Raw genomic sequence first — 70,981 nt, forward strand, 5'->3', positions numbered from 1 at the left:
TCTTCCTGCCCCCCTCCCTTTGACCAAGGCATTTTTATACTGACTTTAACACACGGCTCAGATGAGTAAATTTAGAGTCAGACTGTTTCCAAATGTGTAACTGGTACTTTGACTACTCTCACTGTTGCCTCATTTGTGCTCATGTTTCCACCAAAACCTCAAGAGCAATATGATTTTACTGTGTATAGCAACAACACAATTGTGTTTTATTTTGCAGGGTGCCTCTGCACAAACAAGGAAAGAGTTGTGAAATTTAAGTTTTGTCTTTGGGGTCTACAGACAGTCACTTTGTGGTATTTTAGATGTTCATCTCCTGTAATTACTTTTTGAAAGCGTCCATAATTTCCTAGGGGTCAACCCTGTATTCGTTTGGAAGTTCACAGGAAGTGTGGTACAATGGAGGACAAAATGGCCAGAGGCGTTGTCCACCAGAACACAGAAACACACACACACGCACACACACTCACACACACACACACACACACACACACACACACACACACACACGCACACAGAGGGAGTAGAGGAAGTTGTGAGGTGGTGTTAAAGGACATGACCAGACTTTTAAAAAGGTGGCGACTGTGCTGTTTCACTGTGGACCTGAAGGGGAAATGAAATGCAAACAAGTTACACTTTGCTGACCAGTCGCCTCCATGTGAGTGCCGCCCACAGAGACGGAGTGTCTGCATGTTTTTTTTTTTAAAGAGCCTATTTAAGAGACTATGCAGCATCTGAAACATGATGGGAATGTGTGTGTGAGAGTAAGAGAGAGAGAGAGAGAGATGAATGTAGACACATACCATCTGCAGTTCGATACCAGCTCAGTGGGCCCATAGATTTTTAGGTCTAATGAGATAATGACCCTGAGGCCAATGGCCACATACTGTACAACAATCAATTTCAGTGGCCTGTTGTGCTTTCATTGCACCCATTTCTTTACAGATTCAGTTATTTTTCATGAGTTTAATCTGCTGTACTCGTTTGGTGGGAAAATGTGGATTATGCAGAAGCAGGATAGCATCTCTAACCCTCCCTGTTTTATTCTTTCTCTCCATCCACTGCCCAAAGACGTGATTAGTATGTTATGACTGAAATCTCTGCTATTTAAAGGGCCCGCAGTAAAAGTCAGAGTCCCCATTTTAAGTCCTCAGTGTGACAGTTAGGTCCAAGTTGATAATAAATAGCTAAATAGTCTTGTCATTTGCCTTGGACATAAATAAAGCCTGTCAAAAAGGTTTGCTTTCTGCCTCACGGCAGGACGTTTATCTCTTCATGGAAACAAAAATGGATGTTTTACTCCTGTAGTGTTGTCGTCTTATCATCTGTAGACGCTGCAGAAAGAAACTGAACTGTATGGCCAGGGTGGAGGGTTAACTATCCTCGGGAATGTCAATCTGTCCTTGCATCTTGTGATTCTGTGCATCTCAGCAGGAGGACAACCCCTGCATGCTTGAGAGTTGAACCTGTAAATCAGCAGGAGTGCCCATGTGTGGCATTATCCAGGCTCTGTTCTGCACCGTGTAGTGTGCTGTTGGGTACAAAGGGCCACTGTGTTTTTAGTAATGGGGCATACACAGACCTCAGATTCCAGGGGACAGCTGCCAAACACCACACACCACACACACACACACACACACACACACACACACACATAATTAAGGCATGCACAAAGTTAACACACTTGCAGAGATCAGTTTTTACCTATCCATAGAGTCCTGCAATGAATGCTGAAAGCTTAAATTCCTCTAGGCCATCAAAACTGCACATTATTAAAGAGACATTAGAAAAACACTTCATGAATTCAGGGGTGGAATGGAAGTAAGTACATATTACTTTTAAGTAATGTACTAAAGTACAATTTTGAGGTACTTTACTGGACTATTTCCATTTTTTGCTTCTTTATACTTCTACTTTACTACTTGTCAGAGAGAAATATTGTACTTTGTCTCATTTTCCCAATAATTTGTACCAAATTACATACTTCTTTTCCGTTGTGGAAATAAACTAAGCGAGATCTACTTTTACTACTACTTTTACTACTACTTTATCTATTCTACTTAAATACAATTTTGAGATACCACTACCTTTATTTAACAGTTAGTTACTTTTCAGATTAAGATTTACATGCACAAAACATAGTAATGTAATATCTAATAGATATTCCTATGCATCATTTGGCATATTGAGTAGGCAACTTTTACTTTTGATACTTGAAGTAGCTGTACTTTTACTTAAGTCAGATTTTGAATGCAGTAGCTAATTTTACTTCGAATGGAGTATTTTTTGAGTGTGGTATTCCAATTTTGACTTGGGTTACTTAAATGATCTGAAAAGCCTACTTCTTCCACCATTGAGTGACTTAATCAGAGAAACAAAAATAGCGCAAGCACCAGTGAAGGAGTTCTGGTGCCAGAAAACAAGGCATATATCTGAAATCGTCTATCCTATACTTTTTAACTGCTCCTTGGTAGGCTAATGGTAAAGCATTGTAGCCTTCCTTCTCCCCCTCCCGTGTGGTTTTACGCTTTTGATCCCAGAGGGACCTCGCGTTTTACATTCCTGGCATTCCGACTTCAGTCCCTCCTCGGTTACTTATTATCGCCGCCTGCTCTCTCCACAATCATTTCACAGCAAGAGAGGACCGCGGCAGCCCGTCTGGGGGGAGGACGATGAGACACGTTTGACTCGAAAAGAAACAAAACTCATGGAAATAGTGGAATTACTCTAAATTTGACGACGAGATCGAGAACAAGGTTTCGTTACGATGAGAGCCTGAGCTGGTAAGAAGAAAAAAAGAGCACAAAAATAAAGAAAGACTTTTAACTTCTGGTTCAAAGTGTTGGTAGTGTCGTGTGTTATGAGGAAGTTAAACGCTTGTTTCTTTTTACAGAGTTTTAATTAACTCTGGGTTTTTAAAATAACTGTGCTATAAGACCGAAGATTAAGTTATTTTACAATGCGGGTTTGTGCGCTTTTGCTCCCCCGTGAGATTGGAATTTTTGGCGCATGCTTTTTTTTCTGCTTGCTGTGGAAAATGTCTCCACATCTCTGTGTTGTCGCTGTTGCAAAAGTAGACTCAAGGCTTCACTATTTTCATACAGTAGCCCACTCGAACTGAAATAGTGATCAGAGAGGTTAATAGAATTTTAAAGTAAATGTGTTGACATTAAAGTCAGTGTTGGCCTACATGCTTTAAACACAGCCTTTCTTCTGCATGTGACTTTATTGATAGTATGGTAATGTGGTTAACTATCAATTGTCTCCTGTTATACCTGTTAAATCCTGCCACCTCAGGCTGATTGTACTTTATTCTCTCATTCTGCTCTGTTCACAGCTGATTTATTTAAATATTTTCAAAGAAAGAAACAGCTCAACTTTAGAGAAGATAACAACGTGCACAAAGTGTTATGTCGTCCACCGAAGAGTCGTCTGGCACGGTCTTGCACCGGCTCATCCAGGAGCAGCTCCGCTACGGAAACCCTACTGACACCCGCACCTTATTAGCCATCCAGCAGCAGGCCCTGCGCGGAGGCAGTGGAAGCAACAGTGGACCCAGCAGTGGAGGCGACATGGGCAGGAGCCCACGATCCTCTTTGGAGAGTCTTACCCAGGAGGACCCTACTTTTCCTCAGCTCTCTACGAGGCAGGAGCCTCAAGGCCAGGAGCACCAGGGGGACTACCACCACTCAGAAAGTGGCTACCAGCTCTACCAGCTGCACGGAGAGGAGCTACCAACTTACGAGCAGGCCAAGGTGCACTCACAGTATCTGGCCTCTCACTGGGCCCCTACAGGCCCCATCAGGCAGCTTCATGAGGGGACGCTTCTGCATGAGGGGGCCTTCCATGAAGAGGCAGATCTGATGGAGCTGAAGTGCAGCCACGTGCGGTCACTGAGCGAGCATTGTATGCAGATATCTCTGGAGAGGAATGATGCAGCTGCTAAAGCAGAGGCCATCAAGAGTACGTCTCACAGCTACCCTGAGCTTCCTTACTACACACCGCAAATCCTCCAGAGCACGGGACGGAGCCTGGACAAGCGGAGCCCACCTCCAGAGTACTCAGCCCCCATCCAGGGCCAAGGATTTATCCCTCATCAGGTCCAGGAGTCGATGCAGGCACAGCAGCACAGGTACAATGAGAGCTTCGGAGGACTTGATTGTGTGTGATTGTGCATGCATGTTTTTTTTGTTTTTTTTTTACTTAACATTACATCATATTTTATAGTGTAGTTTTTGAACCAGAGCCAGCCTTGTAATCATCTTCCAGGACTCGTCATTGTGTTTCACATACGTAAACACATTCTTATCAACGTGAGTCACACTATAACTGCGAATTGATTCACAGTTCTGTCTGTTGAAATGCTTAGAGAAAAACAAGTCCAGCCCTGTAAAGGTTTGCATAATAACTGGCATACTGGAACTGGAACACATGCTTGTGTTGCCTTGGATGCTTTTACAAAAGTATGCTTCTCATATAGGCCTTTTCATTTTTTACAGCCAATGGAGTCAGCTTGTTTGCTGCTTGCTGATAGATGGGAATAGAGTGATATTTCAGATGCCTTGCTCAGAAATGAAGTTCTCACAGCTTCAGCTCTAGCTGGCTGCCCACACAAACATTTTGATTCAGCTGAAGCAGCCTCACATTCAGATACATAGAAAGAGTTAGTTTTTACTCAACAATGTCTCTCTCATAGGTATGTCCAGTCTGGTCAGCCTGCTGAAGTCCCCTGCTACAGCACAATCAATAGCCTGCCACCTGCTGGCTTGGAGGAGCCCAACCAGGTGGAGCTGCTGCTGATGGAGAATGAGAGGCTGAGGCAAGAGCTGGAAGCACACAGGGAGAAGACTGGTCGTATTCAGAAGGTAAGAGAAGGAAATCTGTGTGAGAAAATAGTATTTTTAGGCAGCTGACATCTCTCACAGGTCTTGTAGAGGGGAGGAGGAAACTCGAGAGAGACTGGCAGATTTTGTATGTCAAGACTGAATTTTCTGAAAATCAAATAACATAAAGGGCAGTTGTTAAATCAAGGATCAAATGTCACTGAGGGCAAAAAGTGAATTCAAAGGGAAAGCCAGACGGCATCCTCCCTCTCAGCCACCTGTCTATGAAACACAACCCGAGTCAACAGTTGTCTCCTCAACATGCAACTGCAGGCACACTCCCTCATCTGGACTGGACAGATGAGATCAGCAGCTGCTACCTGCCATACCACAGAGGCACAAACAGAGGTCACAACCTGCTATTGTGTTTACACACTCCTTTCATTGTGGAGCTGACCTGGTGGAGGCCAGAGAGTGTGTGTGTGTGCTTTTAGTTCCACAGAGGCCATAGATTTTCAGCGTAATCTGGGGCTTGTTAGACAGCAGTCGATGCGGTTGTGACCCACGTGCACAGCTGATGGGGGTGGATGGGGGTCCGTGGCAGGTGGTGGGCTGCTGTGTAAAAAGTGAAAAGTCGTGTTTATTTTCTTTATCACTTTTCCCACCTTCACTCTTTTAACCCCAATTTATTTTCCTGCCCTTTTTTTTATTGCTCCTAAACAGGCACCTAAAAATAAGATATTGCATGACCATCGCAAAAACAGCTTTAGAGAGATTTGACACCTCGGCCAGTCTTTGTAAAATCCCCTCTGCTCTCTGCTGGAATTATGTCACATGGCCCTTGCCTTGTCTCAGCCTTAAAGAATGATAATTGCCGGGATTGGAAAGTTTTTTCCGTCAGGCCACAGCCCTGAGTAAACATGCCTGTGTGACTGCTATAATGGTGGGTTTCTCTTTGCCGTTTCCACAACCCAGGCACAGGCATGCACACCTTCCCACCGCTGGCAGACTTCCCAGACCTCTGTTTGTGTGTGTGTGTGTTTGTGTGCATGTTAACTTGTGCTTTGCGGTGTGTTTTGCGTAAATGCGTGCTCTTGTGCTCTCACACACCTGGAACAAGAGCTATCAGCCCTCAGGAATGTAGATATAAATCAGTCTCACAGGGAGCGGTACAGGCTTGAATTCCTTCACACACACACACACACACACACTGAGTGTACTGTATACACACATTCACATATGTACCCCTAGGTACAGTATATTGTATGTGTATGTACTGTAACAACATGAATCCACTTTCCAGCTCCTCCATGGCATGTAAAGTAGGTTAACCAAAATGTTCTGTGCTCCTTTGTCCTCCCCTCCAATCCTCCCCCATCTCCTCTTCTTTTTCTTCCCTTTTCAGTTGGAGCAGGAGATCCACCGTATTTCGGAGGCCTATGAGACACTGATGCATGGCAGCAGTAAGAGGGAAAACCTGGAGCAGACACTAAGGAGGAGGCTGGTGGCAGAGATTAGGAGGCTGCAGGATTTCAACAGAGACCTTAGAGGTATGGACGACTGCCACAAGACACATAGTACCACGTCAAAGTGTACTACCATAATGTCAGATCCAGAATTTACACAGTTCATAATGTGGTCTAATTTTAAAATGTTGCTGCCTTACAGAAAACTTGGAAAATGCCAGAACGCATGTTGCAAAAGAAGTAAAAGCAGCCGACCATAACCAGCACATCATGGCCAAGCTCCTTGAACAAAGTAAGTTGACTAGACTCCTCTCCCCGGCTCTCTGTTACATCCTCCTTTTTAATCAACATGCTTGATTGGGTTGGATTGTAGCATAGCATGGGGCCCTTTTTGTATCCTGCACGCAGGAATGTTCACTTGCATAACTTCAGCTTATTTGGTAAGAAGGCTTAATTATAGGCAATTCAATCCACACACCTCCTTAGCAAAAGGGAAACAAATGAAGCTCTAAATCACAGAGTGGATGTGGGAGAAGAAGTGGAAGTGGTAGAGAATGAGGTCCCCCCACCTGTTGTTAGTGTGATTTATGTTGTCTGTTTAAGGAACTGGACTCAAGCAGAGTGGTGGTGTTTGTATGGCCTTGATGAAGAATGCTCTGTGCTATGTGGGTCAAAGGGATAGGGCGGCCTTCTCCCCCTTCCTCCTCCTTCCTCCTCTCAGCATTCCAGGAGTGCTCCACTAAATGAAGAACACTGTCCACCATGTAGCAACGCTGGTACTTATTACTGGGGTTGGACTGTGGAGGGAGAAATTGGGGATTGATGCTCGTGTGTTCTTTCATGAACCTCAGGCAGATTTGTAATGATTTCATATTTCATTTCAGGGGTGTGTGTGTGTGTGTGTGTGTGTGTGTGTGTGTGTGTGTGTGTGTGTGTTTTAAGAATACGTTGATGTTCATCAAACATGTGATTAACCTGTCCACACTTTTTACTTTTCCTTTGCTTCAGATGAGGAGCAGAACTTTGAGCGGGAGCGCGTGGAGCGGGAGCTGCAACGATTGCGATCCACGGCCGAGGAGCAGAGCGGCAGGGCGAAGCGGCTCGAGGAGGCCCTAGAGGCAGCCCGCGGACGAGGACGCCAGCTGGAGGAGGAGTTGAGAAGGAAGAGGGCTTACGTGGAAAAGGTGGAGAGGCTTCAGAGCGCTCTGGCTCAGCTGCAGTCCACCTGTGAGAAGAGGGAGAGTCTGGAGATGAAGCTGAGGACTCGACTAGAGCAGGAGCTGAGGAGCCTGAGGGCGCAACAGGTCAATATCCTGTCCGAGGAAAACTATCAAAAAACCTCATTTATGAAAGTTCTGTATTTCTTACCATTTTTTACTCTCTCTCTCCACCTCAGAGGCAGTCCCAGCCGCCAGGAGTGACCATGAGCTCGCTCCAAGAGCGCCTGCGGGAGCGCGAGGAGCGAATCCTGGCCCTTGAGGCCGACACGGTTCGCTGGGAGCAGAAGTACCTGGAAGAGAGCACCATGAGGCAGTTTGCAATGGAGGTGGCTGCCACTGCCGCTGCCCAGAGGTAAAGATTGCTGGAGCTTGACGTTTGCTTGATATCCGCTGGGACGTCCTAACACACATTTTCTCCGCTCATTTGAATTTGAGTTCCGAACAATGTCCTTCCCTTTGCAGAGACACCACCATCATTAACCACTCGCCCTGCCACTCCTCTAACAACAGCTTCAACGAGGACCTGCCAGTTGCCGACTACAGGAATCAAGAGATGGAAAACAGGTTCATACCTATAATTTAACTTTTTTTTTTCAAAGAATTGCCTTTACAAATCAGATTGTTGTTGTTTTGTTTGTCTGTAGCTTATCCACCTTCTGATGTGTTTTTTGCGGTTTCGGTTTTGTACCAGGATCCGTGCTCTGTACGCTCAGATCTTGGAAAAAGATGCTGTGATCAAGATCCTCAACCAGCGGCTGCACCAGGACCAAGGGCGTAAGGACGAGCAAAGTCCCCGTACAAACCTCCTGAATACAGCGGCGGCAACTCTCCAGCCTGCCTCCTCCACTCCTTCCATCAGCACCACCAAGAGCACCACAAACAGTAGAGGTGAGGAGCATAATGTTGCCTTTTTCAATAATTAATTTTAGTGGCGCTCCAGTTAAGCAGCCTATTGTACTTCTTATGTTACATGCTCAAACTGTATATTCTGTTCAGACACAGTCTGATCTTGTAAAAGCGGCTAAAAAGTTTGCAAAGCACAAGATGTTTATTGCAGTAGATGAGAGTAGGAAGCACTGCTGACATATCCTGACATTTTTTTGTGATGTTATCTTTTAGGTACGAGCCTTTCAGATGATCAGACTCCGCCAAACTGTCAGTTCTCTGAACCTGGAACGCTAGAACGGCAGGGGGAGGGAACCAAAGCCAAAGAGGCTGCCAGCACGACTAAGCTCAACAGTGGTGAGTGATTGATCAAAAATGCACCAGTGCGTTTGTTTACAAGGGCTGATAATCCAATAATGGTCTCTCATTTATCATTCAAGTATAAAACTTGAATGATAAATGATTTGCACACATGCGGAGACACAGCATGGAAAAAACAACACACACACCACATATGTGCTGTGTACGTGAAAGGAGTTTTTTGGACGTCAACTTTATGCATGTTCACATTGATTAACTATGCTGCCTCTTAGCCAGCCAATCAGATACCATCTGTCCAGGTCATGGTTCATATTCTGGGCCTAATGGAATGTGCATGGTTGGGAAATAATGTGGATCTGTTGACTGAGCACATTTACCAGAGTGGTCTGTTTGACTGTGGAAAATCTAACCTTTTTAGTCATTGATAGTTGAGCTCAGTCTGGGACATTTTCCCACTGTTTTTTGCCTTAAGGCATTTATACAACTATTCATTCTCTCTTGTCCCCCCCCCCCCCGACAAGGCAAAGAAGTTGCTATTAAACCCCTTCAGAGGCCTGGATGAGCTGGAGTCAGAGGCAGTGGAAATCTTCATTTAAAGAACTGAGAGGTAGATTTTGAATGAGGAAAAATGTCTATTCTGGGAATCTGTGAAGAGTGCAAGTCTTTGAATAGAGAATGGATTAAATATTGGATGCAAGAATGTCGAGGAAAGACGCCAACGCACGAAACAAAGAGGAAAAAAGGACTGTTTTCAACATTTTAGAGACAGAGCTGTGCTCCGACTCACTCATTCTCACTGAGCTGGACAGCTGCAGGCAGTCTGCCCAGCTGGGGGAGAGATAAATTTTCCAAGGTACTTGGACAGTATTGTGGATTGTAATAGGGTAACATGTTGTCAGAGTGTATGCCAAAATATTTATATAAATATATATATATATTGCTGCTTTTCCCCCTTTATTACCCCCTTTATCTTTTGTCCAAATCCAGTGAATTGAGAAGCTACATATTTATCTTATCTGGTTTCCACATTCCCCAAATATTAATTTAAGCCTCATGCTCTTCTAGATAAATATTCAATAAAAGGTTATCTATATGACCCGCAGTCCCCTCCTCTCTCCCCCCAAAAATGTGCTGTCAATCTGAGTAACTTCATTCCTGTCACATGGCTCTTATCTGTTTGGAAGACTTCCCCTTTGATCAATAATTTAAGCTTACAACACAAGAAACACTGCTGATATAAATGCCCTTGCTGTCCACGTTTCTCAAGGCTGAGTAGCTGGTTCTGCAGAAGCTTAGAGGGGTGTGAACAGTGGGATGCATGACATGTAAAAGATAATATATTGTTTTTACGCCAAACTGACAAAAACCTGGCGTTGTTTGTAATTTTGGGAGGGTGTTGCATCGAGGGTGTTGATTTCATCATCTGTTGCATTTTTCTGATAACTTCTTCCTTTTCAATAGTATGTTTGCATGTGTGATTACCGTATGTGAGTGTGTTTCCTGATGGTGGTGATTCTGCTGGTTTGGTCACCACTGTGGGATAAAAGTTGAAAACAACACCGTGTTGAGGTTTTTTTGTTTACTGTGAGCTTTGAACTAACAAAACTGGTTAATTATTATTATTATTATTATTATTATTATTTTATACAGATGTTTGTATTGTTATTTTAGATATAATAGTGCTTTGAGCAGGATGCCAAAGAGTTTATGTATTTTTGTGGTAAATTATGTGCCGACAATCACGGTCATGTCAAGCTGTACACAACCACCCAAGTGTTGACTTCAAACAGACATTTCTGTGAACTTCAAACAATATGAAGGTTTTTACAGTTGAATTTGTGCAACATTTCAGAAAGCAATAAAATATTCTAATATACATCGACTGGCTCCTTGACTTGTGAATCGTTTCATTTACGTAGGGTTTTACTCTTGGCTATTTTCTATGTGCTGATTATGTCAAATATGCCCATAATGTCAGTTATTCTGGTGAACATTGCGATTCGTCTCCTGTTTCCCTCCCTCTTCTCGCTCTCATTGTCACCCTATCTCCTCATTCCTGTCCTCTTGCTGCACCACAGAGTGGAGTGCTCTTCATTAATGAATACCAGAGCTGCATTCTTTTGGGTTCAGCTTTCTCGGGTGGCCTGCTCGCTTGTTCTCTTCTTCCCGTGAAGAGCATACTTGACATAGATCACATTCTCGTGGGGACACGTAACCCTGTAAGTGACAAAGATAGGCTTCTCCCAGATTAGCCACTAATGCCATTTGAAATTCCTGTGTGCCGCCATCCACCTTTGCTAACGTGCTGCGTTCCTAAATGCTTTCATTGCCGCCAAGTTAACATCCAACCCAGAGGTGTTTATGAACTATTTCAAGAAGTGCCACTGGATATGAAGATGAGAGAATGGAGAGCTCTGTTATTTGGTATCTGTTTCAAGATTGATCTTTCTCACACACACACACACACACACACACACACACACACACACACACACACACACACACACACACACACACACACACACACACACACACACACACCAGAGCCACAGATAACGACTTGTACCAGTCTGGGGCAGTTTAGCAGGGCTTACAATGAGCCTTCACAATGCAGTAGGACAATGACAAAGACCGTGAACGTTATGCTGTCATCAGTGTCCACTCACATGATTCAGTCATCCTACAGCACTGCGTCCAACATGTTTGTGAAATAAAAAATACGGCCGTGATAAATGTGGAGCTGAGTGGAGCACTGAAGTTAGTGAGGCCGCCTTTAACCTGGAGTAGCTGGAGTAAATATTTGGTTTGGTTTGTTGAAATTAAAACACATCACACAAAACGTCTTTACCATTTTCACCAAACGTTTCCAGCTATCTTGGTTGTTTTTGTTTATTGACAGCTGGGTTAACCAGGGGCCTGTACCATGAAGCGAGTTCAACATACCCAGGATATGTTTTCGTTATCTGGCTTAACTAACCCTAACAATTGTGATCGGGATAAGCGGTACCACGAAGCTGGTTATCAACTCGGTAAGTCAACTTCTCGGGTTACGTATGTAACCCTTGTTCCCCGAGAAGGGGAACGAGACACTGCGTCGGTGACAACACTATGGGAACGCCTCTGGGCGGGGCAGGGCTGAACTATGAATGAAACTACTCCAATCCTATTGGTGTTACTAGAACGGTAGTGTGTGACGGCGTAACCGGAGGGGTATATAAGCACACCGGCACACAGGACACATTAGCCCTTTCTATGAAGCAAGGCACTCCAGGCGGGGTGAGGTGTGGTGGACTGACGCAGTGTCTTGTTCCCCTTCTCGGGGAACAAGGGTTACATACGTAACCTGAGACGTTCCCCTTTGAGGGAACTCGAACTGCGTCGGTGACGACACTATGGGAACGAGATACCCACTTAGGCCGCGCCGAAACCCCGCCTGCCCCCAGCATGCAGAAGTGCATGCACGAGTAGGAGGTGCAGAAGGAAGGTCCAGACTGTAAAACCGGAAGAAAGTGTGAGGGGTGGCCCAGCCAGCCGTATTACACAAATCCTGGAGTGACGCCCCTGCGAGGAGGGCCCTAGAAACCGCCATGCCTCGAGTAGAGTGCGCCCTTACGGCCATAGGTGAAGGCAAACCGCGCACCTAATAGGCCAGGGAAATAGTCTGAACGATCCAGTTGCTGATGGTGTGTTTAGAAGCAACTGGTCTGCTTTCCTCCACCGGGAAGACCTCAGAGTGTAAATACTCAGTGCTCTGACAGGGCAGAGCAGATGAAGTCTCCCATCCTCCGCCATCACATGAGGTGGGGGATGAAATGCCTGCAGCACCGTGGACCCTGCCAGTCTGGCCGGAACCTTAGGGACATAACCTGGACAAGGGTGCAGGATGGCCCTGACCCTCCCCGGGGCAAACTCCAGGCATCGGGGAGAAATCGAAAGTGCCTGGAGATCCCCCACCCTCCTCAGAGAGGTGATAGCAAGGAGAAAGGTCATCTTAAGGGTCAGGTTTTTGGCCTCAGCCGACTCCAGGGGTTCGAAGGGGGCCTCAGCCAGCGCTTTGAGAACCACTGCCAGGTCCCAGGTGGGAACCCTGGAACGAGTCACGGGTCTCATCCTCCAGGCTACACGGAGGAAGCGCACGACCAGTGGAAGCCTCCCCAAGGGCCCATCACTCAGAGGGGCGTGGAATGCTGCAATGGCAGCCACATACACTTTGAGCGTGGACGGGGAGAGGCCGGCGGAGAAACAGTGCTGGAGGAACTCCAGTATCACAATTACCGAGCAGGTAACTGGATCCACCGCCCGTTCTCTGCACCAGGTGGTGAACACATTCCACTTTAGGCCGTACATCCTTCTCGTGGACGGGGCTCTGGAGCTGAGCAGCGTCTCGACTGCTCCTGTCGTCAGGCACGCCTCTAGGAACTGCGCCCCCTCAGGGTCCAGACCCATAGCTGCCACAGGGCGGGGTGTGGGTGAAAGATCCAGTCCTCCGCCTGGGACAGCAGGTCTCCTCTCCCTTGAGGAGCGATTTTAAATCCGAGAACCACACTCGTGCCGGCCAAAACGGGGCTACTAATAGTAGACTGACGGCGTCCTGGCGGACCCGCTCCAGAACCCCCGGGAGCAGAGCAACTGGGGGAAACGCATATAGAGACAGCCTCGGGCACGTCTGCACCATGGCATCCAGCCCTAGCGGGGCTGGGGGCGAGAGGGAGAACCACAGGGGACAGTGCGCCGTCTGAGATGGAGATGTGGAAATAAGCGTCTTGCAGATCTATTGTGACAAACCAATCCTCGGATTGGATGTGACTGATGATGGCGGGGATGGTGAGCTTCCTGAACCTGAATCTCCTCAGAGATTGGTTCAGGTACCGCAGATCTAAAATCGGACGCAATCCTCCGTCCTTCTTGGGAACCAGGAAGTATTGGCTGTAGAAGCCGGCTTCTCTGACCGGCGGGGAAATGAGTTCTATGGTCCCTTTCCCTAGCAGAGAGCGGACTTCCTGTCCCAACACCTGGCTCTGTTCTGCGTGTACTGCAGTCCCAACCATCCCGCTGAATCTGGGGGTGCGAACCCGGAACTGCAGCCTGTAGCCATCCACTACTGTGCGCAGGACCCACGGGGAAATGTTCGCGAGGCTCCGCCAAGCTTCCGCGAAATTCCCCCTACTTGAAGTCTCAGGACCTCTTCCCCCGGGCCCGCCGAGACTGAATGACGGTCCTCAGATCTGTCTTCTTGGGGGGCTGTGGGCGAGAGCGCCGTCTTGCCTCCCAGGTTGGTTGAGAGGGATCCCGTGAAGTCACGGTCTGCTTCTGGCTGCGGCGGTAGGTGCTGGACGAAGGCTGCGTCCACCTTTCCTGAGCCGTTGCGGTCCTGGAGCCTGACCGGCGGGGGAGATATCGCTCAAACGCCTCTCCCTGAGTTTTGGCGTGCTGGAACCTGTTGACGACAGCATCCACTGCTTCGCCAAACAGGTCAGTAGGCGAGAGGGGCGCATCCAGGAGAAAAGCCTTCTCCTTCCCCTGGATGCCCGAGAGGTTGAGCCACAGATGGCGCTCCGTAGCCACCAAAGCTGCCATGGATCGGCCGATGGAACAGGCCGTTTCCTTGGTCACACGGAGAGCTAAGTCCTTCGCTCTATGGAGCTCAGTCAGGTCCTCCTTAGAGGGACCTCTCCCTAAGTCACAGTCCCGAAGGAGATCGGCCTGGTATGCCTGCAAGACAGCCATCGTGTGCAGGCTAGCACCAGCTCGACCTGCTGCCATGTAGGCCTTGCCCACCAAATCAGACGTCATGCGACACGGCTTGGTGGGGAGCGCCGGCGTCCGGAGGGTTGAGGCATGGTTGGGAGAGAGGTAGCTAGCCAGTGCCTCCTCCACCCGTGGCATCGCTCCGTAGCCGTGCTGTCTGACCTCCGTCAAGATGCCGTAGTCCAGCCGGGGGGACGTAGACAGCTGTGCAGAGAAGGGTTTGTTCCACGATCTACACAACTCGTTGTGTAGTTCCGGAAAAAATGGTAAGGGCCGACGCGGGGGTGGCGCTCGGTGTTGCAGAAACTGCTCGTCTAGTTTGCTGCCCACCGAAGGCTGCTGCACCGCCTGTGGCCAATCAATGTGCAGTTTGGCCACACCCCGCGTCACCACTTCCAACAACTCCTCGTATCCTGGCGAGGGCTGATGACGTTCCGTTTCCCCAAAGTCATTCTCCATGCTAAGCACATCTAGCTCCTCAGAGCCAGATCGTGCAAGCCTCTCCGGACTCATACCTGGAGTGGGAGGAGCAGAGAAACGGGCTCCCGATCGGGGACGAGAAAAAAAAGTTGTCCCCAGGATCGGAGCCGCCGCGACGCCTCAGCGACCGCGGGGCCTGAGCAGCGGGGGGAGCGCATCCGACCATCCTCTAGAAAGAGAGCCGCTCGAGACCTCACCACCCTCAGGGGCAGGGCCTCGCAATGGTCGCAGGCAGCTCCCTCGAGAGCTGCCTGGGCGTGCGACATCCTCAGGCATGAGACACACATTCCTTGGTTATCACCTTCCGTGATGAAGCGCTGACAGGGAAAGACACACCGTCGGAATCGCTTCGACATGATCTGCTGCTTCGTCTCGACTTCAGGTAAGATGATGGAGCTTCCAAACATAGCCAGAGTGCCTGCTGAATAGAAAGAAGCTAATGTGTCCTCTGTGCCTGCGTGCTTATATACCCCTCCGGTTACGCCGTCACACACTACCGTTCTAGTAACACCAATAGGATTGGAGTAGTTTCATTCATAGTTCAGCCCTGCCGCGCCCAGAGGCGTTCCCATAGTGTCGTCACCGACGCAGTTCGAGTTCCCTCGAAGGGAAACCCAGGGTTTCCCAATTCAACCGGGAGTGCGTTCACATAAAAGCAGCTGTGTTAGCAGCAGATGACCACAGACATGAACAAGTCTACTGGCAGCAGAGCGTCATATTTTATGAACGAGGATTAAACTGTAGCACTACAGAAATACGACAGTAGCACGCCTGCAGCTGACACATGCAGGGAGACAGAAATTCGCCGACAGTCTGAATGTCTACATGAACAGGCGTAGTCTATAATATTGCATTGATTTGATGTGTGCTTATGAGCTGTATGAAAATATCCTCAGCCTTATTCTTTCAGCTCGGCTGTGTGTCGGTGTTTCCACATTAAAAGACACAGGCCGTTCCACCTCACTTTAAAAAACTTGTCACTTCAAAAATGAGATTAATTTATTTAACACACTCAAAAGTGTTCCAAACATTGTTCTAAATTAACTTCATAAAGCAATGAAACGAAAACTCTATTCATGCCATAAAATGTGCTCAAATAGGCTAGTGGCTGAAAGACTGAATCCCAACATTTAGGCAACTGGAAACTCACCGTGCCACCTTTTGCGATGTGGGCGCAAAAGGTTGGACATGACTACAGTCTCTGTAGTAGGAAGATATAAGAAAGCTATAATAACCTAAAATAGATACGTTCATATTAAAATTTTGTATTTCAATATCCCTACCAAACTGGTCATAATATTCAGACACCCATAAACAAATATAACCCATTTATTTTAATGGCTGCGTCAGGCTGTGTGAAACGGACTGGGAGCAAATAAAAAATATTAAACACATTTGAAAGCAGTTAGTAGCCTTATCCTGCTGTAGCCTACTGTAAAAACCTGTAGGCAACAATAGCTTAAGGCTTTTAATGAGTCTCATATCGCTATAGTCAAGAGTTTCTCCACATCACCGCTGCAAACATAAAGCAGCCTATTGGCTAAAACAGTCTGTGGGCTTTTCTACAGATGGTGATGTCATTTTCCAAGAGAGCTGATTGGTCAGTAGGCGGCGTTTTCATAGAGTTAATCCCCGGAGCTGGTTAGCAGTTCAGCATAAGTTACCATGGCGATCTACCCCGGTAAGAAGTGAACCACCTTCGTGGTACTGAAAACCTAGGGTTAACCCCGAAGTTACCTGGATAAGCTCAAATCCTGCTTCATGGTACAGGCCTCAGGTAGTGAAAAATTCACTGACCGGTTAATTCTAGAAAAAAGAACTTTATTGATGGCTTGAGATTTGATCCATGAGCAGTGATTTAACTGCATTATTACCAAATAGAAATGACAAACAATAGCCAATGGTGATGGTCTATTAATGCTTATAACTGATAAAGCATTTGTGCATTACTTATTAATCATTGATTTAGTAATAAATTACAACCTATAAAACCTTGATGAAGGGTACCTTATTGGAAAGTGGTACCAATATAACATATCAGACTAGCGATAGAACAATAAAATACTGCATTTATTTCCATCACTGTCTCACTGGTGTTTTTACAGCTTTGCCAAATATCCTATCTGCTGAAGTGTCCTTGAGCAAGACACTGAATCTCATCTGCTCCAGGGTGCTGATTTAGTGGTCTGAAGTCCCTTTGGAGGGAGGAAAACAGTGAATGTCTCTGCAAGTACATTATGATAATGTTACTGCGGTTGAAACATGATTAAAAAGTAGGCTCCCTGCAGTGGGATTGAAGCTAAATATCAAAAATCACAAGAATACAATAGAAAAGTAAAATGTTAGATATATGAAAGTAGAAAATCTTGATGGTGTAATATGGACAAGAACGTCCATTGCCAGTGTGCTGGATGTTATGGTTCCTTTTGATCCTAAAACTCATCAACAAGACTTCTGCAAGAACTTTGTTGAGCAAGAACAAAGCAGAGCTATTTTTTTCATTTCCAAAATCTTTTAAGGCTCCTGATTCAATGTAATTGAGTGGCATTGTGAGGTCGATACACCATCTTTTAAAGTTATCCATTAACCTATATGATCAACAAACTATTTATGGTCATTTTTCTGTGCCTGCTAGGAAACATCTGCCAATTTTCTTTATACCCAACTGAGCAAGAAAATGTATCCTGCTGTAGTGTGGTTTAGGGGAATATGCTAAAACACCTAAGCATGCCTGGACTTGGGGCGGAGAGGATGTGAGTTGGTGAGATAGTGCAGATGCTTTTTGACCGCGCAGCTTGTATGGGAAAACACAGAGCAGGAACTGGTGGTATGCGATGTCATCAATCTTATTTATGAACTGAGCGCTCTTATCTTCTGTACTGACTGACAACATTGTGAAGCCTCGCCAACATTCCTCTGTGGATGTGAAAGGCAGCTGACATGTTTCGACAAGGACTCTCTCTCACTTTTTTCCAGAATTGATATGATGGAGGAGGATAGAATGTAAATAGAAGTCAGGGGTCAAATTCCATTGTGCTCAAACATCAGAGAAAATTACATTTTCTACACTTTTTTGGAACAGTTTCCCACTCCCCTCTCTGGCTCAGTCACATGGGAACTTCACATTGACTGCAATCATCATGAAAGGAATGGGTTTGTTGGTGTGTAAACCATGGAAATTACCTTCTCACACCGTGTGTTTGTGTGCGCTGCTGAGTTTATTGCCCCCAGCCTAATGTTTACAGTTTAATAGCACATTCCTACTAAGCATCAGCCTTTGAAGTTTCAGCACATTCAGCAAATACACTGATGGTGCATGTTGATATCAAAATAGGAGAGTAAAGAGGAGGTTTTTGGAAAGCAGACTGTCCTCGACTTACGGTGGTATGGTAATAAATATGGGCTTATTCACAAACACTCGTTAAGGAAGAAAAACTATAATTTAGATTTCTGCGAGACACACTATTACACACAAATAAGAGATATACATATCATAAGCATACACACATGCAAACAAACACAAGGACACAAATGATTGTTGAGGCAGTGTGATGAGAGACTGATTGACTGGCATCCTCTGGGCAGATTGATGGACACATGGAATAACTTGTCAGATATCCGGCAAGCAGACATCCTGGTAAGTAAATCCACAAAGCCCTATGTCATTTCTTTCTCTCCTCATAAAACCCTAGTATGTTTTTGGACACTAATACATGTGTCATGCCCAGTGAAACACCAGGGAGTAAATTGTCACCACCGGCTACACAAGCTGCAGTTGTGAATGGCATTCCTGTTTGTTCAGGAACCATATGTTTAAAACCACAGAGGTGACCCTGAGCCCATATTTCAGCCACACATCCCTGCTGTTGACTTAAGTGAAAAGTCAGTATTATAAGATGTAATGCAGGCTGTCATATAGCCAGGGTGTGTACTGATTTTTAACAAAGCAGGTGTCCTAAAGCTTCTGAAATACATTTTAAAGTTTTTAAAAAATCTTCTGCATTGAAACATTTAAGAAACCTGATAAGCGGCATGTACAATATGCACAATGTGTCAGTAAATGTGCATGATTTTCACTCCTGGCAAGCGGCCCTATGGACATTAAATAGTTAAAAGACAGAATTCAATGACTCCTGAGGATTATTTACAAGTACAGATCCTCCGAGACACAAAACATGAGGCATGCACTGTAGCTGCAGTATCTACTCCACCTCCTGGAAAACATGTGTTCTTTGACTTGGGGGATTAGATCTGTTAACTGCTGGACAAAGTCACACACAAATACATATGCACGCACACAGAAAGGTCATCTTTTGGGAATGTAGGACAGGTAAACTCAAGAGGGTTTGGTGTGTGTTTTAACATAGTAGGAAACTGTAGCTGCAGCAAATGCAGTGTTAAAGATTGTGCCACTTAATCCCCACATTAGTCTGATACAATATTTGATTGGTTATAACATGCAACAATTAACAAAGCCCCTTTAAAATCCACAGTATTGTACCCTGTGGCACTTTAGGAACATGCTTTTATTTCATACATCATGTTTTAATATTCTAATTTATATTACTGTCCTTCGGTTTCTTGTATTATTTTACAGGTAGCCTACTCGTGTCTCTCTTGCAAATGAGATATTAATCTCAACGGGAATTCCCTTAGTGGTAAAGCCTTTCATAAATGCTTATGATATCAAATTCCATAGATTGGAACAAAAAGTAATACTTTTTAAGAAACTAATATTAACAAGCTTCTGAGAAGTGATGATCACTACACCATAGACAGCTCTACTGGCAATAGTCAAGGTCATCATGACACAAACCGTTTGAAGCAGAACAGCGCCACCTGCTGGAAACTGCCCAGACCCAAATATTTGTACGCATATGCACTGGCATTAATCAGTCTATTTATTGTTAAACTTTCATAGGAAGAAATTTGGGTTTGTTTCTCACATTTTCTTGTCAGTCACCTTACGTACAACTGGCATCGCCGACAGTAGAAACTGTCGTGAAGGTAGGCGTCTAGAGGAAGAGAAAAAAATCTAATAAAACAAAAGTAGCCTACGCGTGTCAAGACAATGGGTCTGGCCGAAAACACTTTCTAAAACACAATTAACCCTGGTTCTAATCTGGTAGGTTTTAGAGATCCCCTTTAATAACAGAAAACATCACTGTTACACAGTAGACAGGAGCTACACTAGCCGGTGTACGCCTGATAACAAACCGTGCGAACCTGTGCGTAGAACCCCGACCCCCCGCCCATCCAGAGCCTGTAGCGACAACCATTAGCTGAATTAGCTCAGCAGTGTTGTTGGGGCTGGACGATTTAAAATATTGATACATGAACCCGCCCGTGTTCTACTCTTTGTGAATATTAAATAAAAACTAAGAGCTGGAGGGCCTGAGCTTAAATCCGGGATGTGCTCGGTCGTCGGCTGTGAATCGGGGCGTCGCGGTGCGCAACGGTTGAAGTTACCGGAGGATCCGGAGAGGAGACTGGAGTGGGTCCAGTTTCTCGCCACAGTCAATAAGCAGCGTTTTAAAGAGTCGTCCTGGACGGACATTACAATCTGTATCGAACACTTTACAGATGAATGTTTTGAAAACCTCACACCGAGCCATTCAGGCAAGACTGGCAAGGTCCAGCTAACATTAAAGCCCAGTGCGGTCCCATCACTGTGTCTCCAGTCTGAGTCAGACGAACCTGAACCAGATCTAGAGAGCCCAAAGTGTGTGGTGAGTCTGCTGTACGCATGTGTTTACTCCTCCGAGCTAATGATGCGTCCTTATGTTTGATAATATGTAGCTAATTCTTAGGGGTTGTTTGTTTTTATACATAAAACAAGCCGCGTGGACAGAGCCAAAAAACAAAATGTTTTTATCAATCGATATTTGTTTAATAAATACATACATAAATAAAAAATAATTGATTAATAATAATAATAATAAGTCAGGTTAAGAGTACGAATTTAATTGCCAATTAACGTTAAGAGTAAATGCACAATAATTTCCCCATGTCCTCGTTTTTCCTCTAATACACACATTTCAATAGCAGTCATGTGCAAGTCAGAGACACACATTTGGGACTCATTAGTCATAACAGGAGCGATACAGTAGGGAATAACAGTACAGTAGGAAGTCTTTAACCACTTGAATTAGGCATGAACACAGTAACAGAAATCCAATGGCCTCTCCTTTCACACAACATGTAGTCAGTACGAGGGAGGTGCAGATCCACATTTAGCAAACTGACTAGTAGTGTTGCCCCTAGATGTTGCTGGTGCGCAATATGCTAATATTGACTAGTTTAGCCCCAGACTGTTAACACAAAGTAGTCCTTAATGTAGCAATTTACCACCTAGTTGTTAAATATTCACATTGTGCAGTCAGTCACACACAAAGTCTTTATATATTTTCATATAAAATCAAAACATGTGGTACTTTAATATTGTTACACACAATTACTTATTTTTGTTAGTTGATCTTGGTCAACTGCACTTACTTAATGTGTTACTTTGTGTAGGAGCCTGAGGAAACCAGAGGAGCTGCCTGTCAGTGTGATCAACTTAAAACATGTGATGGCCCAACTTCCTATTCAGAAGAATCAAGACGGACTTCAATGGGTAAAACGGAATGTTATTGTGTTTATAAAAATGAGCTAACATGAAGAATTTTCTCACATATAATCCCAACTTAATTTGCAGTTGCCCAAGGAACCCCAGTCCCACAAGGCGTCCCATCTTCAACTGACACTTCACATGCTGTAGTATCTGTACATGGCCGGATGCATCCAAAAAATAAGAAAATGGATTTGATCAGGGAAAAGTACGTTTCCTGTAAATTTGTGCTTAACATTTTTGCTGACTTTGGCAACTTTTTACATCAAGTTAACATTTTTATTTAAATTGATTTTTAGGGCTGCGCTTCTACAGATGAAAGGGAAGTATGTTGTGAATGAAAAACGCCTCCTCCAGTTGTTTAGCTGCAAGTGCCCATTGTGTGGCTGTAAGCTTCAGATGGAGAAGGTCACCTATGGGGTGTTCGTCGTCTTGAACCAGCGGTGCCTTCAGTGTGAGTACAGAAACCACTGGAAAAGCCAAGTCAATGCCAGCGTCCCGACAGCTGCGGAGCAACACTTGACAGTAGGCACAGAAGTAACTCCAGAGACCCAACAGGTAGGACTCACTACAACACATCCAGACTACTTATAGTTTTGGGATTGTGCATCCAAGAAATACCATACATGCATATTGTCTATGTCATATGGGCCATTACGTTGGGATTTTTCTTTTTGCATTTTCTCGCTGAGAAAACTGCATTTAGATTCATTTTGTGGGTTTTATAAACTGTTTAGTTAGAATCATTAATCATAGGGTGTCCTCAGCTTGCACCTTGTTGTTTTTAAGTTTCATTATTTAAAACAGTCTGCTGTACAAAGTTTAATTTCACCCATACCCATTGATGTCTATGTATCACAGGCAGCGCCAAAAGATGGGGTCCCTGAGATTGTTGCTGTTGTTGATGAGGAAAGTGACTCCATGGATGAGGAGGAGTTGAGTGAGCAGGGTGACATGGACTCAGACGAGGATTGGAAGCCAGTGAGGGGCTTTTTCCCGGCTAGAGTGCTTCAGAAGAAACCTGATAATGAAACGGAGGATGACGGGGAAGAGGAGGAAGAGGGAGAACATGATAATTATTCTCACTTTGCCCCCAAACACAGGGAGCTCTGCACAGATTGCGGGATGTTTTTCAACAAGCGGTGGCCTCACACGTGTGAGCACAAAATGAAACCCTATCCTTGCAACATTTGTGGGAAAAGATGTGTCAGTGAGGTCGCTCTAATTCGCCACAGCAGAGTCCATGATGCAAACTATGAGCATCGGTGTAAATACTGCCATGTTACATTCAAAACAAAGGTGGACAAATTCAGTCACGAGCAGACCCATCTAACTGAAGGAAAGCCTTATAAGTGTCCCGACTGTTCAGAGACATTTGCCTCAAATAAGGAGCGCAGAATACACCTTGTGGATCACAGAGGCCCCCCGCAATTAAAATGTGACATCTGTGGGATGGAGTTCCTCTGGCCACTTACTCTGCAGAGACACTTATCTGTGCACACGGGAGAGAAGCCGTTTAAGTGTTCGGTGTGCCAACGTGGTTTCAACCAGGCAGGCCACCTGAAATCCCACATGCGTCTGCACACAGGGGAGAGGCCCTACAAGTGTCAGCATTGCGACAAGTGCTTCAATCACAACGTGAGCTTGAAGAGTCACGTCCAGCGTTACCACACGCCGAGCTCTGGATGTGAGCAAAAGAAGGAAAAGATAAACGAAAGGGAAAGCGACACTGTTGATGCTCAGGATAATGGGAACAAGAGCGGTGCAGATTTAGGGCTTGACAATGTAGAGGAAGAACAGGATACAGAAGAGGAGGGGCAGAATGAGAGAATATATGGGACCACCAAAAAAAGGAAAACCACAGGTAGGCCCATAGGAAGGCCAAAGAGCTATGAATCAGGCAACTCGGTTATGGCAGTTAAAGAGGAAGGCCAGTGTTCAAACACAAAGACTGGAAAACCGCAAGGGCAGAAGTTGAAGAAAACAAGAGCCAGTGATGAAGAAAGCGGCGATGAGCCGGGCGACAGTGACAAGTCCTTTGAAACTTCAGAGGAGGGAGAGGAGAGGAGTGAGAAGGTGGCATCGAGCACAAGCAGACCGAGGAGAAAGGCAAAGAATTCTGACAGTGACTCTGATTTCGACCCAGCAGAGTCAAAGAAAAAGAGGCACAGCAGCCAGAACAGTGGTAAAGGTTTAGGAAAGCGCAGGGGACGACCAAGAAAAAAAATTTAGTGGTTTAAAAAATTGTGAAAAGAAAAGAGCCATATTAAGTGGACATTCATACAAAACTGCACTGATTTCCTAGAAATGTACATAACATGACAGACAAAACATGTACACCTCTTTTAAGAGAAACTATTGCTTTGATTTCAAAATATTTTTGAATCCTGTTACCTGATGTGTATTCTATGGGACCAAACTGGATATAAGTACATTAAACAAGACTGATGTTAAGTGCTTGTGTTCCTTTCTGATGTAAATTCAACATTCAGTACCCTCCAAAAGTATTGGAACAGGAAGGCAAATTCCTTTATTTTTGTTTTTCACTAAAGACATTTGGGTTTAAGATCAAAAGATGAGACAAGAATTAAGAATTTCAGCTTTTATTTCCTGGTATTCTCATCTAGATGTGTTAAACAACTCAGGACATATCACCGTTTGTTTGAACCCACCCATTTTTTAAATGAGCAAAACTATTGGAACATGTGACTGACAGATGATTCTTGTTGCCCAAACATTAAATAGCTCTGCATGACTAGTCTAAGTTTTCATCCTTCTTTCAAACCTATGAAGACTGTATTTCCTGTTAAAGGGAATAAACCAACACGAAGACCAGAGAGCTGTCCATGGGAGAAAAGCCAGCCACTGTCAAGCTGAGAAAAGAAGGAAAATCGACCAGAGCCATTGGACAAACATTGGTCATAGTAAGCACAACAATTTGGAATGTCCTGAAAAAGAAAAACTACTGGTGTACTGAGCAACAGACATCAAACAGGTCGGCAGTAGTTGATGATAGAAATATTGTGAGAGCTGTGAAGAAAACCCCCAAAACATCAGTGACCTCTCCAACGACCTCCACAGTGCAGTGATGAAGGTATCACAATCCACTGTTGGAAGAAGACTCAGAGAGCAGAAATATAGAGGCCACACCACAAGATGCAAACCACTCATCAGCAGGAAGAATCCAAAGGCCAGATTGAAATTTGCAAAGAAGTACAGAGATGAGCTGCTAAAGTATTGGAACACAATCTTATGGACTGATGAGAGCAAGATGAATCTCTACCAAAGTGATGGAAAGGCCAAAGTGTGGAGAAAGAAAGGAACTGCTTATGATCCGAAGCATACAAGCTCATCTGTGAAGCATGGTGGAGGTAATGTCATGGCTTGGGCGTGCATGGCTGCTTCTACAAAAGGCTCATTAATATTTATTGATGATGTAACTGATGATGGTAGCAGCAGGATGAATTCAGAAGTGTACAGAAACATTTTGTCTGCCTCCTTAATAAACTGAAGGGAGAAACACACCGAAACAAACAAGAACTGAAAGAAGCTGCGGTAAATGCCTGGAATAGCATCACAAATGAAGAATGCAACACTGATGTCGTTGGGTTGCAGGCTTGAGGCAGTTATTGCAAGCAAGGGTTATGCCACCAAATATTAAATGTTATTTACTTTAAGATTATTTGTTCCATTACTTTTGCTCACCTAAGAATGCTGTGGTCTAATACAAACGGTGATATGTCCTAAGTTGTTTAACACATCTAGATGTGAATACCAGGAAATAAAAGCTGAAATTCTGAACTCTTGTCTCATACTCATCTTTTGATCTTAAACCCAAATGTCTTCAGTGAACAACAAAAACAAAGGAATTTGCCTTACCGATCCAGTACTTTTGGAGAGGACTGTACTTCTTTCTTCTTAGTGTTATCTGACCTGTAAACCACTTCTAAGTTAGCCACACAGGTTGAGAGGTAACTTTACTTGTACTGTACATCTAACAGGTCATCTTGTGGGACCGTTGATTGTCACAAAGGTTGGGTGTTTATTTTGACATTTACTGTGGCAACAGGTTTGGAAAACGTTTCAACCACTTCTATAGTTCAGTGACAACCAAGTAATGACAGGAGGATTAATGCCATGCAGTAGTTAGACCGGAAACAGTGGTCTCCATGATAGCCTACTTTGTAATCATGTACACACTTAAAAGGGTTGGTTCATAAAAATGTTTATAAAAAGCATATTTTCTGACTCTCTTGTGGTGATATTTAGCCATGCCGATAGCTTTGGTGTTATTTACCCTTATTTTGGGATGTCTGTCTTTTCAGAACAGTGTGAATGGACTGGTTTGTTGTGCTATTTTAAAAAGCATTTAAGAGTACCATACTTTTACATCAACAGTGTCCCTGTCCTCTGGGTAAAGAGGTTGTCCCAGATAAATTCAGTTTAGTAGCTGTCTCAGTGGTCTCTTATTAGGAAAGCATAGACTTTTGTGGGTCTCTGTCACCTTCCTGTAGGTATGAGTATGGCTGAATCCCAGTCTGCACACTCAGACTCACAGACTTTGAGACTCGTTCCCGGTCAGTCCATGAGCATGGCTTAGGGTTGGTCCACTGTCAAATTGTCAAGTGCAGGAGGGCTCTCTGGCAGACTTTTTGAGCCCTTTATGCACACTTTCCTCTCTGCAGACTTCGCCTGAGGGAATTACCCACAGCTTATAGCGTTATGATATTAAATACTGGGTTACCAGGGGAAGCCTGCCTTAAAAAAAAGGTAAATAAACATGGAAGGAGCAACTTCAAGAAAAAAGAAGTTTACATGTAAGTGTATGATGCTGTTTTGATAAAAACGAGTAAAGTGATTATTTGAAAAGTACCTCTTCTCCACGGGTTATTTTCAAATAATCAATTTATTAGGCAAGATTGTTCAAATCAGACTGTCAGTCCATTCATTGCCTTGGCTATGAAGAAAGTAATAAAGGTCAACCAAAAAAGTCCCAAACCCACATTTGTTTTGGTGTAGTTAAGTTAATATGATATGTTGCAAAGTGTGGGGCTGTCCCATTACACCATTTCAGGCCCTTACAGCCCTTAAGCACTTAATTACCAGGTCCAGGAGACATCAACTAAATCTGTGAGGGTTCAGGGTTTAGGTGGGTTTAGGCTATAGGGTGGAGGAAGGGTGTCATTTCATGTTGAAAAGTGGTGGGGGCATTTTCTGGGGGTCCTTCCCCAGAAGACTTTGAGCATCAAACACTTAATTTCCTGCATTCTGGAGACCTTTTGTGCTCCAATTTATAGTGGAAATGTAATTATTGATATTTAAAGGGAAACACAAAATTCAGGTGGCAAGTGACAAATCAAAATATAAAAATATACTGTAATATAATGCAGTAATCAGTAGGTTTGTAGTTTTTTGTAGCTTTGGGAACTTTTTCTGACAACGTATATCTGTTTCTTCTGTATTTACATTGCAGTGCTATTCGGATTCAATTTGTGTTGTGCAAATAAACCTTATCTAAACCATATCTTGATGCAAGTAATTTTTCTGAACATATTTTACAAATGCTTTCAAAAATTGATGGGGACATGTCCCTAGTGTCCTCAATGTAAATGACACCTACGGGTGGAGATGGGGATTGGGTTTATTTTCTCTTGTATTGACCCTAAATCCGGGATACGCGTGATATGAAACCACGCGAACCCCGTACGAAACCCCGCCCAGGTAGCGCCCATTCAGCCGACACTGCCGCTGCACACATGGCTAGCTGTTAGCTTAAGACTTTTTAGGACATTGTGATAGTAGTCGGAACCCAGAGAGCATTAACTTCAACGCCGACCACTTTTTAAAACTGAGGGCCTGACCTTAAATCCGGGATGTGCTCGGTCGTCGGCTGTGATTCAGGCCGTCGCGGTGCGCAAAGGTTCAAGTTACCGGAGGATCCGGAGAGGAGACTGGAGTGGGTCCAGTTCCTCTTCGAAGTCAACGGGCAGCGACTCAAAGAATCGTGCTGGACTGATATCACAATTTGTCTTGAACACTTTACTGATGGTTGTTTTGTAAATCCGAGTCTGACTGGCACGGTCCAACTAAAGTGTAGCGCTGTCCCATCCCTGTGTATCAAGTCTGAGCATGAGGAGCCATGTCAGGTGAGGACAAACTATGTGGCGATGTTGCTTTGTAAGCTTATGGCTTTAACCTCTGCCAACTCTTTGTGAGTGAAGAAACGTGCATTCATACGTAACTAACGTTACACAGTCCATATTTTGTTAAGGGTGTGTTTGTTTTGATACACGTATCTGCCTGAGTGGACAGAGTGCATACTTTTTGTTGACAAATGAGCAGTTCGTTGCATAAATAGACTGTATATAAAAAGGTTGCATACTGTAAATGAAGCGCACAGAAGTCCAGAGCCACAGTAACATTTCAGATGTAATTGTTGAGGACAGCAAATGTGCTCAAATGTAGTTTTTTAGGTTGACACAATTTGGCGTGTTAAGTGGTTGGGTTTTCATTATATTATTGATTGAAGTAATGATATAAACAAACATGCTAGTTATATCGGGACAATTTAATCAACCCCTGCAGTTACATTTTCAATATTTTAAACTCCAGCATTAAGGAGATAAATAAGAAATAAGCATATAGTAGGTGTTTATACTGTAGTTATGTTTGTTATATTTTTTTACAAATAAAAACCTGATTAATCCAATCACAAACACTTTTAAATGTCATAGCAGGGGTGCAACATGTAGAGTATAATATGTGATTCATCTGCATCTGCAAATCGACTTTTATTGACCCAGTTGAAGTACTCTACGGACAGGTGTATTTATTGGCCTAGCCCTGTAGTACTATTGATACTGCATAATGAGCACTTGCCTTGTCTTTGGTGTATAGACAACATAATTCAAGGACTGTGATACTGTGTTATCCCACTTCTCACAGTTACAGGCCTCAGGAGTCATTCCACGCCTATGCACACTAAAACTGTCATTTACTTATATATAAAATAAATCACGTAGTTCGGTAAGATGTATTGTATGATGCTTTTGTTACTGCAACTCAGTCCATGCTACAACTACACACTTTTACCTTTTTGTTTCTTTGTTTAGGAGGAAGTGAAAACAGAAGCTGCATTTCAGTGTGATCAACTTAAGAGCTGTAATAGTCCATCTACCTATTTTGAAGAATCGGGACGAACTTCAGTAGGTAAGAAACTTGACGTTGTTAAGCGTTAATAAAAAGGGAGTGGGTATTCACTCAAATGTTGTGGTGGTGTTGTTTTTTTATGTAAATTTAAATTTAATTTGCAGCTGCCCCAGAAAGCCCAGTGCCAAGTGATACTTCAGATGTTTCCATGCCTGATTATGGCCAGATGCTACAAAACGTTGTGAACATTGATATGATAAGGGAAAAGTGAGTTAATATCTCTGAGCAGTTGTGCATCAATTACAGTTGGTTAGCTTTTTAAACCTGATTCTCATAATGTTTTGTTGAAATTGTTTTTCAGAGCTGCACTTCTACAGATGAAAGGGAAGTATGTCGTGAATGAAAGCCAACTCCTCCAGTTGTTCGGGCGCAAGTGCCCGTTATGTGGTTCTAAAGTAAAGGTGGAGAAGGTCACCTGTGGGGTGCTCCTCATCTTGAACCAACAGTGCCTTCAGTGTGCGTACAGAAACCAGTGGAAAAGCCAAGTCAATGCCAGCGTCCCAACAGCTGAAGATCAACACCTGACAGGAGGTATAGACGTGACTCTAGAGACCCAGGTAAGACTTACTACAACATAGGGCTGTGCGATATCACAAAAATTTCATATCCCATTAACGATATATCCCGATATAGAACATTTTTTGTAAACTCAATAAATTATATAATTAGTTACTGTTACTGAGTTAATTTCCAACATTAACTGGTGATATTTTGCTGCATCATAAAGGTGTGATAACTTATGTGATTCTGGAGAAATCCGAAAACATGACAAATATCATATCATACAGAGTGAACAATGACACAGCAAGTAATGTAACTAACGTTAGCTTGGTTGTGGGTTAGCAAACTGTTGCTATTTACTGCTGCAAAGCTAACGAGGACGAGATGGTCCCAGAGCAGCACAGCAGCTCCAAACCGCGATACTCACAGCTCTCCTGCTGTTAGAGCTAACATCACAACAACACCATGTCTTGGTGAACTAGAAAGTAAGCTGAATATCCGTGGGCAAGCCAGTAAAAGTTACCTGACACATCATGCCTGGATCTGCTGGAATAGTGTTGCGTGGCTCAACGGACTTCTCTCTTTGGTGTGGACTCCTCATTTTAGCTTGCATGGTCTAATTCCTCTTGGTCAGTATTATCCAGTTATGAGTAAGCTTCACTCTCATTTCTTCATCTTCTCTTGGTCATATATCACTGTAAACTGATTGTCTCTGGATTTTGGGCTTTAGCTGGGACAAAACATTGGAAGACGTGACCTTGGACTCGGCTTGGGCAGTATCAATTGTTTCATACCTTAATGCAAAGCGAGTGGCAGGCGAAAGCAGTAAATGTACAGTGTAGGTTACAGCTTGTCAGTGAATTTCACACCTGTAGATTGGTTCATTTGATCCGGACCAAGGGGAAAAAAATTATAAACTGTTGCATTTTAGTTCTGGTACGGTTAATGTTCACACTGCATTTTTACAAACGAACCAAGCGGAGAAACCTTGAAGTTATACAGACTGACAGGTAACTTGTTTATTAGATAGTTTTGGCGATCATCATCCTGCATCATAGGCACATCATCAGGACCCACGTGGGGAAGTCAAATTTTGGTGATTGACAAAAGTTTATGTCACACTTTATTGCCTCTGATGTGTATCGCAAAGAGCTCACAAAGACAAATGTCATTATAAGCATAATTAGTAATATTAGACTGCAAATCGACCACATATTATGAATAATGACACAGAAACATGACGAAAAGCAGTACAGGAATGATTCGGGGCTTAATGTTGGGTCACACAATGTTTTATGGACTTAACTGGTAAAGTACACAGAGTACACATTTTGAACAATAAAAAGCTGTAAATAATAAAGATGTATTTTTCTGACTGTGTGACTGCTTGGTACTTTTAAAGCAAAGTATTTGTAATAATCCAACTAAGTAGGTAGTAATGAAATGCAGCTGTTTAATGTAACTTCATATAAATGTAGCTAATGTTACATAGCATTGTTGCAGAATTATTACTGACCTCTGTTGCTGCTATTTTCATTTCTGATGCTGTTGTTATTAGTAGATTAAAATACAGGTTGAACTAAGCACTTTACAATGCTCAAGCTGTTCTCTTTTTTTTTGTCTAGTGTAGTTACAAGTTTGTGTCTTATCCTTTAAGTTCATTATTGTGATCTTGTATTGAGCACCATGGGCCTTGAGAAATGGCATTTCGTTCATTTGTGTACTCGATATGTGGATGAATGACAACAAATGAACTTGAACTAGCAGCTAAAACACTTCCTGCTCAGTTTCCAGACCGCAGTCTGAGGAGGAGATGTTGGCGCTAACCGCCTTCATTTTTCCAACAGTTGGAAAACAACAGACAGACTTTAATTAACGGACACACTGTGACCTACACTGTACATTTATTGCCAGACTGAAACCTAGCGCTCATATTTTCCTCTGCTCTGCTCGCTTTCACCGTCACTTATGCAGCCCGACACGTAGCTGTCCTTTGAAGAATGAGGAGAGCGCGCTAGCTAAGCGTTACTGCAAAGTGTGTGGGTGAAAATCATTAATGTTAGTTGTGCATTGATTTTAATGACCCTGGGAAAGTTTCGTAACGGCAGTTATTCATTCAACAGCTGCCTTCCTTGCCGAACAGGGAGCTGCACTTCCGCATTTTTGAGTTCTGCCTTTATTTGTTATGTTATCCATTACCCTTTAGACAATCGATTATTGACATTTGTGAATCGATTCAGAATCATCCAAGTTGACATCGCGATGCATCTAAAAATCAATTTTTCACACCCCTACTAAACATGGCTTATACAGATCTATTATAAGATCGCTTCTTGAACACATTTCACAGTCAGCAGATGGATTCATTAGTGGTTTAACTTTTAAAATAATCCTCAAGGGGATGAACGAACGCTAGTGCGATTCAGCCGAACATGCGGGTCCATCAAACTGCTGATTGCCCGATTAGAACCTCTAAGCCACAGCTGCCCCAAATGAAAATGACTGTCAGTTGCAGACCTATAAATAGGTCAGTTAGTATCAAAAATCCTAATGCGTCTGTGCTGGCATCTCTTTGTTCATTTGGCTCTAATATTCACCCTGTACAGACTTTGACAGTGTTACATTAATCCATTTATTGTCATATCTTTCACAGACAGTGTCAACAGATCACGACCACAGCACTATCACACGTGTCTCTGATGTTGCTGCTGCTACCAATGAGGAGAGTGATCCCATGTGTGAAACGGAGGAGTCGGGTGATGAAGGTGATTCAGACGAAGATTGGAATCCAGTGGAGCTTTCATCGGGTAACGAGCTTCTTAATGATGAATCTGATGAGGAGGAAAGCGATTACGAAGGTGATTATTCTTACTTTGCCACCCATCACAGGGAGCTCTGCGCAGATTGCGGGATGTTTTTCAGCAAACGGTGGCCTCACACGTGTGAGCACAAAAGTAAACCCTATCCTTGCAACATTTGTGGAAAAAGATGTGTTAGTGAGGTCGCTCTCAACTCTCACAGCAGAATCCATGATGCAAACTATGAGCATCAGTGTAAATACTGCCACGTTACATTCAAAACAAAGGTGGACAAAATCACTCACCAGCAGATCCATCTAACTGAAGGAAAGCCCTACAAGTGTCCCGACTGTTCAGAGACATTTGCCTCAAATAAGGATCGCAGAATACACCTTGTGGATCACAGAGGCCCCCAGCAGTTAAAATGTGACATCTGTGGGATTGAATTTAACCGCCATGGGCCTCTCAAGAGACACTTATCTGTGCACACGGGAGTGAAGCCGTTTAAATGTTCGGTGTGCAAACGTGGCTTCAACCAGGCGAGCCACCTGAAATCCCACATGCGTCTGCACACAGGGGAGAGGCCCTACAAGTGTCAGCATTGCGACAAAAGCTTCAACCACAACGTGAGCTTGAAGAGTCACGTCCAGCGCTACCACACACCGGGCTCTGGATGTGCACGGAAGAAGGGTAAAAAAAAAAAAACTGTGGGCGACACCGTTGATGCTCAGGAGAATGAGAACCAGAAAGGGACAAACTCGGGGCATGACAATGTAGACGAAGAACATGACGAGGAAGAGACGGTGCAAAAGGAGAGAACAAATATGCCAAAAAAGAAGAAAAGGAGGAGCACAGGTAGACCCATAGGAAGGCCGAAGAGAAATGCAGAAAGCCAGCGTTCAAAAACTATGACTGCCAAAGTAAAGGGGCGCAAGTTAAAGAGAACACATTACAGTGATGAAGAAAGTGAGGATGAGCCGACCGCAAGTGAAATATCTTTTGACCCAACAGAGGAGGAAGAGGAGAGGAGTGACAAAGCGACATCGAACACAAGCAGATCAAGAGGAAGGGCAAAAGTTTCTGACATGGACTCTGATTCTGACCCAAAAGACCCAAAGAAAAAGAGGTACAGCAGCCAGAGCAGTGAAAAGAGCTCAGAGACACGCAGGGGACGACCAAGACAGAATCAAGTAGTTGAAGACATTTGAAGAAGATACTGAGTAGAGCATTTATTATGAGTGTCATAAAGAACTGGACCGTTTTCTGTGACATATTTGATATTGCACACTTATCAATTGTCTTTGTGTGTGACACAATGTCCAGTTGATTTCAAGATACTTTTGAATCATGTTAACTGATGTGTGTAGCATGGGAAAACTGGGTAAAATCAGATTAAACTGGGTTGATGTTAAGTGCCTGTTTTCCTTTGTGTTGTAGATTAATTAATTTCTTAATACTGTTAAATACTGTAGATGATGAAAGATGTGAGCCACGCCCCCCTAAGTTACTGTTGCTAAGTCCGTCAAACTGGCGGACCTGTCGGACTTCTAGCACGGCACTGCCAATGTTTATTACTGCACTCCCTGGAGAAATATTGTCTTAATATTTTTAGACAATAACTGCATGTTTGGAATGTTGGAGGAAATTGGAGCAACCAAGATGAAACACATGAAGACACGGTGAGAACATGCAAACTCCTGTGCTGTCCTGATTATATGTACATATATACAGAGAGAGAAACACTTTGTCTTTTTGGAGATGTCAAAATGTCTCTGTCAACCTGTGCTGGTACCCTGCTCACCACATCAACGTGTAACTGGCCATTAAAGACTGATGGCCAGCTGGATCCACTGGAGGAGTAGAAACTGGAGAGACAGGTGTGGTACTAAGCATGAAGGTACTGCTCTCCACTTTAGTAGGCACAGGTAGACCTATGAGGGCGATTAATAATTAATTTTTGAAAGTTGCCATGTTCACCTAGAGGTGAATGATTGTTCATTTATTGTTGTCGTAGGCCTAAACTTACCAGCATTGTTTCTTGGATGATGGCAATGATTGAGGTAGAGGTGGAGGCTGATGGGCCTGCTATGTAATAATAATAATAATAATAATTAAAAAAATAAATACATTGACTGAATTAAAATGACATGAGTTCTTTGCTGAGATGTGGAAGCTCTTATAATGCAAGACAATCTGCAAGAGTTTGATGCGGTCTCCTTTAAAAAAACGACTTTAGGTAAGATGTCTTTTCAACACTGGCAGCTTTGGAGGAGGCTCCATAATGTTGCTCCAGAATTAGTCCTTAAAAACAGCTACACACTCCCCACATGACAGATTTGATTTGTAATCAAAGAACAGGGCATCTCTATAGGTTTAACTAAAACACAACCTACCAGCCATATCATCTTCCTGGGTGACATGACCTGTTCAAATCTGGCCCATCTGGTTTTGTTCTGTTAAATGCTTTATGACACCAGATGTGAACAGCACAGCTCCATAAATAATACTAGATATATAAAAGATAAGGGCTAATGGCTTAAACTGAAGAAGACCCATGTCCTAATAACAATATTAACTTAATCAACTGACTTTAATAATACGATTTAATCCTAAACTATGGTATAATACTAATATTATACCAATTTTATGCACTTTGAAGAAGTTGTGATGCTAATCGCGGTTAGCATGTTAGCAAGTATAGCGTTAGCATTGTTAATACCAGCGCGGCTAACTAAGGCCTTTAGTTCATATTATGTAAAAATGGAGCCTGTGGGCTTACTTACCTTTATCTTCTTGCCTTCTCTCTTCTTCAAGCCTCTTCTGTGGCTTTTTACATGTCCAGACAAATATGATCTTGTCAAACAAAAGATCCTGACTGACCCAGCATAACGACGTCTCAGGGTCAGAAGTCACAGGGAGGTCCGAGCGAGCTGATTTTCCATAGTATATAACTAAATTAAATAACCACTATGCTTATTATGGTGCGTAATATGGAGAGCTGTCTTTCATTTTATTTTACGTTTCTTTTTACCACCACTAGCAAGGAGTGACTGTAAGGAACCCTCTGCTGGCCACGGGACCTTATGCCAACACAAAGTTCGCTTAGTGGCTCGGCCGGCTCTAAATACACACATATAGTTTATGTATAACCAGTAAGTATTTATTCAGCAATAAGCGGGAAAAGTTCATCTGTACGGAATATCTTGTTCGTAACATGGTCAATCTACATTAATGTTTGGCGGTGCAAGCAACAATCCTAATCCCTACTTTTTGAAGACATTTTTATAATTTAAGTAATTTCATGAATCAGACAGCCATACTAGCAGCTTTGTGAGGCTGTACTTAGCCACAGCCGTGCTTTGAGCTAAATGCTAACAGTCAGCATGCTAACATGGTCACATTCATAAATGCGGCTGCCATCTTGAACCGGTCGTACTCCCAGTTGTGCAACTGAAGAAAGCAAGATGCCAGGCTGCTGTTTAGCATATTCATGCTCAAATCGGCGGACCATCGCAAACAGGGCTCGGGGGATTAACGTTACTTTTCACAAGTAAGATTTAACATGACCGTACTATTGGTTGTATTTTGTTAATAGAATATTACCAGAGAGTTGAGAAGGAGCAAGGATCTTTGATATTACTGTAAGTTACTGAAATCGTAGCCAGCTAGCTAGGCTATGTTTACTGCACCGGCCGGTGTTCACCCGGTTATGAACTGAGACTTGATAAATCATATTCCATATTTGTATATTAAGATTGCTTTGTTGTTATTTTCTCTGTTCTGTAAAGTGTGTTTGAGCACTGTGTAAAGCGTTATATAAATATGATGTATTATGTTTTTTTTATTATTATTATTATTATAAGGTGCTGAGAACTGCAGAGAGGGTGATGCGCCGAGCTCCAACAGTGCAAGCTCCTAAGGTGTCGACAGTCACACACATCGTCCAGGAGGAGATTGGAACGCAGGATGGTTTTTCTGCGTGGGGAACACATTGAGGAAACACAGTTTGGCATCGACAACGTGTTAGTACAGTGTGTGTGTATGACACAGGGACAAATATAAAAAGCTTCAAGTAGACTCTAATATAATTCATCATATATTGTATTGGTTCAAATTATTAAAATATCTGACTTTACTCTAACTATCTGTTTCTGCTTGTCTATCGTGTATATAGTGTGTGATTTGCAAAATACCTATCATAGCCTACATCACATATCATAGGGTGACCAGATGTCCTCAGCTTCAGGGACAATCCCCGTTTTTGGTTGCCTGTCCCTGGCTAAATACAGAAAAAAAACTGAATAGAAGTAATAATATTAATTTAAAATAGAAAAAAATTGATAGTCAAACTGGAAATGAGCCCCGTTTTTTCCCCCTTTTCTGGTCACTTTATATCATATATCAGAATATTCTATTACTGTTGAGCCGAACCATGTATACTGCGTCATAGCTACATGTATGACCTTTGCAGCAAAAAACCCCGCATGAAAATCAGTTCGGTATTCAGTTCGGTATGATTAATTAAATGCGCTGACAGCTCATTGCACCTGCCAAACAGATTACACTGAGTGGAGCGGGTGACCGGTTCAAGATAGCGGCCCTACCGCCAGTAGGCAGTAGTGGTCGATAGGGCGTCTATCTCTTATATGTCTATGGTCACATTGACAATGCTAACATGCATATAAAGTTCACCATGTTCACAATCTTAGTTTGATATAATAGCATGCTAACATTTGCTAATTAGCAGCACAAAGATATGTGCTAGCATAAAATCTTTTGCCCTGCTCAGCTGAATCATAAAGAGTCAGCTTTAAATCGCAGTGCGTTACTTCTACCAAATGTATCTATACTGTATCAGGGTGTGGACTATGTATCTAGGCTTAGACACACTCATTATACAGACTGACTGTGACTCACCTTAAAAATCTCTTCTTCCACCCGCTCATTCTCCTCTTGGGCTCGTCTGGTGGACAGTTGGAAACGCTAATGTTTAGCCGCCCATTTCCCAAAGCGTCCTCCTCTTTCATTCTCAGCGCCTCTTTGTTCTTGTGCTTTTCCACCCAGAAGGCATCCAAGTGTCTCTTAATGCTCTGCCTTTGGTTCTCACGGCAGAGCAGCATCTCCCTTTTCTGTCATTGGGTGAATGAAGTAGAAGTTTGCTGCAGCAGAGAAGAAGATTAGAGTGGAGATGAAAAATAATAGAAGAAATACAGTGGAAAAGGTTGTTTTTGTCTTTACAGGGTCATCTTACTTGGGCAAAATTAGTTACCCTCCTCCAGCTCCCTCCTGTACGTTTCGGCAATCTTCCTTTTGTAGTGTTTTTGAATTAACCCATCAACCCAGTTTCAAATCCTTCTATGAATACTCATGTCTTTTGGTTTTACTCCAACTTCTTCTATGAAACCATCTGTCAGAACAGCGAAATCCTCAAAGTCCACCAGTTTTTTATTCTTGATTGTCTTTGGACATGTTTTGAGCTGATTCTCCAGTTCTTCTGGACATTCTGCCTGCTTTGGTTTGTCCTTCTTTGGAAGCTGTTTGCATATTTGTTTTTGTGCATTTATTTCAACCTTTTCATTATTTCTCTCTTTCTTTTCTTCCACCATTTCAGTCTCTCCTAAATCAAGTTCAGGGAGATGGATTTCTACGTTAGAGAGTCCAGTGAGGTGGTTTTTCCTCTCACTAGAGATGGGAGCTGCAGAGACTTAAGCAGGACTTCTGCTCTCTGCTACCAGGGCCGGTATTTATCAAGCTTCTCAAAGTGCCATTTTAGTCTCAAGTGCTGAGAATTCATGAAATTTACTCTAAGAATAAAAGCAAGTTATGAAATTTCTCAAAGCTAAGAATCACTCTTGTCTCCCAGTTATTTAAGACAGCTCAGAAAGACAGAAATTATTGAGCCTTTTTTTTTAAATTAAACTATATAAGTGTTATTTTAAGATTTACATTTACAGTAAGAACCAATGGGCTTGGAGCTGAGGACCACAGACAGGAAGTCAGAAAGTATTGAGAGACAGACTAACACATTGTTGGTTTTGTCTTTCTTATGAGATTTGTTAACAATTAGAAAAGTGTAGAACAGCTATTACTATACTTTTCAAATCCTTTAAACACAGTATAGGATTTCTTTGATTGCACCAAGAAATGTACATGTTTAAAATTCTATTCATGTACTTGATACTATTAACAATATCTTGTCTTTTGACAAGCATCATGGTTTATTTTGAGATTAATTTCTTTCAATTAAACTAGAGACTTGTGTTTTTGGTCTAGTGTCAAACAAGACATAATTCTGACATACTTGATCACAAACTTTTGTTATTTATACATGAATTGCATAAAATAATGCATGTGTTGCTGCTGAGGTTGTTTGTATTTACAAATCGGTCAAAAAAGTCAACTACTATGTAAATTTGATTTGCTTTCTGTGAAGAAAACTGAACAATTTAGTTCAAAATTATTAAGCAATTCTGATATTAGAGGCAACATTACATAATACATTAACATTACATTACTTAATATTCAAATTGAATCATAGTAGTGGCATTATTTTACATTATATTTTACAAGACTTTGATTATTGATGTTTTGCCATCTCACAGTATTACCAGCTGAGAGTAAAAGTGTCAGCAGGATTCTTTATATGTCATCATAGCCTATGAAATCAACAGACACCAGCTTAAACTTTCACTTCCTATAATCCTTTAATCACACAATATGATATTTTGGTCATTGCTCTAGTTGCACTCAGAAATTCAACATACACATTTTTCCACCTTATATTTTATTGTACGAATGTTTTATTTGGACATTTTTAATATGTGGAAAGATTTGCAACTGCTATGGCAGAAGCTAATGGGGATCCAACAAAATAAACAAATAATCAAATATCTTCCCAACTTACTGAAGAATATTTTCTGTACTGAAGCTTGCACTGTACTCTTCTATTTTTTCACAACACCTTCAAAAGGTTGCATGAGACATTCCAGTTTTTTCTCAAGTTTCTGAAAAAACTAAACCTCACTTCTGTAAAGGTAACCTCAGTCTCAGTCAGTTTGTGTTCTTGTTATGTAATTGTATTAATTACACTTTATTGGTGCAATTTATATGTTTGAACTTTTTTCAAAGTAGCAATAACTCCATCATTGTTAGCTACTTTATACTTTACTTAATCTTGTTTCTTACCACTAAACTCACTTCACTGAATGTGAGATTATATGTGTAATCTGTTCAACAGAAACACTTGATTGACATTACCTATTCAGGGAAGGGAGTGACCATTTCTAGGTCCACACCAATGTCTTCCAGCCCCAGGTTCCCCGAACAGTGTTTGGAGTGTTTCTTCTTCTCAGTGCAGCACAGGGTATTTTTGGGTGTTTCGAGGGAGATGTTTGTTGTCGGCTTTGAAAGGCTGCTTTCAGTTGTAGTTTTTGCCTCCATGAGGTCTTTATGTTTGTAAAATCTTGACTTTGTATTGGCGGCTCTGAAGAAAACTGGTTCTTCTGTATCAATCATGTGTTTTGTGTCCACTCTGTGCTGTTTGAAAATGAACCAAGAGAAAATACTTACCCTGTGTGTGAAATGTTTGTGACGTCACAGGGAACATTTACATATTCCATTCAATTTGATCCTTTTATGCAAATGAACAGAATGTTCTCACACACACACAAGGTAAAAGGTACAAGGTTGTTTATACGTCATTATACAGCACAAGGCTGCATAGTGAAATAAAATTTGTCCCTTCATGCTACACACAACATATAATTAATTCTATTTTAAAATATGATAACATATTTATGTACATACACAAATACACCAAAACCATTCTGCAGTCCATTTTTTAGAATACAATAAAATAAAGTTTATTGCCATTTGTACAGTTACGTTGCAGTACAGGTACATTGGAGATGGAGTGGAGAACCGTGGTAGAAATACTGTTGAAGATGAGGCTGATGGCAGGCTGGTGTGGCGGGCGGAGGTGGAGGTTGACGAGACACAGGTGCGGGTCAACAAAAGAGCACAGGGCACTCACCGTCAGCCGGGCTGCCACCGCAACAGGGCCCCCCCCCTCAACGGACGCCTCCAGGCGGACCCCCCGGCTTGTCAGGGTGGGCCCAGTCTGTCAGGAGGGACTTGTCCAGGATTTGGCTGGTGGCCAGCCCAGACCACCAGGTACCGGTATCCCCGGCCTCTACGTCGAACATCGAGGAGGCGGCGCACTGAATAGGCCGGGTGGCCATCAATTATTCGAGGAGGGGGGGTGCCGCCGCTGGTAAGGAGAGGGAGCTGGTGGAAACGGGCTTGATTCGGGAGGTATGGAAGACGGGGTGGACCTTAAGGTGAGGAGGGAGGGTTAGACGCACAGCGGAGGGGTTGATGATGGCCTCGATGGGGTAAGGGCTGATAAACCGGGGGGTGAGTTTCTTTGAGGAGGTCTGTAGGGGGAGATCCTTGGAGGAAAGTCAGACCTGCTGCCCGGGCCAGTAGGCAGGTGCAGGGGTCCGGTGGCGGTCTGCGGTGCGCTGCAGAGCCGCCCTGGCCTCCCTCCAGACTCTGCGGCAGCGTCGAAGATGGGCCTGTACTGAAGGGACCGCTACCTCCTCTTCCAGGGATGGGAACAAGGGGGGTTGATAACCCAGGGGACACATGAACGGAGACATACCAGTGGCGGCGCAGATTTGGGAGTTGTGGGCATACTTGATCCAGGGGATGTGGGAACTCCAGGAGGTGGGCTACGGTATGCTACACACCTGAGCGCCGCCCCCAGGTCCTGGTTGGCCCGCTCGATCTGCCCGTTGGTCTGGGGATGATAACCGGAGGAGAGACTAGCGGTGGCTCCGAACGCACGGCAGAAGGCCTTCCAGACTTGCAAGGTGAATTGGGGACCCCGGTCAGAAACTATGTCCAGGGGGATGCCGTGGAGGCGGAAAACATGGTCTATGAGGAGGCGGGCAGTTTCTAGAGAGATGGGGATTTTGGATAAGGGGACAAAGTGGGCGGACTTGGAGAAGCGGTCGACCACTGTCAGGATGACTATGTTTCCATTAGAACTGGGGAGGCCGGTGACGAAATCCAGGGCGATATGGGACCAGGGGCGACCGGGGACCGGAAGGGGGCGGAGCAGACCGGCAGGTGGTTGGTGGGACAGTTTGGCGCAGGCGCACACCTCGCAGGCTGCTACAAAGGCCCGACAGTCCTTGTCCATAGCGGGCCACCAGAATCGCTGGCGGAGCAGGAAGAAGGTGCGAGCCATCCCTGGGTGGCAGCTGAACTTGGAGGCGTGCGCCCATTGGAGGACCCAGGAGCGGACATTTGAGGGGACGTAGAGGCGGTTAGGGGGTACCGGGATCCGGGTCGGTGGACTGGGCACGGCGAACGGCTGATTCCACCTCCCAGACTACAGAGGCGACGACGCAGGCACGAGGCAGGATGGTTTCGGGGGGGTCTGAAGGGGTGTCTGGGGAGTAGAGGCGGGAGAGAGCATCTGGCTTGGTGTTGCGGGACCCGTGGCGGTAGGAGAGGGTGAAGTTAAATCGGTTGAAAAACAGGGCCCACCGGGCTTGACGGGAGTTCAGTCTTTTGGCGGTCTGGATGTAAGAGAGGTTTTTGTGGTCAGTGAGAACTAGGAAGGGGTGCTCTGCTCCCTCAAGCCAGTGCCTCCATTCCACCAGAGCCAGTTTGATAGCCAGCAACTCCCGGTCCCCCACGGCCGGCCTCTGGAGACCAGATGAAAGGGACCGAGGAGGAGGTGAGGCGGGTGAGGGGGGCGGTGACGGTGCTGAAGTTGCGGATGAATCGACGGTAGAAGTTTGCGAAGCCAAGAAAGCGCTGTACCTGTTTAACGGAGGTGGGGGTTGGCCAATCTGTAACCGCCTGAATCTTAGATGGGTCGACACGGAGGCGCCCCACTGCGATTATGAAACCAAGGAACTGGACAGTGGGGGTGTGGAACTCGCATTTCTCAGCTTTGACAAAGAGTCTGTTCTCCAGGAGCTGCTGCAGAACGAGACGGACATGCTCGACGTGTTTGGCAGGGTCGCGAGAGAAGATCAGGATATCGTCCAGATATACGAAGACGAAGCGGTGGAGGAAGTCTCGGAGGACGTCATTGATTAACGCTTGGAAGACTGCGGGGGCGTTGGTGAGGCCAAAGGGCATGACTAAATACTCGTAGTGACCAAGGGGGGTCTTGAAGGCGGCACATACATCTTTAAGAGGCCAGAAGTGCATCTTTTTACTTACAGAAAGGGTAGAAAGTGCTTTCAAACTAAATTAAGAACAAATTTGTACCATTTCATCCCCAGTTACCTGCAGCAATGTGTCACTCAATTTGCTCCAAAGTTGGCATCAATGAAAGGCAGTACAAACTGTAAAACACAAACTCTTCCTCTCCAGGGACCATTATACAATTTTTTAGTTTTTAGATTGTAGATACCATTGGTGGTAGCAAAAAGAAGTAAAAGTTTAAAGATATAATCTCTGGTGATTGGGTGATTGGCATGTCACTCACTCATGTAAACTGTGGTTAGCTAGGTAAATTAAATGACACTGTCAGTGTATGTGAAGTTTCAAGTTTTTATATACAGTCAATATGTGATAGTCTAAATCTTTTTTTCTTCCTTTTTTTCGAGGGGAGCAAAGAAAAAATCAAATATGACATGATGATGACATGCTTTTTGAAAATTCTTATTGCCTCAATATAAAATACACTTATTCCGTATGTGTACATTAATGGACAACTGGTCCGGGGAGTACATTAAATAAAGAGCTTGTGACTTTTCAAATGACGAGTGACAATTAAGTTAGCTCCTCCATTCGTGGGCTTTGCTAACTTAAATCAGCGTCAAAATGTCTGGCCCAAAGCAGAAAGTACCAGTTTTTCAAATTGCTCAAATGCTAATTTAAAAGACTTTTTCTACACATATTATATATCAATATGTTCAGAAAGTCCTTCTGTTGCTGATGGTGGGGTCATTTCATCGATATAACTACATTTGTACGAGTTGTTTGATGGGAAGCTTTACTGCATTCCCTCAGTGAATTTTATCAGCACCGCAGTTGACCAGATCATATTACAAACAGGTGATGTTGATTGGCTGATTAAACATCAAAGCGCTTTGATGATGCTGTCACTGGTTACTCGGCAGTTGATGGTGGAAATCGACAACGCTAACTGTGATTGGCTCAATTAAAGTATCAGTGTAATAGACTACGCATTGTTTGTAAATTGTGGTTGACTTAATAATAAACTGCCATTTGGATCGTTTGTGTTTCATTTTGCTGACCTTTTCCCGACGATCGCTGAATCTGAGTCGTTATGTTCTTCAAGTCAGCTGCTAGCCAAAAAGCTTAAGGAAGAATGGAGAATGATGGAGAGAGCCATTCTTTCCACAGCTGAAAGTAGCCTAGCTGTGTCACAGTCGGAGATGCAAAGAACATTGTCTTCCATTAAAAACTTTGTACAACCAGCAAAAAGCTTTAAACTGCAAACAATTTTGTATTGAAGCATCTGCTAAAGCAGCAGAGCAATGTGAAACATAAGTGTAACTTCTGCGTCGAATCGACGGCGTAGGTGACGGCGTAGGGTAGGGGGCTACGCAGAGGCTACGCCATCTGACATGCAACTCCTTAAAAATGTAACTACACGTCCAAGGCGACGCAGACCGTAAGCACTGTGATTGGTCGGCTGGGTAGCCTCGCAATGCCTCCGAGCTGACAGGATGTGCCCTGTGCTTTGAAGTAACTTTTACTAGCGGCCAAAACAGCGGCTGTAACACGGTGGATCAATATATTTGACCGTCAAAACCCGAGCGAAATGACTCGTTTCCCAATCAGAATGTGATCCATTTGGTCGATAACATTTGAAAAGGCTACACCAACCGCACGTTTACAATTTTACCCCCATTCATGTTAGCGGAGGCTAAACGAAGTCGAGGTAGTGCGGTTGTCCCGACTTTCCGAGTCGGAAATCAGATTTCATGGGGCGTTCCAGTTGAAAGTTCCAACTGGGAACTCGGAAATTCCGACTTCCCATGTCAAATGGAACGCACCATAAATGCATGGCTACGTCCGTAGCCTACGGCGTAGCTACGCACAAAGACCCTACACAGGAATATAAATGGGCCGCAGTGTTTTCAGTTTGTTGACTCCTAAGGTTAATTATTGTTCCAGTAGTGGATTCATTTCTAAAATGTGCTGCTGAACGGGTTTGCTGTCACTTTTAAGGATGGGGGGCGGTGGTTGAAAGTAATTGTAACGTAACAAATAACGTGACTATTTGCTTTTAATACCCAGTAATAAGTAATATTGTTTTTAATACTTTTTAAATGTAAAATGTAAAAAGTAATTAATTACGATATCTGAGTAATTTGCCCTGCACTGCTGCTAGATATGCTGTATAAACTGATATGTCGCGAAGACAGAGTGCTATCTGTGAATGCCCTGTGCTCTTTTTTCTGTGATATTGCACAAAAACCCGTCTATATGCATGCCTGGCTGCTTTCTTCCCCCTCAAAGTTATATGCAGGCATGCAAACTCCTACCTTTCGCCATATTGAAACCACAATGGGTCACCTACATGATTTGTGCAGATTCGATAAAAATATTTGTGTGTGTGTGTGTGTGTGTGGGGGGGGGGGGGGTTAGTCTGCTCATTATCTCCCCTCACACCAGGCACCCGCATGTGCCCCTAAAAACAGATAGGCCTAATCCTACGTGAAATGCGAAAAATGTTTTATGACTTATCACCCTAGCACCAAGAAAACTGCCGGTGCTCCGGCCGCTTTGTGACAGAGCGATATCATCGACAGCTAAACCGGTAAGACAGACGAAAACAGAAGATAAGGAAGGTTTGGGTTTGGCTCGCTGGCCATTTAACGTTAGCCTTTTGTTATTCAACATGTTCAACATTTCACAGCTGACGTGCTAGTCAATCACTTTTCGTCAACCGATCAATCACAGCCTGGATGGAGCGGGACATTAAAAAAGTTTGACGTGCTACAGCAAATCATTAAATGTTGAACAACATGATTTTTGACAAGTTAATACTTAGCATTAATTTAATACTGTACTTTTCCTTATGGTATACCATTTACAATGTTTGCTTCCATGGGAGCTACCATTGTTGTGTGACGTCATTCGGCTGCTACTCGTGAAGCATATTTGTTACATATTTGTTGTCCAAGTTCACAAGTAGGAAATCCGACTTCAAGTGGCCTTCCGTAGTCTATATTATAAATAGTAGATTTCAAAATGGACTCTGATCTATATTATAATTAGTAGTTTTCCAAATGGAGTATGGTGAATGTTATAATTAGTAGTTTTCCAAATGGACTCTGGTATATATTATAATTAGTAGTTTTTCAAAAACTACTTTGGTGTACGTTATAATTAGTAGTTTTCCAAAAACTACTTTGGTGTATATTATAATTAGGAGCTCTCATATTGGTGTGTATTATATGAACATATTACATGAATATATATGAAATGCTTGTGTTTATAGACTGTTGTCTTTCAGTTATAGATGGAATATTTCATACTATTCTACTAATTTGAATGTCTATTTCAATTTAAAACCTGAAGGTGAAATTGTTTTTGTTACACTGATTGTATAGTTTATTCTGTGCATTGGCTAACGCAGGAACACGTCAGTAAAATATCAGTAAGGCATCATCTTGACCTACGAATTGACTTCAGGGGTGGACTCCTTCTCTTGCCATCCATCTTCAAGGAGAAGATTGAGGATTTCATTATTCTTGGAGAGGTAAAAAACTGGTGTTGTGTATAGCCAACTAGCCATAAGTTAATGTTCTTTTGGAATACTGTGCATGCCTTATCAGATCCATCCATCAGACAAAGTGGTGTTTTGTACAGTGTATATGGTAATTGTACATTTGATGCACTACCTTACTTTGACGTGACCAAGAGTCTTCCCCCAGATGTAGGCTAATGCATGATTTGCTGGAGGGAGTTCTGCCTCTGGTAATGAAATTAGTCATCTATAAAGCTCATAATCAAAAGCACATAATCATACATGAAAGAATTGAGTTAAAAAAAAAAGTATGCATCGGGAAGAATGACAAACCAGTGCCACTGACTAAAAAAATTCTTCGAAAATCTAACATAGTTGAACCAGCCAGCCAAAAATAGTGCCTATTCAGATTCAGTTGCTGTTTTTAATGGCTCACCATATCCCACCTAACAGTCCATACTGGCATCTGTTCTTACGATGCTCAGAAATCGTGGATATCATAATGGCTGTAACAGTAAGAAAAGATGAGCTTGCTCATTTAAAATAGTTGATTCAAGAATTCCTTGATAAGACAACTGAAGTCTTTGGAAAAGTGTTAACACCTAAATGCACTACTTAATTCACTATCCTAGACTTATGTTGATGTACCGTCCTGTTCGTCCTTTGTGGTGTATGAGGTATGAAAGCAAGCAATATTATTGTTACGTCCCGGTGGCATCCAGGGGATGGGGGACTAACCGCTGATTAGAATTACCGGGGTGGAAAGTCAAGCAGGTGACACAGATTTAGGTTTTAACAGAAATGTATTATAATCAGACAGCCAAAACGGATAACGATCTCCACTGGATGATTAGGGGACAACTAAAACAACCCATAGGCAAAATAAATAAATAAGGGACTTTAATAATCACAACAAAGGTTATGACGGGCATCTGTAAAATAACAAAAGAGACAAGATTAATAACTTGCGAACAACAAACAGTCTCTCACTGGTTGGTTGGGCTCACTGGAGTCCAACTGGGGCCAAGACCGTATAACCTGAACTTTGACACGGAAGGAGGACGCCAACACAATCCAACACTCCTCTTCGCCCAGCACAGCCCAGCACACGATCCAACACAACACCGCGCCTCCACTCCAGCCTCGAGGGCCTTATACCTGCAGTTGATTAGCGGCAACGAGATTGCAGCTGCGAGAACGGCACAGCACCGGCACATACCTGGAGAGAGAGCGCAAGAGAGAGAGAGCACAAGGACCACAAACACCAACCCAACACAGGAATTTACAGTAGCCTAACAATTATAAATATTGCCAGCAAATGTAGGAATTTTGTAAACATAACTGCGTCTCTCAGTAACCGTCATCAAATGAAGCAGTGCTGGGAGTTTTCTTCAGATAGGTTCTTAGGTGACTTTGAAAATGCACTCAGCAAAAGCATTAATGTGCCATTTTCATCTCTGCCAGGTGATTTACAGAATGCTCTGAAATTAAACTAAAGTTTTAAACGTGCAGTTTCAGGATAAAGTGCTTCAGTTTGTGTCATCTGTATCTGCTAATGGTGTCAAATATGCCCTTGGGGATGTTTTTGTTGTAGGTCTTGTACATTCTGAAGCCACCCCTTTATTCTTGAAAATTAAGTACATTCTGAACATTGAGACTTTTTGGGTGTTGTGTGGGAAACCTTTATTTCCTTGCTCTTTTGACAATCATTTCCATGCTTACCCTGTCACATTTGACGACTAGATTCTGCTAAATCCAAGAAATGAGTTTAACCACCAGGCGCAAGACACATATTTTGTTGATGATTGACTGTTTCATTGAGATATTCTGTCTAAATATATTGAAATTTTTCTTTTCATACAGACAGGGGCAAATCAAAGGAGTATAAAAAGTGTCTATTGTTCTGTGTGTCCTGTCACAGGTCTTTAATTAGGTGGAATTAACATGTATAATGGTAATATTTTAAGCAGTCTTTACATCTTGTTTTACACATTGACACTGACATGTATTTGCAATGAATTAACTTTTTCTTACCACAAGAAATAAATTTAATGTGCAAATTGTTATTAAATTGACTGAGTATATTAATGCTCCCCGAAGAATGAATCCTGTCCATTTTAGACACTCAGTGAGTTTTCAGCTAGTTTCAACGCAAATGAAATGGTAGATAACTATTGAATTTATTGAGATCATTTTTACTTCCTAAGATACGCCATCTATTGACCATGAATTCATCTACTGACGAAGCTCAAAGAATAGGTAAATCCAAGGGCCTAGGTTTGCATATTTTGGAGGACAGAATATTATGTTATTGATTGGATTATGAGCAAAGAGGGTAACATTTTAAAAAAAAAGTCTGAATGATGTCATAGTTGGAAAAGCACAGTTTCATTGACAACTGTGCTTTTCCTACTGTGACATGTCAAAATTCCTTTCATGAGGAAGGCTTATTTATGTTGGATATCCAAATGAAATTTTTGAAAAAGGATTTTTAATAATGCTATATAAAAGACATCAACCCTGTCCACCCTAGTGATATACTGGGAGTGATTGTGTTGCTCAGTGCATTTACTCTGATTCAGGATAGAGATCTGGCTCAAATACAAAGAACTCCTTTGTATCGAGGCGGGGACAGACATCCCAGAGATGGGAATTTTAAAACGTGGACAAATAAATCAAAACTAGGCCTATCTTCATGATTAAATAACACTAGGGCTAAGTGAGGAAATATTTGGATTGCAGTGTATCTCTCTCTAAGCTCAACAGCCCCATCCAATGGTGTCTTTGTGGACCTGCATATTAGTACACATCTGCATTACTTATATTACACGCAAGTTAGTTTACCATTAACCCTTCATAGAACTACTCTTTTTTTGTGTATTATATTTTTTTAATTAACGTTAGGCGGCTTAGACTGTATGCTTACTACATATTAACGAGTCTATTGTGACAGCTTAGTTCCACCAGTGTTTTACAGTTGTTGTGTCAGGCTAAATGTTACCTGACGAGTTTAATGTACTCCAGCTTTCATTAACCTCATTGAAGGAAGACCTCATTGTCCTGGACTTCAGCAACCTTTGTGTACACGATGTAAGTAATGACCCCTAAAGACAGTACTTTCATATATCATGTATTAAACCTAAAGTCGGCACACGCCTGATAGCAAACCACGCTAACCCGGCTATAGAACCCCGCCCATTCCGTTACAGCTACTAGCAAAATAACTAGCCGTTAGCTTTCCACTGTGTTTGGCGTTGGAAGGTCCATCTTCTACTTCTCCTGATTATTAAACTTTAACGCTGTCCGGACACTTTTTAAAACTTAAGGACCTGAGCTTATATCCGGGATGTGCTCGGTCGTCGGCTGTGATTCAGGGCGTCGCGGTGCGCAAAGGTTCAAGTTACCGGAGGATCCGGAGAGGAGACTGGAGTGGGTCCAGTTCCTCTTCGAAGTCAACGGGCAGCGACTCAAAGAAACGTGCTGGACTGATATCACAATTTGTAGTGAGCACTTTACTGATGACTGTTTTGTAAACCCGAGTCTGATTGGCACGGTCCAGCTAAAGTCCAGTGTTGTCCCATCACTGTGTATCAAGTCAGAGCCTCTGGAGAGCCCACAACATGTGGTGAGTCTGCTGTGACAGCTTCAAGTCTGAAGTAATGTCTGTCACTGTCCCCTTCCTACCTCCTCAACACATCTCCGTTTGACAAAAAGTTGCTTTTTGTGGCTGAGGTCACGATGAAGACAACAGGTCAGTGCCAGAGCCCCATCTAAATTTACACAAACATTGCTTCCCCCCCGCCTCCTCTATTGATCAGGTATTTATAAGGAATAACACAAAGCAGGATAATGGCAGAATGTCAATTTAATCATCACACACAGAAGACTTTTGCCTAGATAAACAAGTATGATAGGTGTTTACATTCTTTACTTCTTTATTCCACATAATTGTCCCATATAATTAACTAAATTTCCCCAGAAGCACACAGTTGAGACACATTAAGAGTAATAACTATAGTATCTATCTTTTAAGCGTTCACATAAACAGTCAGTCTGTCAGCACACAGTTTGACACAACAATTACAGTGAACTCTTCAAATCACCCCCTATTTAATAGAGATTTACTGTCCAGTACTTTTTACACAATATATCATCACGTCCACATTTTTAAATATTCGTAAAATAGTGGGCTAGTCAACATCTTGTGTGTCCATGTGTAGCCCAATTTAAATGCTGCTTTTACTTACTTGCTTAATAGCACATATGGCCCATACATGTGTAGGCATGTGTGAAAGAGACTATACAGTATGATGAGCACTTGCCATGTAACTGCCCACAGCTATAGTATCATGTAGCCACTATCCATGTATTTGTTTAGGATGCACATTGTCCAGTCAGTGCACACATACAGCTTCCATTTATTTACTGAAAAAATCTGAAAAGTTTATTGCATTTAGCTTTTGTTTAACTAGAAGTTTTTTGTCATTTGTGTAGGAGCCTGTGGGACATTGTTCAACTTCCTCCTCTGAAAAATCTAAACACACTTTAACAGGTAAGAGCTTTAAATATTGAGTTTTATTAAATAATAAAACAGGGTATTAATTTGTCAAACTATTTCTTAACGAATGAATTCTGATGTTTTGTTTTATAGGTTCCCCAGTAAGTCCTGGTTCAAGTGGAGTTTCAAACGGCATGACCTCTGGATCTGACCAGATGCAACCAAAAGACATGACTATTGATTTGAACAAGGAAAAGTAAGTTACACTTCCCACATTTTTGCGTACTTTCTTTACATTTCTTATGACATTACTGATTACGTTGGCTTTTTAAGTCTTCATTTTGATTGATCTTTAGAGCTGCGCTTCTACAGATGAAAGGGAAGTTGGTTGTGAATGAAAGCTGCCTCCTCCAGTTGTTCCGTCGCAACTGCCCGTCATGTGGTTGTAAACTTCAGACAGAGAAGGTCACCTATGGGGTCCTCATTGTTTTGAACCAATGGTGTCTTCAGTGTGAGTACAGATTCCAGTGGAAAAGCCAAGTCAATGCCAGCGTCCCAAGAGCTGAACACCTGACAGGAGGCACAGAAGTGACTCCAGAGACCCAAGAGGTAAGACTTGAATAGTCAGACACACTTCATCAAATCCTGACACTCTACTTGTAGTATAATGGACCTATGAGCCTACTCTGTATCGTATGATATTGTTGAAAGCAAGGCAAGAAGTATGACATGCGACTGAGCGCACACTCCTACGCAAAGCTGCCTCTATGCCTGCACATCACAGCCCAACAGCTAGGCCCAAAGTGCCTTATGCTGCCTTCCAGTCAAAGTTGGCGGTTGGAATTTCCCAGGTGAAATTTTCAACCTCTAACCTCCACACGCTCCAGGTGCAGAATGCCAAAGTAAACAAAAAACATGGTTGCACTTGATTAACGGATCTTTCTTTCTTGTGTACTGTAAACACAAATGAACTGTCAACAGAGCCATTAATTAAAAAGATAGGCGGTTTAATGAAAATGAGTGACGTGTGATTTCCATTAAATTAATGTGTTGCTTAGATGTATTCTTATGTATGACAGTGTTAGCCTTCTTTCCGCTGCGGCACTGTGTCGGTCCAGTGTCGTCCATAAAAAATAACAAAAGGTGAGCCACGGCCTGTCTTTATAATGTAAGAAACAAATGCAACCTGAAGTTATAATAAACAACTTCATAATAAACTTTACTTGAATACCAAAATATATGCTCATAATATTTAGGCTATTTAACCATTTCTTTTGACGACTGCAACGGGATGAAATGGACTTGAGAGCAAATAATAAATAAATATAAAAACATATCCAGTGTTAGGCAAGTGTTGTCACGTTCTGACCAAAAAGAATGGTTTAAAACCATAATTAATGATCTGGTTTCTTCAACTTTCACTCAGGAGCAAAAATCAGCCCTTCAGAAAAAATTGTGATTTGACATTTATCCTGATAATTATAGATATGGAATGATATTTAAAACTTTTTTGGCCATATCACCCAGCCCTACTTCTGAGTACAAATAACAGTTGTTTACTATGTAAAAAATGCATTACATGTATGTTATGTTCTGACCATGTATTGCTACATATTGCTGTTATGTTGCCAGAAGATTGTAGCTAGGTACTATAGATCACACAAGTGAATGTGTAGCCATTCAATCCGCACTTCTATACAGAAAATTGGATGACATTCCGCTGTCAAACACCTCTGCCCAAAGAGGATGTAAACTAACCAGTGTTACATATACTCTGTGACAGTTTGACTCTTAATTTATTTATGTCTGGGGTGCCAGTCAGGTCTCTCTCCTGACATATAACATTGTTGAATGACACTAACAGTGTAATGAAAACCACAACACAAGGAGTTTTTTAAAGCACAGTAAACACAGCTTTTATTTGGATTTCAATAATGCACACACAAAACAACCCACAAAATAACACTATGTAAAGTGTTTCCTCTCTGGTATCAGTTCAATGTTCAGTATTCTCTTTGTTGGCAAAAAAACACAAAATAGGCTCTTTCCAATTAATTTACAAAGCACAAAATATTGTCTTTTCGGTTCATTCACAAAAACACAAAATAGGGTCTTTTCAGTTCATTCCGAAGTAGCTCATTCAAAGTAACAATATAAATTCACCTCAATCTTCCAGCAAAATCAATAATTCAATTATTCACAAAAATAAGGTTATTTCCATAACATGAAAATATTATATTATTGTTCCCCCCAAATGTTTTGTCTCTTTTATAAATGGGAACTGAAAATGTTCCTGTGCACCTTTGTTTATTCACTGTGTCCACGGAAATGATGATGAATGCAGCCGTAAAGGTACAGTTTCCTTACACAGAAAAGATGTTCACTTTTCTGATGACTACTACACAGCTCATTAACATTCAGGCAAGCTTAATATTTTGTTATTTGTGATGCTATGTACAGGTGCTGGTCATATAATTAGAATATCATCAAAAAGTTGATTTATTTCAATAATTCCATTCAAAAAGTGAAACTTGTATAATGTATACATTCATTCCACAGAGACTGATACATTTCAAGTGTTCATTCCTTTTAATTTTGATGATTATAACTGACAACTAACGAAAACCCCAAAATCAGTATCTCAGAAAATTTGAATATTGTGAAAAGGTTCAATATTTAAGACACCTGGTGCCACACTCTAATCAGCTAATTAACTCAAAACACCTGCAAAAGCCTTTAAACTGACCATTGACACCTTGCACAAGGAGGGCAAGACACAAAAGGTCATTGCTAGAGGCTGGCTGTTCACAGAGCTCTGTGTCCAAGCTCATTAATAGAGAGGCGAAGGGAAGGAAAAGATGTGGTAGAAAAAAGCGTATAAACAATAGGGATAAGCGCACCCTGGAGAGGATTGTGAAACAAAACCCATTCAAAAATGTGGGGGAGATTCACAAAGAGTGGACTGCAGCTGGAGTCAGTGCTTCAAGAACCACCACGCACAGACGTATGCAAGACATGGGTTTCAACTGTCGCATTCCTTGTGTCAAGCCACTCTTGAACAAGACACAGCGTCAGAAGCGTCTCGCCTGGGCTAAAGACAAAAAGGACTGGACTGCTGCTGAGTGGTCCAAAGTTATGTTCTCTGATGAAAGTAAATTTTGCATTTCCTTTGGAAATCAAGGTCCAAGAGTCTGGAGGAAAAGAGGAGAGGCACAGAATCCACGTTGCTTGAAGTCCAGTGTAAAGTTTCCACAGTCAGTGATTGTTTGGGGTGCCATGTCATCTGCTGGTGTTGGTCCACTGGTTTTTCTGAGGTCCAAGGTCAACGCAGCCGTCTACCAGGAAGTTTTAGAGCACTTCATGCTTCCTGCTGCTGACCAACTTTATGGAGATGCAGATTTCATTTTCCAACAGGACTTGGCACCTGCACACAGTGCTAAAGCTACCAGTACCTGGTTTAAGGATCATGGTATCCCTGTTCTTAATTGGCCAGCGAACTCGTCTGACCTTAACCCTATAGAAAATCTATGGAGTATTGTGAAGAGGAAGATGCGATACGCCAGACCCAACAATGTAGAAGAGCTGAAGGCCACTATCAGAGCAACCTGGGCTCTCATAACACCTGAGCAGTGCCACAGACTGATCGACTCCATGCCACGCCGCATTGCTGCAGTAATTCAGGCAAAAGGAGCCCCAACTAAGTATTGAGCGCTGTACATGCTCACACTTTTCATGTTCATACTTTTCAGTTGGCCAACATATCTAAAAATCCTTTTTTGTATTGGTCTTAAGTAATATTCTAATTTTCAGAGATACTGAATTTGGGATTTTCATTAGTTGTCAGTTTTAATCATCACAATTAAATGAAATAAACATTTGAAATATATCAGTCTGTGTGTAATGAATGAATATAATATCCAAGTTTCACTTTTTGAATGGCATTACTGAAATAAATCAACTTTTTGATGATTCTAATTATATGACCAGCACCTGTATATATGCAATTAAAAGATATTGCCGCATTTTCTTTCAAACTACTTTGGTTGCGCATGTCCAGATTAGGGAGTTATAATGCAGCGTTCCTGTCAAAGTTGGAGATCAGAATTTTCCAGCTGAAATTTCCAACTTCCTACCTCCAAGTGTTCCTGGGGCCTATACTACAAAACAGGATTTGAGGTTAGCGAGGTAACTTAAGGGTTCACCCTGGATTTTCAGTTCTACAACGGTGGTTCACTTCTTCGTGGTTACTTATGCTATAATGCCTAACCTGCCCCATAGCATGTTATGTTTGAAATAAGAGATAAAAGCATTGCCTACTGACCAGTCAATACTATTGGAATATGGCATCACGTCATCGTCGTTTTATATGCTACTTTTATGCTGCTTTTTATGCTGTTTTATGCTATGCTTAAGCAAATAAGCTGACTTAATAAATCTGAGGTAGAACATTCAAAACAATTATGATAAAATCTTTAGTTCAACAAATATGCAAAAGTAGAATTAAGTCCCTTTTCCTCAACAAAATAAACATCTTAACAGAAAAAAAACAAGGTCTAATTTGTTCGTGATTCAAATGAATTAAATCAAACCTTTATATCATATTTATTTATAACATGTTATATTTTTATTGAAGAAAATTATATTGCGATAATCATTGTTATTGTTTTATTGCCCAGCCCTACTTAGAAGTCAAATATGCTCTAAAAAATCTACAGAGAAGTCTGGAAATTTGAGGCTTGAAGAGTATGGAATTTTGAAATGGAAAGTTTGCAGGAACCCTGAGTGCAGCCAGATCGATAACACTTACCGACCGCTGCTGAGGCTGATTGAGAAAGGCTGTACCTGTGATTATGGCTATGGCTATGGGATTATAGACCTTTGTCTGGTGTTGTCACTATGATTGTGGCTTTAGCAGCCATGGCTGTTCTTTGGTTGTTATGATTATAGATGTGGCACATTAGTTTATAGTAGGTCAAACTACATGCAGGGGTTGTGTGGTGTGTGCAGTGAATTGACATGTTTGTTCTGGTGGAGCATTGTATAGAAGCAACTGTATTCCTGAACTCCCATGGTGGGTCAGTAACACATCAGTCATATCTGATAAAAACATTGTTTGTTCAAACTGTGTGGCTTTAACAGTGTTTGCTTGGCTAACGTTAACAGGCACATTAAAGAGTAGTCACAGTACCATATCCATGGTATCAACCGCAAAGGCAGCCATAGTCCGAACAGAAACCGCGGCTACAGCCACAGCTTCAACTAGCACAGCCAGGCAGAGCAGCTGTAGCTGTGCTCACAGTAGCTGGAGACTGTCAGAGCTCGCTTTTTGAAAGAGTAATGAGCAATAAATGCATCATGTAAAGTGTCACATCATCTTTCCTTTCTATAGCATCTGCAGAAATTTTCCCTAAACTGGCAGGGCATTACTGCTTTTACTACTTTCAGTGCTCCATACTGTTTTTCTTTCCTTTCTTTTGGAAAATATTTTTGCCTATCCTTGCACATAGGCTTTTTGCTCACTAAATCATAATGTTTCCTCCGCTTGCCCCTCCTTTTTTTGTGATTTGGCTATAATATTCTGTGCCATATAAATTTGGAAAAGTTTTACCCTTGCCAAGCTGTCCTTCTTTTCATTGTGTTCTTCACAGGAAATTCCAACAGATGACCGCATCAGCAGTACAGTTTTCTCGGAGATTATTACTTTCAGTGATGAAGAAAGCGATCCCTCAGATGAAGGAGAGGAGGGTGATGAAGGTGAGGTGAGTTCGGATGGGGAATGGAATCCAACTGAGGATTTTGTGTTGGCTGAAGAGCTCACAAAAGAGTCTGAGGAGGAAAGCGAAGATGAAGGCGAAGAGGAAGAAGATTTGGATTCCACGGGTGGCCTCAAAATTAATGAGCTCTGCACAGAGTGTGGAAGTTTTTTCAGTATTCTGAAGCCTCACACGTGTGTGCACAAAAGAAAGCCCTTTTCCTGCAATATCTGTGGCAAAAGATGCGTTACCGAGATATCTCTAAAAACTCATAGCAAAATCCATGACGAAACCTATGAACATCCTTGCAAGTACTGCCACGTTACCTTCAAAACAAGGGTGGACAAACTTAAACACGAGCAGACCCATCAAGATAGAAAAGATCCATACAAATGTCCTGACTGTCCAGAGACGTTTGCCACCAGTAAAGAACGCAGCATCCACCTGACAAATCACAGAGTCCGGAGAGAGTTCAAATGTGGAGTTTGTGGGATTGAATTTAAGGATGTGCATCATCTTCGGAGACACTCTGTTGTGCATACTGGATTGAAACCCTACAAATGTTCGGTGTGCCAACGTGGCTTCAGCCAGACCAGCCACCTGAAATCCCATATGCGTCTGCACACAGGTGAGAGGCCTTATAAGTGTCAGCTTTGTGACAAAAGCTTTAATCACAACGTGAGCTTGAAGAGTCACGTCCAGCGGTACCACTCATTGAGCTCTGGACGTGAACAGAAGAAAGGAAAGGGAAAGGAAAGGGAAAGCGACACTAGTGATGCTCAGGATAGTGAGAATAAGAAAGACACATACTCTGAGTCTGACAATGTAGAAGAACAACAACACACAGAAGAGGAGGTGCAGAAAAAGGGAACAGAAATGCCAAAAAGTAAGAGAAAGAGGAGCACAGGTAGACCCAGAGGAAGGCCAAAGAGAAATGCAGCCGGCAGCTTGGTACTCGCAGGGCAAAAAAAGGGCCAGCGTTCATACATTAAACCTGCAAAATCAAAGGCGCAGAAGTTAAAGAAAACTGGTTCCAGCAACGAAGAAAGTGAGGACGAGCCATCAGACAGTGACATGTCCCTTGACGCCACGGAAGAGGAAGAAGAAGAGAAGGAGACAGTGAGGAAGAGCACGGGGAGATCAAGAGGAAGACCAAAAATTGACAATGACACTGATTTTGACCCAGAGGAAGAAACAAAGAAAAAGAGGTACAGCAGCCAGAGCAGTGGTAAGAGCTTGGGGAAACGTAGGGGCACAGCGAAGAAGAATGTTGACTAGCTTAACAATTAATTTAGTGTGAGCAATTGTGAAAAGAAAGAAGCCAATGAGATTGGAGGGCTATAGAGAACTAACTGGGTTAGGATGTCTTGATTAGATATATTAAAACAATTCAGAATACGATAACAATATATCCACATAAGCCAGCGCCTCTCTGAATTAAATCATCTTTTTAAATCAACACTTTTAAATCTGTTGACTGGTGTGTAGACCATGGAGTTAAATTGGGAACATTAATTAACCAGGGCTGACGTTAAATCTTTGACACAATAGACACAATTTAGCTTGATAAATGGTCTTCTGCCTGTCACCAATGAGACCAACCCTATCAGATGATTTGATATCAGTAATTATAAATGAACGTGCAGTAATGGAGGTCAATGCAAATTACCTTTGGAAAATTTGGGTCACCAAATGCAGGAAAAAAGGGCTTTACTGTTCAGAAAATGTGTACCCTATTCATGTATTGTAATAATAATGTCGGCTTCAAGCTAAAAAAATACCTTTATGCTCTGAAATGAAGTCAGGCACTATGGCACTTTCAATTTCTTATTCACTATAAAGCTGCACAATTATGAATCTTCAGTGATTTATCAGTCTGTAGAGAGCTCTAGAAGTGTTCAGATAGCAATTCATTGTTAGGTGTTTTGATTTTTTTATGAATCAGTAATACACAATTACACAGAAGACCTGTTAAACTAATAAATCAGTCTCAATCAATGATGATCTTCTTTTACACAATGCCTTCAAATCTATAGAAACATATAGTTGTTTGGTATTTCCACCGGATTGTAAGTTTTTGGGTGTTCTCTTCTTAAGCCTGAGCCTCGATGATAATCTCTGTGGCCATTGTGAATCTCTTTGTCTTGGAGCGTTCAACTGCCATCTGAGATTTCACTGCAACATTTTAATGTAGCAAAAGCAACAATATGCTTTCATGAAGTCAGTATTAGTTCACAGTTCATCTTTCTGGATTTCACATCCCTGACCACTGTGGCAGTGCTTTTTGACAGATGACTATCAGTTGTCAGACCTCAGAGCTTACCTGAATGCACCACTGAGAAGTGGTTCATGCTTGGCACTGAATTAAAGTCCATAACGATATACAGTACAACAGGCAGACTACCCCGTATGGGCCTTTTAAGGAATTGCAGATTTTTACATTAAAATTAAATGTGTCCAACTGCCATTTTGAGAGTCTTATCATTTACCATGTCCTTTTCTGTCTGATGTACCCCCACACCCCTATGAGATGGGCCCCCTTTATCATACCTCTTCAATAGATGGAATGGCTTTACGGTATTGTTCAGTGGTATTTTAAGAAGTTTTGGCCAAGTTAGAATTTGTACTACTACTGTTTGGAGTGACAGAAACTGGTTGTTTCAACCATGTACAGTTTCTTTACTTTTGGCTTTCTTTTACAGTTGACAGTTGGAAAACTGTGGCCTGTCTTGTGCAGACTACCATTGGAAACTTATTGTGACAATAACTCAGCATCACACAAATTTGTAATCTTACTTTTTTGTTGATTTTTCTCCCAAGAACAAATATGTGGAAATATATTATTCAATTTATACTCAAACTAGATGAGCTTTACATTTTTTTCATGTACCCACTGCTAACTTCAGAAGTACCCCTTGGGGTTCAAGTACCCCTGGTTGGGAATCGTTGCATTAGCTTATAGGGTGTGGTAAAGAACGATTAGCTAATTCACATTTCTACTTAAAAAACTAAACCAGACAAACTGCTTGCCAGCCTAAATGAGGCTGACATGGGTTTAGTATCTTGGCGCCAAAGGAGTTGACTTGTTCCCCAACCTTGCGAGTCTTGAATTTAAATGTGTGGGTGTATCTGGGTTCAGAGTTCCCACTTTGATCAAAACCCTTGAATGAATCCCCCCTGCTTACATGTTTATCCTCTTTCTCTCTGTGTGTGTGTGCCAGTGCTAAAGCTTGCTTCAAGGCCCATCAAGTTTTTTTTGAGTGTTGGAGAGACGTCTTCAGCTTTTCTCTCTGGGAAAGAGTCAGCCTGTTGCTGGGTACACCCAAGGCTGCTTAGTGGATTAGACATAGTGATGGTTGGCAGATCTAAACTTGGACAAATGTTTGGAGACTTTAAATAAAAAATAATTTCTTTTTGACTTTTAATTAGCTACAAACCTTGCTAAATGAGGATGGAGTCTGTATGCACAAGAGGTAGATGGGTCTTTCATTTAACCAGTTGTGTAAATCAGATAGCCTACTATTTTATTAGTATTTTTTTAGTGTGAGTTTGCTACAGGCCCTCAGTGATATGCTACATCTGGCAAAACTATTACTATACAGTTGTGGTTTTGAGAAAGGTCAGAAGTACAAGACAAGATGCAAAATGAGCCTCCTGTTTGGGCTTATAATTTTGTCACATATTGGGAAATTTGAGAATCAGTCGCACAGAATCAATTTAAGACTTTCATTTCATCTTGTAAAATTATTTTGACGGACTGCACTTTGTCTCATGAGACATTTTCCATCACTGAAGTTTAAGAACAGAGCCTGTGTGTGACTGATTGTAATTGGCTCAGTGTGCATAATTGGTTTATTCAGCAATTTGTTTTTTCATTTCTCTTTGCTCTAGTGATCTGTTTAGGAGGATTTGCATGTTTTAATTTACTAAGAAAGTACAGTACAATTAAAGCTAGGGTAGGCAACGTTGGAGAGACTAGCAAGAGACAGTATCCAACTGAATAAATCCCACCCCCCCCTCGCCAGGCTGTCGTACAAAGCCACTCCCCAAAACACATTTTCATGTGCTGTCAGACAGGTAGGACCTTGTTACAGTCCTGTGACAGCCCCAGATACTGGATTTTTTTTTATGTGTCAGAGCATGACCAGTAATAGTAATTGTATCTTTAAAAAACAGCTTCAAAATAAATTTGACTTGTCAGGGGAACTAGTTATTGGCACTATGTAACATCAAATTCCTGTCCACGAATGTTTCATGACAATGGAATAATGCTTTATGGCACCAGCACTCCTTAGCAAGCAAGCTTTAAGAAACAGCAAAATGTATAATGTACAATGTAAGTTCTTTTGAAGAAGCTGCGAAGAGACCGAAGAAGACGTCGGAGGAAGCAAGGACAAGAAAAAGTTATTGAGCAGGAGACCTGGACAAGAGTACATATTGGACTGGCTTTTACTCGTTTTTGCTTTACCAGCGTGAGCAAAAAGAGCTGAAAGGATGCAAGGCAGATGGCGAGTTTCAAGCAACATTATGTAAAATTGTGAGCGGGCAACATAACCAGGCTCAGCAGCCTCTGGACATAACATTAGCTATTGGCAGAGGCGAAGAGACAGAAGAGGACGATTAAGGAGGAAGCTGAGAAGAGAAAAAGAGAGTGACCAAACAAGAGGCTCCTGGATGTTGGCGAGACCTTTGTAAAATTAAAGGCTACAAGAGAGAGACCGAGCTGGCCTTCTTTCTGTGTATACAGTTGGACTAAGTTAGTATTAAATATATGCTGGCTTGCTATGTCTTGTGTTGTCACGCCTGCTTGACGTTTGACTGTTAGCAAAGTTGTTGAGTTTCTAGGTTTTGATCATAAGTAATGCAATCATAACAAATGCAGGTGTAATCAAATGCCTAATGTTGATTTAATAAGAGATAGACAAGATCTGGCTTCTGAAATCAGCACATTTAGGTACTTTGTCTGTGGCTGTGTTTACAATTTTTGAATGTTTAGGTGTCAGCAATTTATAGGAATTGCAGCACAGTGATGGCAAAACATTAAAAATTGTTTACTATTGAATCCACATCCAGCCATAACTTTAACTCCCAGAGTTCCTTTGCAACAGCAGTACTTATCCCAAAATGTGAGAGGACAAGATGAGAGTACAGTTGATCATCGAAGATTCATTGATACCGTAAAGTTGCCATGCTAAAACACTGAAACCATCTTTAGTCCAGGTTCGCATCACCAGGGTGATAATAGCACCCTGCTAGTTCCAGGAACACCACTAGATGTCCTCCTTTTGCCACAAGTACTGGCTCATTTTGCAAAACAATAAGTATGACCACATCCATCCCTAAAACACATTTACTATGGTAACTGATTCTCTCTCCCTTCTTTTCCTCTCTTCCTTTCTCTCCTTGCCCCTTGTTTTGTATAGCCTGTATAGGCCTCCTGCTGGTCTTGCAGATATGCTAAAGCCCCGCCACCCACCCCCAGAGAGTATGTAAGCATTAAATAGGAGCTAAGGAGACCCTGTCAGAGCCAGCTGCTGAGGCTTGCAAAATTGATGTACAGTAATTTACTAACGTCCCAAGGACATCATTGTAGAGCTATTTTCTCTACTTTTGTCTGTTTTTTTTTATTAGGCCATGGCTGGCTGTATAATTTTCCTTCTCTATTCTGTGTCTTTTCATTCTGATGCTCTCTTTCTACTGGCAAAACTCCCTCTCTGCCTCCCTCTCTGGGTCTGATGATTTGAAGAAGGTCTTAAGATGCCCGTAAAATATTCTGAGCTGCTCTCTGTTGACAGAAGACTTGATTGATGCTTTGAGACGAAGTGTGCATCATTGAGAAAATAACTGCTTTGGTATGAGGTGGCACCATCAGTGTGAGGATAATATTTATTTGGGACCATAAATTCACTAAGTAAGATACAGTGTAGATCCCCTGTATTTCTGGGGGGTTTTTCACAGTGCAGGTCAGAGAAGCATTAGGAAAAAGAAATGTGTTGAAATAACTGAGCTGAGAGTAGAAAATAAGGACTATATCCACAGGCAGCTAGAGCCAGTAGAAACGTTTTACTTTTATGGTTTCTGTATTTGTTTAAGAAATCTGATTTGAAAATGGATTTACCACAGGGGAACTCAAATGCCTACTAAATGTCAGAAGCCAAGAATCCACCCGGGCCAAATGACATTTTCTCGCTTACCAATTCCCAGACAACATTACGTGGTTGTTTATTGAAATGCACTTGGCCTTTGGAGTGCTCTTTTCTGTCTTCTGCTCTTTGTGTTTTAAGATCCATAATCTGTTTTCAGCAGTGTCTGTGTTTGGGTAGAAACTATTTGATCCCTTAAAAACTGATGTCTTAAAATATGTAATATATATATAGTAGTGTAATAATAAGTGTAATCATTTCTACATTCTAACTGGGCTTTTTTAAAGCTAAAAACACACTACTTAAATTTACTGCCGGGTTGTGAGAGGGAATGATTGCATGTAATGATATTTGATTACACTTAATGTTGCACTCTAAAGGAATAGTTTGACATTGTGGCAAATAATACTTATTCGCTTTCTTTCTAGATGAGAGAATCGATACTACTCTCGTATCTGTGCGGTAAATGCAGCTACAGCCAGAAAGTGGTTAGCTTATCTTAACATTAAGACTGGAAGCGGAGGTGAAACAGCTAGGCTGGCTCTGTCCAAAGTAACAAAATCTGCCCAACCAACACCTGTAAAGGCTCCATAATTTACAGTCTATAAGATGTTTGTTTAATACGCAGAAAATGTGTTAAAAGGTTTATGTGGGGAACTGGTCAGCTGATTTTGTTTGCTTTGGGCTAGCTAGGAATATCTAGAACATTAGAACGATATTTTCATAGTATGGGATTCCTAAACAGTTCAAAACAGTTTTTTGACATTTTGGGAAATATTCTTATTCAAGGTTAGTTTTCAATATGTAGCCAGAGCCAGTAGCAGAATGACTGGAAAGAGGACTTGCTCATAGGCAGATTTTGTTACTTTTGGACAGAGCCAGGCTACCTCCAGTATTCATACTAAGCTAAGCTAACCAGCGGCTACCTGTATTGTCACATTTAACGTACAGATATGAGAGTGGAATCAGTCTTCTCATTCTCAAGTGTATTTCCCAAAATGCCAGACTATTACCCTTTGATGGGACTGTTAACTGTTTAAAGATGCCATGGCATAAAATGTTCTGTTGTCTATCTTTAAAGTATATATTCCTCTGTATATCTCTTCCTCTGTAAAGTTTCACTGCAGTAGTTTTCAGTTTCGGTTTCATTGATTTTGAATGGCCTTCTCTTCCGCTGACTTTCACAGGGAAGACAGCATGCTGTCATACAGTATTTATCAATCACACAGCATTTGTATTCTGTTATTTACTGCAATCCCCCCTTCTCCTCCTTCCACCCTTTATCTGTGCAGAATTACCCCCATCAACAGTGACAATCACTTGTCTCCAGCTTGGTTGACTGGCAAGTATTAGTTTGCTCCCTCTGTCACACTGCGGCATCGTCAATCCAAAACAGCAGGGACTGAGTGGTATGTCAAGGATGTCAGCAAGTTTTCTCCCTGAGTTGGAAGATGTGTTAGATCTTAGTCAGAGATGAGCATAAATTTGATAGGAGAGGGGCCAAAAATCCATACTGTTGTCAGTTGTGAATTTAAATCCACATGTGAAAGCCACAATTTGAAGCAACTTTCATAGCATCTGTGTGAGTGTGAAATTGTCAACTATATTTTTTGCAGCACATACAGTATATATATATATATATATACGTAAATGCATATGGATGCATTCAACTTCCATGTAACTGAATGAACCCTTTTGAAAAACAAAAAGTTAAACTTGAGCTACTTATTTGCAGTGATGCCAACTTCTCCATGAAAACTTCATTAAAGTATTTTTAGAACAGAGCACACTGAGTAAACACTAACAGCATCACAGTAAATATTGATTGCCAGCAACAGTCGACAGCATTTGTTGCTGATTTCCTGCCTTATCTAATCTAGTCATGTCACTGAAATTTGAAGTTGTGTAACTGCAACTGAGATGCTGTTTAAAGTTTTATGTTTCATGGCAAGTTGACAAGCTGCATATTTGAATCACACAGACCACTGAACTGTCGATGTTCTTGGTCCACAAGTTTCCAGTGTGAGACGAATGATACCTGACGGATAATATCAACATACAGGATCTCCAGCATATTGCATTCATTCAGCATCCCTCTGCCTGTTGCTCTCCTCGTCAGGGATAAAACCCTCAGACTCTAGCAGATCCAGAAAGAGAAAATTTGCTGCATGAGAATTATTTTGTGAATTATTCTTAATATGAAAAAATTTTGCACTCTGGCTTGCATACTAATACACTACAAGTGAAACAGAAAGAGACAGAAATGAAGAAGTCATTTGAGTTGTAACTCGTGTAATACAATGTACTGAAGATAATGACAGCAAAACTGCAGAGATATCTGTCATTGAAACATTTCCCATGTTATATTATTTCAACTCTCAGATTCTTAAAAGCATGTTGACTTGCTTCTACTTACTCATTCATAATTTTACAGTTTCCTCTTTCGATTTACAGTTGAATGAGCTACAAAATGTGAGAAATTGGCAACAAAACAACTTCAATTAAAATAAACGAAATATCTTTGATTCTTCCCAGATCCTCTTTCTCACTTTATCTTTATTCTCACTGGAGGGAGACTTGCCTCGATATGGGAAGATTAACAGAGAGACAGAGTAGTTCATGTTTGCAAGATCTGACATCTGCTTCTTGTTCCCCTCCCATTCCTGAGTTATAGTCATTCGAATCAAAAAATTTAATCAGCCCCTTAAATGTTAATCCCTGTTGCTCACAATTACACACATGCAGAATGGCATTCTGTGGAAAATCAGAGGTGACACAAACCCCCACGTGGCTGTGACACTGCCAGCTTGAGACAGAGACAGTTATCTGTACAAGACCGCTGTGTTCCTCCAAATCGACATAGGCATATTACATTTCCACTCTCTGCTTCGCAGCACATTAATATGTCTCCCCAGAAAACATATACACACTTGTCTGTTTGCAGCTTTGTTTTGAAATATTAACAAACAGGAGACAATTCAGACACCAAAACACATAAGTCACAATGCAGATATTGTGCATATGTCACATGGATAAAACAGCATACTGTCACTTGTGTATTTGTGTTTTTTAGCCACGTTAATGCATTCAGTCTATGGTGGCTATGACAGTCTGATGGTAAGTTTTGCACTGTAATATAAAACGTGTGTAAATAAAATTAATTTTCATTTTTTTATTTCTTCATTTAGTGCCACTTTTATATAGATTGTTATATTTTATTTCCTATTTTATTGTTTATGTTCGTTTAACTGTGCAGTTCTGTATTGTTTAATGACAATAAAGCTGAACCCTTGACCATAAGTCAGTCAGTTCACCTCTTTGGTCCAGACTGAAATATCTCAACAGCTATTGGATGGATTGCCATACAGATGTTTGTGGCTTCTGCTGACTTTTGTGATCCTGTAACCTTTCCTCCTGCACCAACATGAAGTGAACATTTGTGGTTTTGAGTGAAATGTCTCTATTAGATGGATTGTCATGATGTTTAGACATTCATGATGAATTGTAATCACTTTGGTCCTGATCACTTATCAGGTCAACATTTTGCTTTATCCAATACTTTGGTTTATGACTAAATATGTACAAACCAATGACATCCCTAACAGCCTCAGCTGCACTGTGTAGTGCTAATTAGTAAATGGTAACATGCTAACCCGCTAAACTAAGATGGTGAACATGCTAAACACCAGTATTTTTGTCATCGTGCGCATGTTAGCATGCTGATAGCATTTAGCGCAAGGTATCCCTGTGCCTAAATGCAGTTGCATAGACCTTTTAACATGGCTGTACTCTTAAGTCCCATTCACAGTGGATTTATTTCTCTCATGGAGGTGGAGAGATTTTAACATTACCTTATCTGGTCAGTGATTTTAATCCCACCCAGAGCGCATAAGCAGGTAATTTTCCACTTTTCCCGCAGTAATAATTACAGCCACAATTACTGTCTTATTTTCAGCTAAATTGCTGGTCCTCCTGTTAAATCCTGTCCAGAGTAATGTCCTTGTAATTTAAAGTGGGGTTTTTTTGCCACAGGAAGAGCTAGGGGAATGAAGGAAATATGTCTGCACGTTGTAATTTTGCGATTGTTAAAATGTCGTCCAGATCCATGAGTTAAATTACAGCCGAGCACAGTGAATATTTTATTAGATTTGTTTCTCTACAGTGAACTGAATCACCTTGACCCTGAATCATCGTCTTTGTAGATTCAATTCTTTTTACAGGGAGCAACTCCTTGTTTGAGTCAACCCTTTATTCTGTGGAAGCTAAGACATTCAGTTACACTAGCTTTCTAGCTGCACTGCACTGCTGGGGCCACTGCATTCACTAGTTTTCCTTGACCTCAGATGACCAAAACAGGCAGCCAAAACAACAATGATCTGGACACAGAAGTGGTGTCATCTTTATAGCCTTAGCTATAATCTATATCTCTGCCAACCCCATTTCCTTCTCTAATATCTTCATCAATTCCCTTCTCCTGCCATCTATTTTATGCTACATTACAAAGTGCAATTTGAGTGGTGCTTTGATCCAGCTTTACAGCACTGAAATTGAACATTTTTATTATTCCTCACCACCACCCAGATACAGTCCCTCACTGTCTTCCTAGATCAATTCCTTGTTCCCTTCTTTCATCAGTGTATAATGGTCCTTGCCCCCTTTGTTCTTTCAGTTACCTGTTTTTTTGACGCATTTCCAGTTTCCCCTTTGCCACATCCATTCAATCATTTTCTCTCTTTGGATGTACTTCTACCTTTTTATCTATCCATCATTCCGCATCTCTTGCATCATCCATCTGCTCCCCGTCCTTCCATCCTATTGTAGCTTTACATGCCACACATGAAGTAATTGGATTTCAAAAAAGTAGACATTTGTTGGCTCCAATGCTCTGAGGCAGCACGTTATTCAGATCAAGGCTTTGTGTGTGTGTATTTGTGTGTGTTGAGAGACCATACTTGCTTTAGATGAGCTAGTGATTCCAAGGTCATGAGAGGGATACACCATGGGAATCATGAATATGTATAAAATATCATTTGTTTCAAAGAAGGGGTTGTCAGGTTAAATACCACTACTGAGTACAGATAAAAGTAATGAAAGTGGCAGGTTTATCTTTCCATCTTAAAGCAGTCGTTCATATACATGCTGTGCATGCTAACTCCCAGAAATATTCTACTGTCATTCTGCTACCAGTATTATGTAATTACTTTATTCTTATTCTCATAATAGAGGTCAACAGTATTTGGACGAGGGGATGTTACTGCTCCAAACAAACTGAACTATTGAAGAGGTAAGAATGAGGACTTTCCTTGACATTATGACTACGAATGATATTATGGGTATCTGACAATAACAGCTTATATTTCAGGTCCTGAAGGTTTGTAGAAGCCGTGAGTGATACAAAGAGCTTGAATATTATTTACTGAAATGGCACCTCTTCAAGGTCCATAGGTTGTTTCTTCATGGTGAACCCCCATGTGAAGTCACGGTGATGACATTACAGCATGCATACTGCTCCCTGACTGTGTAGAGAACAAGAGAGAGTAATGTGATACACCAGGTACATTATGGTGTCTGTAGCAGTGACTCTATCAACTTACAGTGCCATTAAACCAAGGGCAAAGTGAACATTCTTCTCTGTGAAGTCCATTCACAGATCATATAAAAGGATATATGGTGTGTGTAATGGTGTTTGATAAGCTCTCTGAAATAATTATCATTGGCCCTGCTTGACCTTGCTGGCACAACACTGGTTTGCAATGCACTGCACTCCCTTGTACTATAGACCTGCATGTCGCTTTAAAAGTAAGAATATAATTACAAAGTTAAGTTAATTACAGTATGTATGACGCACTGCTGCCCAAGTGACAAGTGCAGAAGTTATGACATCTTAAGCTGTATGAACTCTGTGAATACTATATTGCAAAATTCTGGTTTCTTTCCGACAGTTCTGTGTCTCCTTTACTGTTACAGGCAATGTTTTGCTTGAGTGTGTTGCATAAACATCAGACAGCTCCCAGTGGCATAAGAAGCACTCAAACCACATCTGCTCCACTGTAAAATCACTAGTTAAGTCAAGATACAGAAAATAAATCTTCAGCTACAGACCTCTCACTAGTTTTTAAAACCTGGAGATGTGCTTGAAAGTCAGCAAGTGGAACTTGGGTTCAGATTTCCAAGGTCAAGAATTAACTTATCTTAACATCAAGATGGATTGACACAAAATTTTGTACAGACATTCTAGGTTCCCTGACAATGTAGCCTACTGACTTTCGGGGTCCACTCACACTTGTAATTTTTTTGCGAAATGTCTTGACAACTATTGGATGGATTGTGATTAGATTTTATGCAGATATTTGTGCCTCCCTCAGGATTACTTACTTACCAGTACCAGACCATCTTCGTACAGGTCCTCTGTGCAAGCAGCTTATTAAGATCCATGTTTATATTTATTGTTAGGTGGGTACCTCTAGTATTTAACTGTGTAACTAAAGTCATTTTTAATGCGCTTGAATTTTAATTAAACAATATGCCAGTTTGAACATTTATGATTGATTGGCTGGAATACATTGATGAGTGATGTAATACATTGCAACACCCTGAGTCTTTGAAATACACTTACATATTCCATCAGTCACTCTCTCTTTAAAAAGAAAGAGCAGCTTGCTATGCATGTGTGGATCTAATGGACGCTACACATCTAGCACTTCAGCTTTAATGGACAATATGCAAAATATTTCACAAATTATTTTTACTTCTGTCTGGGGAAATAAACTTTAGAAAAAGGCACAGTGTCAGTACAGTACATCGCAACGTACAAACAAAACTGAACAAGCTTTTACATGCACAGTTACAGTCCTGTAAAAAGTGTTGCATTAAAATGACTGTCCAATTTGGCATATGAGTGTTATATCAATTCCTCCAGCCTCATCCTTTGCAACACCCTGACACCGAAGTATGAATTCGACTTCATGCTGTTGAAGTGAGAGTAGAGGTTGGGAGGGATGATGTTTGGGAATAATTGAGAGGGAGGCGAGGGGGTAAATGGAAGCAATGTTTAAAATTATAATTTAGTTCTGTCTACACATTGCTTCTTCTCGCCTGGAGCTCAGTGTTGCTCACAGTTTGCTATTTGTTACTCTCTCTGTGTCTCTCTTATTACTGGGCTCTTATGGTAAATCCTAAAGGTAAATCCTTGTCTATTAAACCAGCCTCTAAAGCTCTCCCATGAAACCATGCATGTGTGTGTGTGTGTGTGAGTGTGTGTGTGTCAGTCAGTCTTGCTGATGGAGCTGCTTGTGTGTGTACATTGCATTTATACATGCATGTGCATGTTTATGATATATCTGCCTGTATGTGTTTCTGGGAACTTATCTGAGCCTGTTTTCATAGTTTATTTTCTGCACAATATCACTAGAGGGTAGACATTTTTGATAAGAGGCGTGTTTTTTATTTTTATTTTAGATTATGCATGTTGTTGGGGGCGGAGTGAATGATCCCTAACAAGTTTAAAACCACTGCTGGGGTTTCATAACTGACAAAAAAAACCCATTTCGCTAAGTGGATTAAGAGCTTGTTATCGTCAAGGAGGAGAGAGCATGCGGGCAAAATGAATACATTTTAAAATTCTGTTTGGATTCAGTTTTCCCACAAAGTCAGGTCGGAAAATAAAGTGCGTTCTTGCTCTCTCACTTTTAAACCCTATCTCTGGCTGCGGCACATCCTGCAGGAATATCTATAAGATTTACATTCAGCTGCTGCCCAGGGCAAAGTATTAACTGTATAGCATGTTCTCTGTCAGTCAGGGAGTAAAACGTTACAGGCTTGTTTGCAGTAAGAGACTGTGAAGAAAGTGTAAGAGAGGAAGGATGAAGGAGGGATGAAGATAGACAAAAAGAAAGAGAGAAAACGAGTATAAGCCTCATCTCTATTACATCCTATTATCTTCCCTTTAGCAGATGGTCCCTTCACGATACACACTCACTTACACCCACAAATACCGATACCATACTATAGTGTCTCTGCTACTGGACAGGAAGGTGGACACTAAAACTGATGGGCTCCTTTCTAAATTCAACGGGGGTTCCAGGGGCATTTAGGGCGTACGGACTCTGTATCTCTGTGTCGCATGTACTCTCAGACTTTGCTCTAGCAGCTCCATTACCTTAATGGTGATACAGCTCCGAGGAGGGAGGAGAACAGGGAGACGGTGACGAGCAAGACAAAGAGAAGTAGTTTTTTTTTTCCACAGTAAAGAGAGGAGAAGCAAGGTCAGTCCTTACCATGTTATTTCATGACCACTTGGTTTCCTTTAGAGAGTTTAATGGAGCTTATCAGCATGTCAGGTCATCCATGTACGTGCCTGACAAGTTGTTCATGGAGCCTATGTGGGGCTTCACCCTCATATAGCCAGGGGTAAGTGAGTATGTGAACTCAGTCGACTCAGCATATCGATTTTAACAGCTTTCTGTGAGTCTAATAATGAAAGACAGTGGCATTAGCTGGTATTAATTTCTTTCTGGTTGGTTTAAATCACTGGTTCCTAAACCCTTTTTTATTTGTGACACCCTGGCAGGTAGTCACATCTATGAGCCAGTTCAAAACAGTTTCATTTTCCCTTTTCTCTGTTTCATTTGAAGATGATTTAGAGGTCAGTTAAACTATTCAACACTCTCTTAAAAGAAAATAATTTTTTTCTTGTTTGCTGTCCCATCATCTCACAAGCCCTTACTTTATCATACATCATCTTTTTTTCTACACTTTCTACAAAGGCAACCATAGTGTT

General features: G+C 42.0%; 4 protein-coding genes and 2 long non-coding RNA genes across 8 annotated transcripts; 5 read left to right on the forward strand and 1 right to left on the reverse strand.

The window, feature by feature from the left end:
• Nucleotides 1-2,520: 2,520 nt before the first annotated feature.
• On the forward strand, nucleotides 2,521-10,590 carry amotl2b (angiomotin like 2b). The gene is made up of 11 exons (XM_046051325.1): nucleotides 2,521-2,780; nucleotides 3,335-4,129; nucleotides 4,694-4,862; nucleotides 6,226-6,370; nucleotides 6,489-6,578; nucleotides 7,295-7,590; nucleotides 7,683-7,858; nucleotides 7,969-8,070; nucleotides 8,198-8,394; nucleotides 8,626-8,747; nucleotides 9,228-10,590. Exons 2-11 carry the CDS (start codon nucleotides 3,408-3,410, stop codon nucleotides 9,306-9,308), a joined length of 2,100 nt encoding a protein of 699 aa, XP_045907281.1. The 5' UTR covers nucleotides 2,521-2,780; nucleotides 3,335-3,407; the 3' UTR covers nucleotides 9,309-10,590.
• A 9,625-nt stretch (nucleotides 10,591-20,215) lies between these two features.
• Nucleotides 20,216-24,004, forward strand: LOC123972090 (zinc finger protein 64-like). The gene is made up of 5 exons (XM_046051324.1): nucleotides 20,216-20,669; nucleotides 21,457-21,556; nucleotides 21,638-21,758; nucleotides 21,850-22,108; nucleotides 22,412-24,004. Exons 1-5 carry the CDS (start codon nucleotides 20,352-20,354, stop codon nucleotides 23,780-23,782), a joined length of 2,169 nt encoding a protein of 722 aa, XP_045907280.1. The 5' UTR covers nucleotides 20,216-20,351; the 3' UTR covers nucleotides 23,783-24,004.
• Nucleotides 24,005-27,249: 3,245 nt separating this feature from the next.
• LOC123972093 (zinc finger and BTB domain-containing protein 24-like) lies at nucleotides 27,250-33,470 on the forward strand. The gene is made up of 5 exons (XM_046051326.1): nucleotides 27,250-27,696; nucleotides 28,663-28,759; nucleotides 28,864-28,966; nucleotides 29,061-29,316; nucleotides 31,914-33,470. Exons 1-5 carry the CDS (start codon nucleotides 27,424-27,426, stop codon nucleotides 33,264-33,266), a joined length of 2,082 nt encoding a protein of 693 aa, XP_045907282.1. The 5' UTR covers nucleotides 27,250-27,423; the 3' UTR covers nucleotides 33,267-33,470.
• A 1,334-nt stretch (nucleotides 33,471-34,804) lies between these two features.
• Nucleotides 34,805-36,199, forward strand: LOC123972094. Its single transcript, XR_006825364.1, has 2 exons — nucleotides 34,805-35,608; nucleotides 35,922-36,199. It is a non-coding gene; the product is annotated as an uncharacterized LOC123972094 (long non-coding RNA).
• A 10,492-nt stretch (nucleotides 36,200-46,691) lies between these two features.
• On the reverse strand, nucleotides 46,692-49,526 carry LOC123972457. The gene is made up of 2 exons (XR_006825414.1): nucleotides 48,810-49,526; nucleotides 46,692-47,027 (listed from the first exon to the last, which is right to left on the reverse strand). It is a non-coding gene; the product is annotated as an uncharacterized LOC123972457 (long non-coding RNA).
• LOC123972455 (zinc finger protein 485-like) lies at nucleotides 48,755-58,526 on the forward strand. 3 transcript variants are annotated; one of them, XM_046051971.1, is made up of 5 exons: nucleotides 48,755-48,898; nucleotides 50,303-50,360; nucleotides 50,460-50,562; nucleotides 50,663-50,915; nucleotides 55,955-58,526. In XM_046051971.1, exons 1-5 carry the CDS (start codon nucleotides 48,803-48,805, stop codon nucleotides 57,335-57,337), a joined length of 1,893 nt encoding a protein of 630 aa, XP_045907927.1. In that variant the 5' UTR covers nucleotides 48,755-48,802; the 3' UTR covers nucleotides 57,338-58,526. The 3 variants fall into 3 exon arrangements, with proteins under 3 accessions (XP_045907927.1, XP_045907926.1, XP_045907928.1); XM_046051970.1 differs by lacking the exon at nucleotides 48,755-48,898 and adding an exon at nucleotides 48,941-49,433; XM_046051972.1 differs by lacking the exon at nucleotides 48,755-48,898 and adding an exon at nucleotides 49,421-49,559.
• Nucleotides 58,527-70,981: the final 12,455 nt, after the last annotated feature.

This window comes from Micropterus dolomieu, linkage group LG06 (genome assembly GCF_021292245.1).
Source record: "Micropterus dolomieu isolate WLL.071019.BEF.003 ecotype Adirondacks linkage group LG06, ASM2129224v1, whole genome shotgun sequence".
In the NCBI taxonomy this organism is placed as follows: domain Eukaryota; kingdom Metazoa; phylum Chordata; class Actinopteri; order Centrarchiformes; family Centrarchidae; genus Micropterus; species Micropterus dolomieu.

Bases quoted from the DNA above. Each gene is read 5' to 3' on its own strand.
- LOC123972455 (XM_046051970.1), top strand. From the start codon at position 49,155: ATGTGCTCGGTCGTCGGCTGTGATTCAGGGCGTCGCGGTGCGCAAAGG. The intron at 49,434-50,302 runs GTGAGTCTGCTG...TCATTTGTGTAG, and splicing joins TGGAGAGCCCACAACATGTG to GAGCCTGTGGGACATTGTTC. The intron at 50,563-50,662 runs GTAAGTTACACT...ATTGATCTTTAG, and splicing joins ATTGATTTGAACAAGGAAAA to AGCTGCGCTTCTACAGATGA.
- LOC123972093 (XM_046051326.1), top strand. From the start codon at position 27,424: ATGTGCTCGGTCGTCGGCTGTGATTCAGGCCGTCGCGGTGCGCAAAGG. The intron at 27,697-28,662 runs GTGAGGACAAAC...TTCTTTGTTTAG, and splicing joins AGCATGAGGAGCCATGTCAG to GAGGAAGTGAAAACAGAAGC. The intron at 28,967-29,060 runs GTGAGTTAATAT...ATTGTTTTTCAG, and splicing joins ATTGATATGATAAGGGAAAA to AGCTGCACTTCTACAGATGA.
- LOC123972090 (XM_046051324.1), top strand. From the start codon at position 20,352: ATGTGCTCGGTCGTCGGCTGTGAATCGGGGCGTCGCGGTGCGCAACGG. The intron at 20,670-21,456 runs GTGAGTCTGCTG...TACTTTGTGTAG, and splicing joins TAGAGAGCCCAAAGTGTGTG to GAGCCTGAGGAAACCAGAGG. The intron at 22,109-22,411 runs GTAGGACTCACT...TATGTATCACAG, and splicing joins TAACTCCAGAGACCCAACAG to GCAGCGCCAAAAGATGGGGT.
- amotl2b (XM_046051325.1), top strand. From the start codon at position 3,408: ATGTCGTCCACCGAAGAGTCGTCTGGCACGGTCTTGCACCGGCTCATC. The intron at 4,863-6,225 runs GTAAGAGAAGGA...TTCCCTTTTCAG, and splicing joins AGACTGGTCGTATTCAGAAG to TTGGAGCAGGAGATCCACCG. The intron at 8,071-8,197 runs GTTCATACCTAT...GTTTTGTACCAG, and splicing joins AATCAAGAGATGGAAAACAG to GATCCGTGCTCTGTACGCTC.